Source organism: Astatotilapia calliptera, unplaced genomic scaffold, assembly GCF_900246225.1.
Source record: "Astatotilapia calliptera unplaced genomic scaffold, fAstCal1.2 U_scaffold_87, whole genome shotgun sequence".
Taxonomy (NCBI): Eukaryota; Metazoa; Chordata; class Actinopteri; order Cichliformes; family Cichlidae; genus Astatotilapia; species Astatotilapia calliptera.
The window spans coordinates 733-70,772 of record NW_020535830.1 but is presented as its reverse complement, the minus strand read 5'-3'; the positions used below and the strand labels follow the sequence as shown (position 1 = coordinate 70,772).

The 70,040-nt window shown below is 42.6% G+C and overlaps 1 protein-coding gene and 2 long non-coding RNA genes across 4 annotated transcripts; 2 read left to right on the top strand and 1 right to left on the bottom strand.

Moving 5' to 3' along the window:
- Positions 1-4,051: 4,051 nt before the first annotated feature.
- LOC113018451 (protein NLRC3-like) lies at positions 4,052-4,529 on the bottom strand (the record flags this gene model as incomplete). The annotated part of the gene is made up of 1 exon (XM_026161514.1): positions 4,052-4,529. A coding segment is annotated over one exon (478 nt), but the record flags the coding sequence as incomplete, so codon positions are not given.
- A 12,938-nt stretch (positions 4,530-17,467) lies between these two features.
- On the top strand, positions 17,468-21,139 carry LOC113018449 (uncharacterized). The gene is made up of 8 exons (XR_003271795.1): positions 17,468-17,728; positions 18,446-18,485; positions 18,632-18,678; positions 18,991-19,035; positions 19,875-19,904; positions 20,359-20,427; positions 20,634-20,708; positions 21,074-21,139. It is a non-coding gene; the product is annotated as an uncharacterized LOC113018449 (long non-coding RNA).
- A 10,753-nt stretch (positions 21,140-31,892) lies between these two features.
- Positions 31,893-36,454, top strand: LOC113018450 (uncharacterized). Of its 2 annotated transcripts, none has more exons than XR_003271796.1 (3): positions 31,893-32,120; positions 35,706-35,981; positions 36,237-36,454. It is a non-coding gene; the product is annotated as an uncharacterized LOC113018450 (long non-coding RNA). The 2 variants fall into 2 exon arrangements; XR_003271797.1 differs by lacking the exon at positions 36,237-36,454 and having other exon boundaries at positions 32,038-32,120; positions 35,706-35,776; positions 35,852-35,881.
- Positions 36,455-70,040: the final 33,586 nt, after the last annotated feature.

The window sequence follows — 70,040 nt, the reverse complement described above, 5'->3', positions numbered from 1 at the left end:
TGCTAACTCAGACTCCATGAGGTTCTAATTGAACAAGAGCCTGAAAGGTCTGGTTAACTAGAACAGAGAGTTGGAGTTGCAATCTGGGTTTTTATGTTTGTGTGAGTATCCTCCACCCTTATCTGAACTTTCCAGTGGGCAGACCTGGTGTGGAATCGAAAACAGACAGGTTCATCACGAGAAGCAAGCTGATCTTTCATGGTTTGATTTAATGACTGAAAAACATACAGCGGACGGTGGTTAGCACTGTTGCCGCACAGCAAGAAGGTCCTGAGCAAAAGTCTTTACAAACTCAACCAGGAAATCATCATGCGAGCAGAAAGAAAGAGGATGAGCAGATAGGTAAGCAAGAGAAACCCGCCAGCGTCCCAGGTTTCCAGAGAAGGTTCAGGTTCTAGGTACCTGAAATGGGATGTAATTCAATTCAATTTTATTTATATAGCGCCAAATCACAACAGTCACCTCAATGCGCTTTATATTGTACAGTAGATCGTACAGTAATAGATACAGAGAAAAACCCAACAATCATATGACCCCCTATGAGCAAACACTTTGGCGACAGTGGGAAGGAAAAACTCCCTTTTAACAGGAAGAAATGTTTGGTGTCAAAGCACAGATCCATCCAGTCTCTGTATTTCAGCTTATTTCCTTTATACACACATTTAACAGGAACAGTTTCAGACAGCTAGTGTTTACCTGACATTACCTGCGTACCTCACAGTTTGCAGGTAATGGGCATAATAATTACTGAACAGAGACATCCTGCTGTGAACTTTGTTGCTGTGGATCTAAAATGTAAAAATACATCTGAGAAGATTTCTAATCATGATTTTATGAGCCCCCAAAGTTTGATTCTGTTCATCTGGACGTAGCGCTCTCAGCGGGAGAAACATTTCGTCACTCTCAAGATGACTTCTTATCTCTCTTTTCGAGACAGTTAAACATCCCTCTATGCCCCCTTAATCCGCCCATTCCCACTAAGTCATTAAATAACCGAGTGTCCCCTCACATAACTCAGCGCACAGAGCCTGTCACCCCTGGCAATCACAAGAAAACACTTACCTTTTTTGCTTTTCATGCACCTCACAAACCACTCATACTCGGGTTTCCTTGGCTAGAATTACATAACCCCCACTTAGACTGGTCAGGTCAGAGGGTAATCAGTTAGAGTCTGTTCTGTCATTCAAATTGCCTTGTTTCCGCCCGTCCACCGGAACCTGTGGAACCATCAACCAACACTGAGACTGTTTTAGATCTCTCCTCTGTGCCCACCAAATGTCATGATCTTCAGGAAGTATTTAGCAAAAGTAAAGCGCTTTCACTGCCACCTCACAAACCACAGGACAGCACCATAGAACTACTCTCTGGCTCCACCCGGCCTTCTAGCTGGCTGTATAACCTGTCTAGACCTGAGTGTGCGGCTATGGAAAAGTACATTAAGGAATCCCTCGGTGCAGGCATAATCCAACGATTGTCATCTCAAGTTGGAACTTCTTTTTTGTGGGGAAAAAGGATGGCTCTCTCTGGCCATGCATTTACTTCAGGGGCCTCAGTGATATTACCATCAAGAATAAGTACCTATTACCTCATTAGCTCTACTTTCAGGCCATTTCACAGTGCCACTGGGTTTACAAAACCCCACATCCGCAACGCTTACCACTTTTTCCAGATCAATCAGGGAGACAAGTGGAAGACCGTTTTAAACATGCCATTGGGGGACTACGAGTATTTGGTCATGCCGCCTGGGTTAACTAATGCTCCCGCAATGTTTCAAGATTAGTTAACGATGTCCTCCGGGAATTCCTTGACAGGTTCGTATTGGTGTATCTGGATGATATCCTCATTTTTCCCAAAACCTGCGAGGAACATCAGTCTCATGTCCATGCTATTTTTCCAACGTTTGCTGGAGAATAAACCTTATGTCAAAGCAGAAAAGTGTGAATTCCATTCCTCATCAATAACTTTTTTCAGTTACATTTTGGCACGGGGGCAGGTGAAGATGGATCTGGCAAATGTGAAAGCTTTAACAGAGTGGCCTACCCCTTGTACCCATTGTAGATTCAAGAAGCATCTCCAATGGGTTTTGGGAATAGCAAATTTTTATAGACTGTTCATTTTCAACTATAGTCAGGTAGCTGCACCACTCAAGTCTCAGCATGCATCTGGTCCCCCAAAGCTGAAACTGCATTCACCAAACTTAAGTATCTGTTCACCACGGCACCTTTTTGGTTCACCCTGATCACAGTTATCATTGCAAAGGTGGACACATCAGAAATTGGAGAAATAAGACATTGAAGATAACCTCGTTCACTTACTGTAACCTCCACCAGTGATCTTTCTGATGCTGCTCTACCTCTGTTACAGTGACTCAGATTACCATCTACCAAGACCCATTTCCGGAAACCTACCATAGAGCCCACTTCATGCTCACAGCTTCAAGTGCTTGACTTCCGCCATAGTTCACAGTTCATGTTAAAAAATTCCAAGTGTCAAGTTCCTGTGTGTAAATAAAGCCTTGACGTCTAGTAATATTCAGTTCCTTCACCTTTGTCTGTATTTTGGGTTCACCATGTTGTTCTGGCCACACCGAGGTAACAGATTTATATTTGAAAAACAGAGAGACATGGGGGATTGCAATAAAGATGAGACACAAACCAGACCTTAAAATAAGAACATCTGAAAACGATGTAGGTGCAGTCTGGTAGCTCAAGTATTTGCTTTAAAAAACAGAGCTAGACTCCTGGTTGTTGGAGACAAGTGAACAACTTGAGGATAATAAACCTGTCAGAGGGGCTGAAGGATCAGAGCTCATGTTCTTATAGGCTGGATCTGGATTGTGCTTTGATTCGAGTTGAAGACAAAAATATTTCAGAAATGCTGACATGTCCTGCTGGAGAGAAATATTTAAAGTATCATGACTATTTTAGTGACTATTTTTTAATTTTTCTAAAGTGGTAGTGTTCTTTGAACTGAGCACCTCTGATTTATTTCCCATGATTTTAAGAATGAAGCGATGAGTTCATGTTTACTTACAGAGCTTTGTTGGAGGCTTTGACCACTGGCAGCAGCCTCAGAAGAGCCTCCTCTGAAGCAGAGTATTTCTTCAGGTCAAACTCATCCAGATCTTCTTCTGATGACAGTAAGATGAAGACCAGAGCTGACCACTGAGCAGGAGACAGTTCACCTGTGGAGAGACTTCCTGATCTCAGGGACTGTTGGATCTCCTCCACTAGAGAACGATCATTCAGTTCATTCAGACAGTGGAACAGATTGATGCTTTTCTCTGCAGACAGATCCTCACTGAGCTTCTCCTTGATGTACTGGACTGTTTTCTGATTGGTCTGTGAGTTACTTCCTGTCTGTGTCATCAGGGCTCGTAAGAGAGTCTGATTGGTCTGCAATGAAAGACCCAGGAGGAAGCGGAGGAACAAGTCCAGGTGTCCATTTGGACTCTGTAAGGCCTTGTTCACAGCACTCTGGTAGAAGTGTGTCTCTGCAGATTCTCCTGTGTTAGACTTCTTGGGGGTTGTTTGTTCTTCCAGCAGATTGAGTCCAGAGTTGATGAAGGTCCGATGGACATGAAGAGCAGCCAGAAACTCCTGAACACTCAGATGGATGAAGCAGAACACCTTGTCCTGGTACAGTCCTCTCTCCTCTTTAAAGATCTGTGTGAACACTCCTGAGTACACTGAGGCTGCTCTGATATCGATGCCACACTCTGGCAGGTCTGATTCATAGAAGATCAGGTTTCCTTTCTGCAGCTGATCAAAAGCCAGTTTTCCCAGAGACTCAATCATCTTCCTGCTCTCTGGACTCCAGTGTGGATCTGTTGCACGTCCTCTATTATACTTGACCTTCTTCACTTTGGCCTGAACCACCAGGAAGTGGATGTACATCTCAGTCAGGGTGTTGGGCAGCTGTCCTCCCTCTCTGGTTTCCAGCACATCCTCCAGAACTGTAGCAGTGATCCAGCAGAAGACTGGGATGTGGCACATGATGTGGAGGCTTCGAGCTTTCTTGATGTGGGAGATGATCCTGCTGGCCTGCTCCTCATCTCTGAATCGGTTCCTGAAGTACTCCTCCTTCTGTGGGTCAGTGAACCCCCTGACCTCTGTCACCCTGTGAACATACTCAGGGGGGATCTGGTCTGCTGCTGCAGGTCGTGTGGTTATCCAGACGTGAGCATAGGGAAGAAGCGTCCCCCTGATCAGGCTTGTGAGAAGTACATCAACTGTGGTGGGCATCGTAATATCAGTCACACTCTTAGTGTTGTTGAAGTCCAGAGGACCTCGACACTCATCCAGACCATCAAAGATGAACACAACCTGGAAGTCTTCAAAGCTGCAGATTCCTGCTTCTTTGGTTTCAGTAAAGAAGTGATGAACAAGTCCCACCAAGCTGAACTTTTCCTCTTTCAGCACATTCAGCTCTCTGAAAGTGAATGGAAATATGAACTGGATGTCCTGGTTGGCTTTGTCTTCAGCCCAGTCCAGGCTGTATTTCTGTGTTAAGACCGTTTTCCCAATGCCAGCCACTCCCTTTGTCAGCACTGTTCTGATTGGTTTAAAGATGTCTTCTTGTCTGATGGTTGTTTCTGGTCTGTCTGGTTTCCTGGATGCTGTTTCAATCTGTCTGACCTCATGTTCATCATTGACCTCTGCAGTCCCTCCCTCTGTGATGTAGAGCTCTGTGTAGATCTGATTCAGGAGGGTTGGGTTTCCTGCTTTAGCGATGCCCTCAAACACACACTGGAACTTCTTCTTCAGGGTGGATTTAAGGTTACGATGACAAACAGCAGCTGGAAGTTCTGAATAATAATAATAAAAATACAACTTTAACAATCACATTTTACAAAATGCTGATGACAATTTCTGACCCACTGAGAAATGACTGAACACACTGGTGTCACAAGTCTCTCATTTATCCAGCAGCTTAAATCTTTAGATAAATCCTCTTACGTCTCTGCAGACGGTCAGCCAGCTCCTCCTGCTTCATTCTCCTCAGGAAGTCCACTGTGATCTTCACAAATGCCTCTCTGCTGTTTCTCCTCTGCTCATCATCCTCCCTCTGAAACTCCAAGCACTGGGGCTTATTTGGATTCAGAGCCTTCTGGATCTTCTTCAGCTCGCTCTTCACAAAAGTGATGATGTTGTCCTCCAGCAGCTGGAACAGAATACTTTATGAATGACCCACCACTCTGAACTTTAGTCCACACAACATCCACTTCTTTACCATCAAGGGGCATATCATCCGCGAGCTCTTTACCAATTATAGGTTTGACTTTATCTGATTAACTGAGACTTTGTCCACAACTCCATGATCCCAAAACGTTGATGCTGTTCATATGAATGCAGCGATTTCAGTGGGAGAAACATTTCACTGGTGTTCAGAGCTGAACTACCAACAGGTTGATGATCAAAGCCAGAAACTTGGAGATGTTTCAGGTGACTGAGTTGATCGTACAGACAACTGGTCTTAAAGGTTCACTCTGTTTACGCATACAGATCAGTATTTAAGGTTTGACTCTCATCATCCACTGGGGCACAAACTGGGCGTCATCAGGACGCTACAACACAGAACAAACACCATCCCCACAGACACAGCAGCCAGCGAAGCAGAAGAACTTCACATCAAGAAGGTCCTGAGTAAATGTGAACGCTGGTTTGAGGGCGGAGTCAAGGAGGCCATTTATGTGAAAAGGAAAGACCATCTCTGAATGGAGGAGGGGCCTAAGGGTACAACTGTCACCATCTTACATGCTGTGATTGCAGCCATTCCCCAGCTCTCTGTGAACTGGACTCATGACCATTGATCAACAACCATTGATCAATGGTCCTGACAATATGCGTACCAATGATCAATGAACTGACCTCCCAGCCCATTGTTCCTTCAGTGGGCTGGTTTCAGTCATACAAATGTCCTGTTTATGAGATTGAAACCTGCAGTCAGCTGAGACTGAAGAAGTCACCTGATGATGATGAAACGTTTCTCCCACTGAAAACATCCAGATGAACAGAATCAAGCTTTTTGGGATTTACGTACCTGGATGATTGAGCATCAAGACACAACTCTGTGACTTTTCTCAGATGAATAAATCCTCTCCTCCAGCTTTGTTTACATCTACCAGCCCTGTGGCGCTGCCCAGGGAAATAATCTATGTGAGAGGTGGAAAGTCATACAGGTGTCTGCTCCTGCCTTCAGTTATTTTATCTACTGTGTGTCAACTGGCTGAACCTCCTCCAACTGTCTACTGTCTCCCTAAACTCAACAATGACTTCGTGATCTATCCATTCTCTGACCAAACACATCCTGCTGCAGGAGGTTAACATAGCAGCCAATGATGATCCCACTCACTGTGAACAACACATTTGGACCTGATTTGCTGCTCTGGTTTACACGTGAACTTCCACTGCTGCTGTCACCAACTTGAGAGGCTCTACAGAAAAACTGGACTTGTCCATAAAAATCATAAACTACATTATAAGGACAGCATTGCTCAATCAACTCTAATTACTACTGACATGTTATCTCTTCTAACTAAGGTACAGACACTCAAACTTGCTGCTTTCAGTGAGAAGTCAAATGTCTGAATATGAGCTGGAAGCTGCTGAGAGTCCTCCTCCTTCCCGTGGGGTTTACTTTCTCTACTACTTTCACTATAAACACGCCCCTTTCATGCACCTGCAGAGGGCCACCAGCAGATGGAGCTGTCTTAAACAAATCCACTTGGATAGTTAGCTGTAGATGATTTTCTCAGTATGATTGTAGGATTTTGAGTTATTCTTTAGATTTATTTAAACTCCTATATTATGCACAAGCGTTGAGCGACCCATAATTTCTCTGTACTTTTCATAAGAGCAGCCAGACTTTCAGCTAGTTTTTCTTTGCTCTGCAGGTTTTATGAAGGTGTGTCAAAGTTGTTCTTTGGACATTGGCTGCTTTTTAAATCATTTTCAGTCCTCGTACAGGAACATTCTTCAAGCTAAATCCAAGTGTGTTAGACCAGAGTTAACCTGATAGATATGTGTGGGTGTGTAACTCTTAGAAGCTGATTGGCTGCTTTTTATGGGGGCTGGGTCTTTGGAAAGTGTTTTAGTAACACACCCTGAACTGCACACTTTAACAAACAACATGAGATTTTAACAGTAATGTAAAACTCATGTGATTCACTGTTATTAAGCACAAACACATCTATGGCCCTGTTTCCATTAGTAGCTGCTCAGATCGACTCACCACAGGTCACCACGACTGGACTGGATCCACTGGTTTCCATTACAGTTGAGGACCACCTAATGTGGTCGTCTCAATACAGCCGAGTGTCGACTAACATCATTAGTAAGTGCTAATGCTGCTAATTTCCATCATATTTGTCATTTATTGCTCAAAGTTATTGAAGAAACAGTTATTCAGCTTCATTCCCACTGATCTCGACTACAAACTGTTTCACTTTGGTTTTTGTTTAAAGCCTCGATGTTTAAAACGTTTCCCTGTGATCACATTTGCACCGTCTGATTTCAAAGTTTGTTTCTTTTGGTCATTTAGTCCACAGAGTCCTTGGTGTTCTGAAAGGGACCTATAAATAAATGCATTATTATTAATAATAAAGTAGTTGTTGTACATGTACAGACCATAAATATGGAGTCCAGCTGTGTTTGATGCTGCTGGGCAGACTGACCACTGGGAACCTCTGAGCTCTGCTGGTCCACTCTGTGGAGGAACCATGAAGGATTAGATCAACACAGGATAAAGATCCAGGAGTTTCTGCTCAAATAACTTCATCTGAATCAAGTCTGTCAAGTTTTAAACTCTCAGATTGTGAACATATCAGTAATTTTCAGTCTGTTTTCATGGACGTCCTTTCAGTGGTGATGTCAGGGATGATTTTGAAGAAGCTCATCAAACTGAACCATCAGCAGATCACTGCTCCAAAACCAGAACATGATCCGAGTCTCCCTCCACCACCAGAACACCAGCTTTACTAACGTGGTAGATCAGTGTAGTACAGATCAATAACTGATGAGTCATTTGATCAAAATCACTGAGTGCTTCACGTCTGACCCTCTGATGCTTCTGTAGACATTTTGCATATTTAATGAATGTCTGACAGTTTTACATTCATTCTATGAACACAGTGGAAATGTTGTGTTATAGTCTCCATGTTGTTTCCAGCATCATAAATTCTTAAGTTCAGAAAATTAGATTCTTTCTTCACAGCTGAAAAACAACAACATTTATTCTCTATTGAAATCTGCATCGTCCACTCCAAAGGTCACAATCTGAAGGTAACATCTGGTTTTGTTCCCTGTGGTTAACTCTGAGCATCAGTATGGTGGGATTTATCCACTACATCCACACCACTGTGGTTCAGTGTTGTCCTGATGGAGTAACAGCAGCCAGTATGATCCAGGCTTTAGCTGCTGGGTCTCTGTGTGACCTCTCAGACTGTTTAACAGATCAGACACAAAGAGAATCAGAGCAGCTCTGTTCTTTAAAGACAAACATGAACCCACTCAGGTCACACTTTCCCCACAGATATGAGCATCACTGTCCTCAAACAGCAAATGACCAAGTCGAACATTTGGATCTTTTCTCTTTCATTGTTTTCTTTTTAATGAATCTTTGTAACAATCTGAGGATGTTTCAGGTCATATTTATCCAGGAAACACAAACATGTAAAGGAGTCATCACAGCTCTCTGACCTCGTTGCTCCAGGTTCACCACTGAAGTCTGGAACGTTGCCTTTGGACCGGTCACTCCTCACAGACGGACAGCTGGACCCTGCAGACTGTGACCTCTGACCTCTGCAGACACAAACATGATTGAAGCAGCTGTGATCACACAGACTGCAGATAATGCAGCTGTTTCCTGTCAGTAACATCCTCTTAGATTAGAGTTCAGCTTTTTACAGGAAAACTGGACAAAACTGATTTTTGTTACAAACTCATTTTCATTTCCTCTCAGCTCACAAACACAGTCAGACAATCAACCAGAGTCAACACTGATTATAATGTCAGTGCAGAATTATTTCTGTTACTCAGTGAGTTCAGCTCTCTGACCTCGTTGCTCCAGGTTCACCACTGAAGTTTGGATTGTTTCCTTTGGACCCGTCACTCCTCACAGACGGACAGCTGGACCCTGCAGACTCTGCTCTGTCCTCCTCTTCCTCCATCATCATCTTCAGTCAGTCTGAGAGGTAAACCACAAACACTCAGTGAGTTCACATTAACAGGAGGAACTGAGTTACAGTCGCTGACCTCTGACCCGTCATGTGACCATGAAACCAGGTCAATATGTCTGTAGGTTCAGTCATCCAGGTCATGTGATCTAAGGAGCTTGGAGAGAAAAGAGACGTCTTTAAGTTTCTGGAAGACGTTTCATCTGAGAAGCTTCTTCAGCTCTAAAACCAAACGGTGGAGAGTCCCAGATATTTAAACCTGAGAGGGAAAGAAAGCATGTCGCTGACCCACCACTGATGTTATTTCAAGGAGGAAACTGAGAGCCTTTGCACCAGGAGCACAAACATCAGCTCCAGCAATGATCCACTGATGTGTTTTTATTCCATGTATGAATGTTGTTATTGACAGAGATGACGTTTGTGTGTCAGTGATGCAGTGACTGTTGTTGTTACCTGTACAGGCTGGTTAGACTCTATGAAACAGATCATACAGATCTCTGCATGTTAGAAGAGACTATTAAAGGTCATGAATGAGACAAAGGCAGGGAGGCGTCCTTTACAGCTAAACAGCAGAGTGAGAGAACAGCCAGCACCTCTACATTTATCACATTATACAGCACATGTATGATACTGACAGGGATGAGAAGAATTTAGTGATTCTGATCCCATCATTGATATTACTTATTGATTCTCAGTAGCTCTACTCTGACAGTCACCACCATCACTGAGCAGCATATCAAAGACATTTGTGCACATTAACTGCATGTTGTGGCTCAAATGTTTGTGCATGTTGGAGGCATTTCCTCTTTGTTGTGATCAGTGTTGGTCATTACTCAAAACAGTCATTATTACACATATTACACAGAACACTTTGATTAAAAGTAATGGAGTACGTTACTTCATTACTCCTCATAACATTACTTTGATGTTACTGTGTAAAATGAACAAATGAGCATGTAACAACATAAAGCTGAGGTACAGCCCCACACACCAACACAGATCCTGATGAGGTCACGTGATGTTTCTCTGAGTGTTTATGAACACAAATCAAAGATGAAACAGCACAAAGACACTTCAAAGTGATTCTACTGTAGAAACATGAACAGGTAGAAACCTGCAGCCTGACTGCTCATCACTTTGTTACCTGTTCAAGTTCAGCAGCAGCAGCTCACTTTATCACGGTGCTGGTCTGGGGTCAGTGTTTACTCAGCTTTAACCTCACTCTGGGTTCTAGGTTAGCTTAGCGTTAGCTTAGCGTTAGCTTAGTGTTAGCATGCTGTGTGGCTAGCTCAGCGTCAGAGCTCTGCAGGTGTCTCGTGTGTAAACATTAATCACAATGACAGTAAAGGAGGTAAAGGGCTGTGACGTCATCACGTACGCTGCGTCCTCTGTGGGCTCTGAGTGAACTCAAAGTACAAACTACAAGTACACAAACACGAACGTAGCTCAGAGTGGCGGACACACTCGGCCTCGTTGGTCCAGCTGTGAGTCCGTTACCGTGAACTATGGAGCGGCAGATTTGTGCTGAACTAAGCTGCACACAGCTGATGTTAGCCAGGAAACATTACACACTGACTTTAATGGAGAGACCGGAAATACAAACACACACAGTTTGTTGTGTGAAGAAATCAAACACGAGCTGAACAAACAGTAAAGTTCCTAAAGACAAACTGTTAAAGGAGGAAACAAAGCAAACTTACAGTTTCTTCACACACCAACAACAAGCTCCACTCCACACCTGGGCACTAAACACGGACACACAGGTGAGCTGCTTCCTGGAAGGAGGCGGGGCTCCACCTGAAACTCAGCACAGGTGGGAGGGGCTCAGCTCTGTGTGTGCTGATGTGTTAACTTTAAAAATATGCCGTCTGACTGCTCAGACTGAGTCAGAGTAAAGTTCACATGCTGACGTGTGGAGACATGAAACCTTGTTGTAGCTGCAGGTGTGAACACACTGATCCCAGATCAGCTCTGCTGTATTTGTAACATGAACATTTCTGCTGCAAAGCTTCAAATGTTCAGCATGTTTCTCTGTTTCCAGTCTATAGATCCAGTCACACTTTCTACCTTCACCTGTGCAGTAAAGACTGAGAGCAGAGCTGAAAGCAAGCGTCCAATCAGTGAGCAGCATCAACACCTGAGCTTCATTCAGACTCTGTTATTGAAGATGTTGTTGGTACAAAGTTCATCTGCTGCTCACATGAATCCATGAAAGATTTATTTCACTGAATGTTTCTTCAAAGCTCATTTCAACCTGTTGAAGTCATGAATGAAAGTGCAGACTGAGAGTGGATCACATGATGTTTGAGGTGTGTCATGTGACATGTTCAGTATTGTCACACATGTCTAGATTGTCCCTGATATCATAACTGCTCAAACACTGATGATTATATTTGAAGAATTATTCCTGATGGCAGCAAAGTTTGAATGGAGCTCTCTGTCTGTGCTGATTTGTCGCCCTCTGGAGGTCAAAGCACAAACTGCATGATGTCACTGTAACCACCACAGTGACAGGAAGTGTTTTTATGACTGAAACACTGAAATGATGCTAACGGCTGTCGTTAGGCTCACTGACAGCAGTGCTGATGTGTTCATGTCAAACACTGGCTCAGGTCAGACTCCTTCATCCTTCTCCAGCGTGAGGCCGCCCTCAGACCCACAGGAGCTCTGACCTTTGACCTCCTGACCCTAACCATTTTAGTCTTGTTGCATCTTTAAATGCAAATCCATCCAAACTGTAGCCGAGCAAAAGAAGCTGGAAGCTGTTCTATGAATGATGTTGTCGAAGGAGCTTGGAAAGAAAAGCGTCTGGACTTCTTTAAGTTGCTTGAAGAGGGACATGGACGTCTTAACGCCCACTCACATCCTGGGACATTTGATCACAGGAAATCACATGATAGCGTGGGGCTAGATCTCACAATGTGTTCATCCAAAACCTTGGCTGATTGAGACCCACACCCGTTTTCACGGAGGAGGAGGAGTTTCACATCCTGAACATGTGACAGCCTGGTTTAAAGGGACCAAAAGTAACTGGACACCTGATTCAGTTCAGGTTTATTCATCCGCTCCAAACCACAGCAGCAGTCACCTCCAGGGAACCAGCTGATCCATGTAACTGGGGACAGACCACAGCCCAGAGCACTGGTTCATGATGTGTTTGTGGACTGTAGGTTGTTTGGATAGAGATGAGATGTACTCAGCAGTCTGTCTCTAATGTTTAATGAAATGTTCTGAAGATGATAATAACTTGTGATTTTCTTTTGAATGAATCTTTAATCGTGTTGTAGGGCCTCTGACTCTCATGAAGATTTTCACATCAATGTGCTTTTCACAAAGATATTAACAATGAAAATGACGTGCAGCCCTGAACTACTCATGCGTTAACTCAGCGGTTCCCAACCCCCGGGTCACGGACCGGTCCGTGAGTCGTTTGGTACCGGGCCGTGAGAGTCGAGGCTCGGTGTGAAATTGATGGTTGATAGGTTTGTAGCATAAACCTGTTCGCTGGATCGTTCAATCCAGCTACACAGCAAAGCAAGACACGAGTAGTTCTTTCTGTTTCTCGTGCACGGGAGAGAACTGGACCAATGCCGTTCCTTCGCTTGACCACAGTCGCTCTCGTCCGTTCCCTCGTAACACTGCTCTTTTATTGAGGTTACATGAATATACATAGGTTCATTAACATACACGTGAACAAAGGTACCAGTCTGTATGTTATGTAGGTGTGTGTGTGTGTGTGTGTGTGTGTGTGTGTGTGTGTGTGTGTGTGTGTGTGTGTGTGTGTGTGCTGGTCTGGAAGTCCAGCAGTTCATCTAAACAAAAGGCACTTAGACTAAAACAGACATCCTACCACAAAACAATAAGAAGGTAGCACCTCTCCCATGATCCCAGGACGTGGGTGTGAATGCCAGAACACTCTGGAGTCACACAAAGTCTTTAAAGACTACTATCATTACACAATTGGTTCTACACCTCTGAGCATATATGGTTAGATATTCCCCAATAACAATGACAATGATAAAATATAAATCCAACAATGGTTTTCAGGGTTTTTATCCTTAACTTCGTTTCCCTGGGTCTTTCCCGTGTTGTAGTCGTGTGTCTTATTTTGAAAGAAATGTTTACGCGTTACCATAGCGACCAGAGAGCATTAAGGCTGCAGACAGGTGCATCCAACAACATTTTATTTTCCCTTATTTGATTTATGGACCTAACTGTATGAACTGGACTTTGGCTTTAATGCTGCTCCTCTTCATCATTGCTGTGTTGCATTTCCATCATTCTGCTGCTGGATTCACTGCAGGCTTTAACAAACACTCCTTTGGGTCCAGGCCCAGCCACGTGTTTGTAAGCTGCTGTGCTCCTCACAAATAAAGCCTGAAGCAGCTCAGACTGTTAGAAGCAGCACTGAGCCCTGTTACAGTTATAGTGTTAGAGCAACGGCTGCAGCCTACAGCATTTAAACTAGCTGTGTAATACTTCAGCTTTACATCATGCAGTAGTAGTTTATTAAACCCCCCAAAATATGACTATCCAGAGTTGGGACCAGGAAGCAGAGTTGCAGTCTTACACGCCTCTCTGCAGCTTCTCTCCTCCTGCTACCCCCCAAAAACCCATCTCCATAGAGACTGTGTCAGCTTCCAAACAGACAAAAAACAAACTAAAAACCAGCAACAAACAACTTAAACATAAACAATCACAAAGAAAGAACAATACAGTATCCACATCTGAACCAAAGAGTAAAACAGTGAAATGTGGATTATTAAACATTAGGTCTCTCTCCTCCAAGTCTCTGTTAGTACATGTTAGTAAAAACATTTCTGCATTTTATCCATATTTTATTTTTAACTCAAAATCAAAGATTCCAGATTCTCCTACATGTTGGTTTTGAATCAGATAGGACGACAGATTTCAGGTGGCCCTGTGTCTTTCTCTATTACATTTGCCACTGTGTAACTCAAAGTTATTTAAGGACTAGTTTATTTCAATGGATGAGTTTACTGACTGATGCTTCTCTGTAGTCTAAGCCGAGTCGATATATTTGATTCCATGTTTGGTGTGATTTTCAAAGTCAGCAGCAGCAAACCCATACGGTAAAAAAATACATTTTTCCTGGCCAAAATATATTTCAAATATATGGTAAATATATTTTGTATTTGTGATGCTCCAAAAAAATATATTTTTGAAATTGAAAATATATTTCTTTCAAACCAAAATACATTTCAAAACATATTTTAGGGTGAAGAAAATACATTTCCAACCTTACAGTAGAATGTATATCAAAGTATCCTTTATTTAAAATATATTTAGTGCAATAATGATGATAATGATAACAATACTAAAAGTAACATGTTTTATGCACATCTGCAAAAAACAGTTGGATTCAAACAAAACAGAGTCAAAGGTCTATCACGAATTAGGTTGTTTATTCATTTGCTTACAGTATTTCACATTACACAATATCTCACTATAATGTAGCGTTCATTGACTTTGAAATTATCTGTCAGTGATACAGTAAACAAGATACAACAACTGCTATGTACACTTTAGTTTTTGACAATATATACAATTTAGTACTTAAAGGAACACACTCCACTGTTTTGGAAATAGGCTCATTCTCCATCTCCCTCAGAGTTAAAAATGCAGCGTCTTCTTTCTAGATCCGTACGTTAATAGGGCTCTGGAGCGTGATCTTACGGGATGGGGCGTAGCCAGGATTTTTGGTCAAGGCGCCATATTAGCAGGCCAAACAAATGCTTGCTGTGTGGTCGGTTGTAATGTTAGATTGCACTACCGACAAAGGAATAAGCTTGAAAACAGGCTCTCTTTTCATTGTTTCCTCACCTGGAAACATCATGAGGGAGCTTATGTGTTGGATGTTACCAAAAGAAGGCGTCTAGCCTGGATAGCAGCTGCGAGACGAGCTGATATTCAGTTCTCTACCAGCCACAGATATCTGTTGGTGTGCTCCAGTATTTTCATTCAGGTAAGTTCTAAATAAGTTCATATTATTCTTTATAGCCTGTTAATTTTATTTTCAATGCGCTCTGAGATCATAGCACAAACTTAGAACAAACATGCAGAACTACCTTCTATTTATAGAGTTGCTAATTATTTGGCATTATTGCAACAAACCAGCCTATGAAATGAATGAAACAAATCCTGACTGGGTTCCAACACTACACATGGGGCACTACGAAATCCCTGCTTCAAACTACATGCTACATACCACCATGCCAATCAGATTACTTCTTCCATGTGAGGGTAAAAAGGTGACCTTCCTGGATAAGATGGCAAAGGTTTGCTGCGTTTTGGTGAACATGTGCCCCAGTGTGGTAGTAAAACCAGGGAAAAATGCTCTTGTTAAATACTTTTAAGTCTTGTGCTGTTTATGTAGTGATAAGTTTTCAAAAGAGACAGTAAATTACAGAATGCTAGTAGTGGGTGATATTATACAAATGCTGTCATGATTTTATGTGAACATTTTGTCATTTGTAAACTATACATAACATTTTTTCTACATTGTAACTGATGTGATGTTCTACAAAGTGCTTTTAATTAAAAATAGGCAAACATTTCTTTGTTTCTTTATTCAACTTTTGAAACGTGGTATTTAGTAAGTACATATTCAGTAAATGCAAAGTATTTACATGGCCCCCTAAATTAAAACACTATGAGTTATTCAGAACAGAACTATGCTTGGAAAAATATTGTCCCATCAGTTGATCCAACTCCTCCACAGTAGCAGGTGGAACTTTTCTTTTTTGAGGATGGCTTCTTTTACCTGTCACAACGAATGGTCTGTTTATGTTTTGATCAAGAGCCTTTTTTTGAGCAGCTGAAGAGGAGAAGTCTATCTTATGGCCAACCTCTGGCTGTATCTTGGTCATATTACCCAGCAAAACCCAGTATGCAGGTTCATCTGTAACAGTCCTTGTGCCACAGATCCTCACTGTTGCTTCTACATTAAACAGAAGAGCAGTGACATGGCTGCAAGTCTCCACGACTCTAGTCATACAGCTGCAGTGGGCGGCTTCAACCTTCCCTGTGATGCTCACAATGACCTGTGGCTGCAATGCTGCAATTCAGTCTTTAAGAGTGCAGGACCTGAAGCACACACAGACAAAGTTCATTTAAAGACAAGAACTATGAGCCAAGGCCGACACAAATGTGTTTTATTTACTTTCAAATCTATTTATCATAAATGTAACAAATAAAGTGTTTTTATGTATCCATCTATAGAACGCTGCATGTTATATTCTAAATCTGCATGTTTCTTTTTAGAAACCTATCAGCAAAAAATGAACCTAAAGTATGTAATGAATGTATTTTTAGTGACACAGGACACAAACAAGGAAGCAAATCAAATCAAATCACAAATCAAATCACTTTTTATTGTCACATCACATGTGCAGGTACATTGGTACATGTGAGTGAAATTCTTGTGTGCAAGATGTGTAATTAGGATTATTTATAATAAATATGAATTAATTAGGGCAATTTCTTTAACCATAAAGAATAACTAAATCCTTCAGGACAATGTCACATCAATGCACTGAACTCACTATGTTATCCCTCTAACAGAGCCTCTACATGTTCTCACTGTAATTTCCCCCTCACGAATGAATTTTTACTAGCACTAATTTGAATGCTGGGGGGAATCAAACGCATTTTACTCGCAGTACTCAAGCTGACTTACCTTTGCTTGAATGACGCCGTACTCACAACGTGGAGGCTTAAAAATAGCCAAATCTTGTACCCAGTCCTTGGTGAATTGGATGTGCGCCTCCAGAGATTTATAATTGCGAAATTGGTGCGCCGTGTATGCTCTGACTCCACAGACAAGGTATGAGAGTAGATCATGCTAAGTCAATAGCGGTTTGGTCTTCAGGGTTTCTACTCCACGGCTATATTTCATACGGGTCCACATTTCAACAATCAAGTACCGTCTCTTTGCATCTGGACAGAATCTGTCTCTATACCGTCATTTTCTTTTGAGCTATGTTTCAGAATGGTTCGTAGCAAACTTGTTTTGATTCGTGACCTGCCAAGATGGTGCTGCGCTCCCACAATGCATTGCGACATTACGTCAACTCCAAAGCCCTTTGCGTGCAGGAGTGTATGCGCATGCGCATTGCCACGGTGGTTTAAAAAATAAAGATATAATGAAAAGTAATTAATAAAAATAAAATATTTAAACATTCCCACAAATGTGCAATGAACGTGCAAAAACTCTCTTTAGTAGTTGTTACTGTTTCTTTCTTTCTTCTTTTTTTTTTTTTTGAAAAATAACGACGTCTCTGAGGCGCGAAATCTGACAGCGAGAGGAACGGCCGGATACAGGAGACGGGAAGAAACAAGCCGATTATGTTCGCGTTAATTAAGTGGTTGGAAGATGTAAAATTCTCAATTCTGCCAACTGAACATATACGAGATTTTAATGAGGATGAATAATTAGCCGGCATGGAGGAAACGGACCTTTATTTCATGGAGTGGCGACAAGAAGCCAAGGCGGGTGGCCAGTCTAAGAAGCCTCCATCATCAAGCTAGCAGGTGCCTTTTCCCATATAATATTACTTTATTCTCGTGTATTTGGAACGGAAGCGTAGAGCTGCCACCCAGGCAAAAGAGAAATATAAGTATATCACGTTATAACGTGAAAAGTTTATCGTTCTAACAATATACTATCATGTTTGAACAACATGTTTGAACAACATTGTACGAAAAATGTACATAATTATCACGTCCGTACAATATTGTGCGAACGTGACAATTATGTATATTATAATAACGTGATATTATATTATACCAGTGGTTCTTAACCTGGGTTCGATCGAACCCTAGGGGTTCGGTGAGTTGGTCTCAGGGGTTCGGCAGAGCCTCCGCTGTGACGTGCACGGCTCATTTTGTGCACCAGTAAAAAACATATCTACGTCTAATTTGAAAAAAAAACACACTTTATTTTTCACTAAAGAGGGGTTCAATGAATGCGCATATGAAACTGGTGGGGTTCGGTACCTCCAACAAGGTTAAGAACCACTGTATTATACAAACATGAAAAGCACAATGTTAGAACAATAAACATTTCACGTCATAACGTGATACAGCTCTATTTTTCTTTTGCCTGGGTGGCAGCTCCACGCTTCCATAATTTGGTAATCAAAATATTTAACTTAATTAATTATATTGTGACGTACTTTTGCCTTTTCTTATTATTCTGCCTTCTCAATAACTATCAAAGCCTATTCACATTTAATTTGGCTTTCACAGAAATCCTACCTCTCCTTCTGGCTACAGAGTACTTACCAAGGTTAGAAACAAAGAACAGTTATGCTTTATTAATGTTCGCTAATTACAATGTTCCACATTTCCTTGCTTTTTAAGTCATTTTTAGGCTTTTTAGAGTTTTTGTTTTTTATTTTTTTTAGCAGTAATGTTTCTGCCTATTTATTTCAGCCCATGAAATCGAATGCAGATCTTCCTAATGTGAGATTTACATAAATGTAAGTAATTTTGTTTGTCATTGTCATTAATGTTGTTGCTGTTGTTGTTTTTGTGCAGTTTGCAATCATATAAACCTAGCAAGCATCAGTCAGCACAGTGACTAACCTAAACAGATTCTTGCTTTATTCACATATATTATATGTAATTATATATACCTGCACATTGTACCTAGGGTTGCAGCCACTTGGCCCCACCCCATTGTTGTGACAGCCCTGATTGTACTTATACACTGCATCTGAACAGGGAACAGTCTGCCACATTAATGTATTTTTAAGTGACTTGTTTGTAATACATGAATTTGTTTCTTACAGATGTCAAAGTCTCAACCTCATGCTGCCCTCCCCCATCCTCCTAAAGTAAGTATTTGTTGTTGTAGTTTTTTATGCGGTGTCTGTGTCACATGCTAATCATAATTATTGAAATAACTGTTTTCTAACAGATTTTCCAAAACACTAGTTATGTTTGTTGTCATTCAGACCAGTACTACTGCTTAGACATTGTTTAGTGGTCATGCATGTTTGACAAGCTCGTTATGATACCAAAACAGTAGGCCTATCACAATAATCGATATATCGACTTAACACACAGTACATGTACATGACCTCAATAATTGTTGATGATGTAATTTATGTGCCATTATATTTACAAAAATAAAATATAATGATAACAAAACAATAACATTAAATATCATTGTTTTCTATTTGTTAGAAAACTTACTATTTATTCAAGTTTTTAGGGTATCTAATATTTTGATTCCTAATTTCAATGATCTAAATACTTTAAGAATTAGATGTCGGTTTGTCAATTGAAAGTGTGTAGATCTTGCATTATTATGGTGTTATATTATGATTATACATTCAAAGACATAAAATGGTCTTAAAATGACAATGACATAACTTGTCGCAATTGTTTATGGGGCAATATACCGACCAACAAAAAGTCGCTATCGTAACAGGCCTTCAAAACAGACGGTTTTATGATTGATAAATTAAAAAAATAAATACATTTAATTTCTCTGAGATTCTCTAATATTCAGTTACAGTTCACAACACAGCTACCCGTACATGCAGTATTATACTGTAAATATAAATCTCTGCATTTAGCATCCCACTAGAAGCGTCACAGTTACTGCCTCTTTTTTTTTTTTTTACAAATACCTGTACTATCACTAACACATTTACTGTTTTACTTTTAGCCTGTGGATACAAATGCAGATTTCCTTAATGTAAGTTGTGCATTTTAATTACATCATGCTATTTTTATTATTATTTATTTATTTATTTTATTTTACATTCAAATATTTCAAGCTTCTTGGTTAAAGAAGCTTGATTGCTAGTAGGTAAAGAATAGTTCACCTATAATTCATATTCCCAATTAATTTCTCACCTCTGATTGAATGCCTTTGTTTGTTTTCCTATAACAAAACATTTTTGCTGGATATATATGGTGAATTTATATGCATAGATACAGTCGTAGTGCTTGACACATGCAAACAGCAGTAGATGTACTAAAAAGGAAATAATTACAATCATGATGTTGATTGCTGATGTCAGTATATATATTTTAGAGGAATGTTTTGTTTTTCACCCAAAATGAACTATATTGCTTCAGAAGAGATTTATTACCCTACCGGACTCTTATATATTGTTCTGTTTTTTGTTTGTTTTTGTTATTTTCAGGTTCAATGGTGCGTGTTCTTCTAATGGCCGCCTTCCCACTGGAGGTTTTGATCCACAGCAATTTAAAAGGTAATCAGCTTTGAAAGTCAGTTCAAATGGTTAGCTAATAGTACTTTAAAAAGCCTACAACTCTGTCACCAGTTTCTTTACCAAAAATTACCCATAAAAGTATCGCTCAATAGCATATATTGTAGTTCAAATGTTTAGTTGTACAAATATCAAATTTTTGGAAATCTAAAACTAATCAAAAACTCAAATGTTCATGCTTTTTATAGGAGGACAGAGCAAAACGGACATCGGCGCAGAGTGAAGAACTGCCCTTGATAAGGACACTATGACAGCCATATATAGTATGTGAAGACTTTCTGTGTATCTAAAATTGCATACACCACAAGTAACTTACTTTGCAACCATTAAAATAGGTTGTAAAGTAAGTTACCAATACAAATAGGTGATGATGCATTGTAGTGGTTGGTCTCAGACAAAGAAGGTCAACAGATTTATGAATGCTGGAAGGTAAGGAGAGACGACCAAAAGGGGTGTTAGCATTACTGTAATGTGAACTGGATAGACTTCCCATCTAGGAAAAAAAAAGAGGTAAATTATGCGTAAAATATATCTGTATTAATATCTGTATCTGTATAAACAGAAATATCTGTTTGCTAAATGAAGCCAGCTAACATAAATCACATTTTTATTTTAACTCTGATAAAAGTGGCGGTAAGGAAGGGGTTTCCCAGCGTGTCCAGAAGGGCTTTGAGGATTGCAGTGAAAGCTGGGGGAACTGAGACTGTGTGTATATATATATATATATATATATATATATATATATATATATATATATATACACACACATAAATATGAAGGCATGCCGGCTCGGACGTCGCCCGGATCAACAAGGTCCGCGTCAGGTGTTGAGGAACCAGGGCACCCTGACGAAAAGTGGGCTACTGGAACAAGAAGGCATCGGTGGGCAAGGGACGAAAACAGGGCATTGTTGGAATGCTACTACGCAAGTAACCCCGGCGGAAGGGGCTACATGAATAGGATGAGGGACCTATGGATTCTTCGATACCCAACATCCACAATGACGGCGAAACAACTAGTAGCTCAGTGTTCCAACATTCGAAAGAAGGGACTGCTCTCACAGCTAGAGATTGACGAGGTACAACACAAATGCTACGGCAAGGAGGAGTCAGGACGCCAGGTCAGGGGGGAGATATCATCACCCCCACCCGAGATTGGGTACATAGCCCCAAGTGCGATAGGAGAAGGATCGTTGAGTGCGAGAGGAACTGACCTGAAAAATAGGATCATGGCCAAGCTTGAAACCTGGATCCCCCGTAGCCGGTTACCAAGATTACGTGAAGTACCCTCAGAAGGTCTGCTAGATGATGTTAATGCACTACGGGCAATACCTACAACCACGATTACCGACACTAACAAGCTGATCTACAATACGGCAGCAGTGATCAGTGAGATGCTTGGCTACAAGTTGAACAGCCACAAGGGGCAGTACCCTCCATGGAGAAGGAGGCTAGAGGGCAAGATCAAAGTAGCACGGAGGGAGGTTAGCCAACTAACGGAGTTGCAGAAAGGTGCGACAAATAAGGTGCCTAAGAAATACAGCAAGCTGTCCATACCTGAGGCCTTGGAAACTGCCAAGCAAAGACTCACAGCCTTGGCCAGCCGCTTGAGGAGGTACACCAGAGAGATAGAAGGCAGGAGAATAAACCAGCTGTTCTCCACAGAACCAGCAAAGGTGTACTCTCAGTGGCAAGGGAACAATAAGAGAACAGCACCACCAAGGCTGGAGACGGAGCAATACTGGAAGAGCATATGGGAGAAGGATGCAACCCATAACGGCAATGCTCAGTGGCTAGTGGATCTGAGGGCAGACCACAGTGACCTCCCTGAACAGGGTCCAGTAACCATCACAGTGGCAGATATCCAAGAAAGGGTCTCCAGTATGAAGAGTTGGACAGCACCAGGGCCCGACATGGTTCACGCCTACTGGCTGAAGAAGCTGACTGCACTCCACGAGCGTCTGGCAGCACAAATGAACCAGCTGCTAGTTAACGAGAGACACCCGGAATGGCTAACTGAAGGCCGGACGGTCCTGATCCCCAAGGACCCCAAGAAGGGACCGGTCCCCTCCAACTACCGACCAATAACCTGCCTCAGTACTACATGGAAGCTCCTGTCAGGCATCATATCGGCTAAGATGAACAGGCACATGGGTCAATACATGAGCGGGACACAGAAAGGAATTGGCAAGAATACCAGAGGTGCAAAACACCAGCTACTGGTAGACAGAACAATCAGCCGAGACTGCAAGACCAGACTGACCAACCTGTGCACTGCCTGGATTGATTACAAGAAGGCCTATGACTCAATGCCCCACAGCTGGATACTGGAATGCCTAGAATTGTACAAGATCAATGGGACCCTAAGAGCCTTCATCAGGAACTCAATGGGGATGTGGCGTACAACACTAGAGGCCAACTCCAAGCCCATAGCACAAGTTACCATCAAGTGCGGGATCTACCAAGGAGATGCTCTGTCCCCACTGCTGTTCTGCATAGGCCTGAACCCCCTCAGTGAGATCATTAACAAGACTGGCTACGGATACCGACTACGGAACGGAGCAGTTGTCAGCCACCTCCTGTACATGGATGACATCAAGCTGTATGCCAAGAGTGAACGAGACATCGATTCACTGATCCACACTACCAGGCTATACAGCAATGACATTGGAATGTCGTTCGGACTGGAGAAGTGTAGTCGGATGGTAACAAAGAGAGGGAAGGTAGTCAGAACTGAGGGGATTGAACTACCAGAAGGCAACACTGCAGACATAGAGGACAGTTACAAGTACCTGGGGATCCCGCAGGCAAATGGGAACCATGAAGAGGCCGCTAGAAAGGCTGCAACCACCAAGTACCTGCAGAGGGTCAGGCAAGTCCTGAGGAGTCAGCTGAATGGTAAGAACAAGATCCGGGCCATCAACACATACGCCCTGCCCGTGATCAGGTACCCTGCTGGGGTAATAGGCTGGCCAAAGGAGGAGATAGAAGCCACTGACATAAAGACAAGAAAGCTCCTGACCATGCATGGAGGGTTTCACCCCAAGTCCAGCACCCTGAGGCTGTACGCTAAGCGGAAGGAAGGGGGCCGGGGACTGGTGAGTGTCAGCACCACAGTCCAGGATGAGACAAGGAACATCCAAGAATACATTGGGAAGATGGCCCCAACTGACCGAGTGCTCAGTGAATACCTCAGGCAGCAGAAACCCAAGAAAGAGGAGGGAGACGAGGAACCATCATGGAAGGACAGGCCCCTGCACGGTATGTACCACCGGCAGATAGAGGAGGTGGCTGATATCCAGAAATCCTACCAGTGGCTGGACAAAGCTGGACTGAAAGACAGCACAGAGGCACTAATCATGGCAGCACAAGAACAAGCTCTGAGTACAAGATCCATAGAGGCTGGGGTCTATCACACCAGGCAAGGCCCCAGGTGCAGGCTGTGTAAAGATGCCCCAGAGACAATCCAGCACATAACAGCAGGGTGCAAGATGCTAGCAGGCAAGGCATACATGGAACGCCATAACCAAGTGGCCGGCATAGTGTACAGGAACATCTGTGCCGAGTATAACCTGGAAGTCCCGAGGTCAAAATGGGAGATGCCCCCAAGGGTGGTGGAGAATGACCGAGCTAAGATCCTGTGGGACTTCCAGATACAGACGGACAAAATGGTGGTGGCTAACCAACCGGACATAGTGGTGGTAGACAAACAGAAGAAGACGGCCGTAGTGATCGATGTAGCGGTTCCGAATGACAGCAACATCAGGAAGAAGGAACACGAGAAGCTGGAGAAATACCAAGGGCTCAGAGAAGAGCTCGAGAGGATGTGGAGGGTGAAGGTAACGGTGGTCCCCGTGGTAATCGGAGCACTAGGTGCGGTGACTCCCAAGCTAGGCGAGTGGCTCCAGCAGATCCCGGGAATAACATCGAAGATCTCTGTCCAGAAGAGCGCAGTCCTGGGAACAGCTAAGATACTGCGCAGGACCCTCAAGCTCCCAGGCCTCTGGTAGAGGACCCGAGCTTGAGGGATAAACCGCCCGCAGGGGCGTGCTGGGTGTTTTTTATATATATATATATATATATATATATATATATATATATATATATATATATATATATATATATATATATATATATATATATATATACACACATATATGTATATGTGTGTGTGTTTCTTTTAGAATGTTTAAGTATGTAATGAGAATAAACTTATAAAATGAGTATTCCTTGCTTGATTGATATGCTATATGTATGTTTTAAACATCAAATAAAGATTTCTTTCAGATGTTACATGTGAATGTGTTTTCTTAGAAATATATGAAGGGTTAAATTTATATTTTTTTGAATGATTTTAAATACATTTAAATTGTATTTTGAAATATATTTTATTAATATATTTCAAAATATACAAAAAATGGCCAAAAAATATATGTGCTAAAATACATTTCAAAATATATAAATATATTTCAAAATGTATTTTGAAATATATTTTTTTACCGTATGGGCAAAGCTACACCAGAGGGTTGTGCTGTGTAACAGGTTGGTGCAGGTGGTGTTATCTACATTTGAACATTAGGCAACAGTCTCATGAAGACACTTTCTATTGTTCACTAAAGACCAACAATAACAGAGACAAAGGGAGAGCAGCAGAACTAGTGCTAACAATTAGCACTGCTAGCCTGCCCACCAACACCAGCTAATGTTCTAAAAACGATGATCAATGATTTTGCTGTAACGGCTCCAGCTGTCTGTGTCAGGGACACGTTGGAGATGAAGTGAGTGATCCAGTGACAAAGGTTTGGAAACCTGCAGTCAGCTGAGACTAAAGGAGTCACCTGACCGAGAGACCAAATGTTTCACTGAGAACGTCCAGATGAACAGAATCAACCTTTGGGATAATCTGTTCCACACATCCATGTTTCACTTACTGCATTATATTTCCTCATTGCTGTGCACACAGGCCTGTGGCTTATAACCAACTCCAAGTTCAGACTCAGAGGCTGCTGAAGCTGTTTTCTGGAACAGAGACGTGTTGGATATAAAACCAACTCTTCTTTATGTGTCAGCACTGAGGAAAGGAGCAGCTTCGTTTCTAAGTGTATGAAGGACTGTAGCAGTGTGTGTGTGAGCTTTATTTCACAGACAGAACCATGTCAAAAACACAACTTCAGGTAAAAACAATACAAAATCAAAGAGTCTGATCAGAAGGATTAAACAGAGGAGTGTGGGACTGTTTTTAACAGACAGCAGGTTAAGCCAGGCTGGAGGAGTAAACTGAGCCTCGGTGTGAGCAGCAGTGTGTTTGACAGGAAGCTGAGATAAACAGTCTGGAGCCCATTTAGTGCTTCATATGAAAGTGTGAGGATTTGAAAGCAAATCTAAAATCAAGCAGGAGTCAGTGTGAGAATGATTTGTGCTTTTCCTCAGTCAGATGCTGGGAGTTTCAGTTCATCCATGTTCAGCGTGCTGTGCTTTGTGTAACAGGAGAATATGACAGTATAAATCAAGTCTTCATGTCACTGAAAGCCTCCACAGTCTGCTATGGAGGTGCATCAGTTTGGATTTACAAGAAGAACATTTCTTAAACCTGCCACAAGATGGCGCTCCAACAGAAGGGATGTCCACAGTGTAACACAGACACACACATACTGTGTGAATGTGTGAGTGAATGGGCTTTCAACACAAGGCTTCTGCTGCTACCTTTAATGACATAATTAGCTAACAAGAACAAACTGTTAATTACCACCAAAGAACGGCTCCAGATTTTAGCTGCTGACCATTTTGTGAAACGTTGATTACATCAGCTTATTGTTGATTTTTCAACCTTAATATCAGCTGCTTTAAAGGAGCCTGGTTCTCTGGCAGTAACACTTTTCTTCACTAGATGCAGTGCAGGCACAGTCTGTGTTTCTAAACTACACACTAATGTTCATTGTTGTGCAGCTAAATCCTCCCTCTGGATGGGAAGAATCCCTGTCAGGCTTCAAACACCTGGCTTGGTGTTCTGGAGCTAATGTGTCACCTGTGAGGACTCTGAGATGAACACACAGCAGACACTTCAGTTCTCCGTCTGTGTGTCCTCAGTTTCCCAGCATGCCTTGGCTGTGGTGGTGGAGGTGAATGAGGGGGAACATGCTGCTCTGTCAGCACTCAGGTTTCATACCTGGTGATCTCAGAGGACAAAGCGGCGTTACAGCAGCGCACGTTGATGAGACCTGATGCTCTGAACAGTTCAGACTTCAGCCTCACTCTGAGAAAACAAACGACTGACTGTCAGCAGCAACTACACCTGCTCCATCAGTGACGGAGAGAAGAACTGAGACTGAGAGACATACAGCTGCAGGTCAAAGGTCAGAAACGCCCGCTCTTTGTACGGGTCAGGAGTTAGTACTGCAGAGGTCAGAGGTCAGCTTGCTGACAAACCATTTGAAACAGTTTGGAGCTAAAAGCACAACAGCAGAGGAAAGAAGAGACACTGCAGAGATGATGCAAAATATTGTGTTTTGTTCTCAGCTGTCAAAAAGTGTAACACACGTGTTCCAGCACAGCCTTTGTGTACTTTCACTTCTCCATACTGTCCATTGGAAATCCTGTTTGTTCCTTTTTGATTTCAGTCCATGTGTCCAAAGCAAACTTCTGTCCCACACTTTCTCTGCTGACTCTTCACCGATGCTCAGATGATCTCAGATGATTTCACCAGAACTCATCAAAATTCGGGCTCCACAGAAACCCAGACGTCACTAAACAAGCGTAACAAGCAAAGTGAAAACTGGTCGTTCAGCTTTATTGACCAAAGATAAGCTCACATGTCACCTCATGACACAGACACTTATTTCCACAGCATGCACGAGGACTGACAATAAGTGTCTATAAAGCCACTTCTATCTGCCACACCTGTGCTTCTGTCATGGTTGCTCTCCTCTCACTCTGTCATTTATCCACAGTCTGCCTCCCTCTGCTCCGTCAGCTGACGTCCTCTCTACACCACCTGCTGTGTTTTATCCTGCAAAAACACATTTAAGAAGCGTTGCACCGAGTAACGGGAGGAACTGCTATAAAATCCATTTAAAGGAGGTGGTGCTGAGTGCTGTGACTGGGGTCCCACCACTGACATCACGGGTGGAGGACATGTTGGAAAACTGCTACAAAGTGCTGTGCAGCCAGCAGAGCTTACAGTCTGTCCTGTGTGTCATACAGGCTCTCACACTTAGTGTTTCTGTGACACATTGAAGAGAAGTTTGTGTTGTTCACAGTTGTGCTTGTACTGAGTGACAGCTGACATGACCTAACAGGAATAATGTGTCTGTGCTGAATGAGAAGTAACACACAATGAAGTCTTGATGCATCTCAATCATCCAGGAAAGTGAGTCTGTTGCTTCTGTTCATCTGGACGCAGCGTTTTGTGGGAGAAACGTTCCGTTTTCAGCCCCAGTGGAGCAGCAGGTAGCAGAGGTGAGCCTCTTGTATGCAGCCTGTTATCTGTGGGACCAGGGAGGACGTCACACAGATGTTGCTGATTCAACATCTGTGTGACAGCTGGAGCAGCACAGTCTGCAGGAAACATCTGTGCATGTAGGAGACACCAAGGTTTACATGGTGGAAGCAGACGACTGACTCAAGCAGCCTCACATCACAGGCTGCTGGCTACAAGCACATGACCACAGTGACTGGTTTCACTGGTGTCCGTCCCAGTCTGTGGCAGAGACACAGGAAGTCACAGACAGCCTGCACACAGCGTTTCCTCTGGAGTGTGTTTCACACCCTGTTTGTGTTTCTCACTAACATGTTGTAGTTCTTCCTGCACACAGCAGCACTTTGATCATTTCTCCTGCTTTTCTTCCTTTTCTAGCTTTTATACACTGACAGTAACACAAAACTCCAAAGTCATCATTTGAAGAGCTTCTTAAGAGTTTCTGTGAGTTTAGTGAAGTCAGCCTCTCAACAATAAGTGTGTGTGTGTTGATTAGCTAATGTTCAGAGAGGACTGCACTGATGTAGCATCCAGGTGAGCAGCTTATGAGCCAACAGGGGAAATTTAGCTGTATTATTGTTGTTTAAATGTAATAATTTATGATTTCATGTTCCAATATTTCACTTTTCCCAACGTTTGTTATCATTTGGTCTGAAAACCATGACAAACAGCAGTGTTACAGTTGTTAGCATTAGCTGCTATAGAGCACTCAGTCGCTGTATTGGTGTTAGCGACATGAACATATCTGAGCTAACTGTGTGTTCCAGATGTGCAGCAAACCCAACTGTCCCTGTGTTTTCCTGCTGTAGACATTATCCCCATGATGCTGACGTCCTCTGGTGGGACGAGCTCACACGTTTATGGATTCAGATGCTAACTGGACCAGACTGGTGTCAACCTTTGTGCTATAGAAGCAAATCAAAGAAGAGCCAGTTGAACCTGAGCTGTCTGTAGTGGTGACACCAACACCATGTCAGCCTGCACATGCTGACCCAATCAGAAACCAGCGTTGACGCTGAGCCTCGGCTCTGTCTCAGGAATACCATGAACAGGCAGACCCTCTGCAGCAGGCTGACCTGTGACCTCTGAGACAGAGGGAGGAGTTTGTGTCAGCAGGGGGCGCTGCAGCATCGCCTGAGAGCTTTAAGAACAACAGCAATAAACAGGAAGTGAAAGTCACACTTCTGTTGGTGTGCGTCATCAGCAGACCTCCACCCTCTGCAGGAAGCTGAGATAAGAAGCAGCCAATCACAGAGCAGAGAGCGTGTGACTTCCTGTTCCTGCTGTTACTGTGACAACAGCTCCTGGGACAGAGAGCAGCTTTCTAAAGAGGAAAGATGTTGCTGTCACCCCCGGGTGTCATGTGACCCACCTGATGTACCGATTTAAGACTGTAAGAACAATAATAACAACATGTTTTAGTCAGGTGATCCATGCAGAGCAGATCCATGTGACCAAACACAGCTGGATCACATGTTTCCTCTCCTGGAAACAGAAAGCCTTCATGTATAAAGGCTCATGTACCCACTGAGCCCTGCTCTCAGATCTGTGAGGCTTTAACAAACAACAGTTTAAAGTCATGTTTAGCATCTTCTGTCAGTGTGGAAGGTCACACACTTTCCTGAGTGTTGAACCCTGAGTGATGTGTTTACTGTCAGCTAGTTTAAATGCTGTAGGCTGCAGCCGTTGCTCTAACACTATAACTGTAACAGGGCTCAGTGCTGGTTCCAACAGTCTGAGCTGCTTCAGGCTTTATTTGTGAGGAGCACAGCAGCTTACAAACACGTGGCTGGGCCTGGACCCAAAGGAGTGTTTGTTAAAGCCTGCAGTGAATCCAGCAGCAGAATGATGGAAATGCAACACAGCAATGATGAAGAGGAGCAGCATTAAAGCCAAAGTCCAGTTCATACAGTTAGGTCCATAAATCAAATAAGGGAAAATAAAATGTTGTTGGATGCACCTGTCTGCACCCTTAATGCTCTCTGGTCGCTATGGTAACGCGTAAACATTTCTTTCAAAATAAGACACACGACTACAACACGGGAAAAGACCCAGGGAAACGAAGTTAACGATAAAAACCCTGAAAACCATTGTTGGATTTATATTTTATCATTGTCATTGTTATTGGGGAATATCTAACCATATATGCTTAGAGGTGTAGAACCAATTGTGTAATGATAGTAGTCTTTAAAGACTTTGTGTGACTCCAGAGTGTTCTGGCATTCACACCCACGTCCTGGGATCATGGGAGAGGTGCTACCTTCTTATTGTTTTGTGGTAGGATGTCTGTTTTAGTCTAAGTGCCTTTTGTTTAGATGAACTGCTGGACTTCCAGACCAGCAGGTTTAGGGAAGCCGTTTATGGGTCACACTCTGACTCCACACACACACACACACACACACACACACACACACACACACACACACACACACACACACACACACCTACATAACATACAGACTGGTACCTTTGTTCACGTGTATGTTAATGAACCTATGTATATTCATGTAACCTCAATAAAAGAACAGTGTTACGAGGGAACGGACGAGAGCGACTGTGGTCAAGCGAAGGAACGGCATTGGTCCAGTTCTCTCCCGTGCACGAGAAACATAAAGAACTACTCGTGTCTTGCTTTGCTGTGTAGCTGGATTGAACGATCCAGCGAACAGGTTTATGCTACAAACCTATCAACCATCAATTTCACACCGAGCCTCGACTCTCACGGCCCGGTACCAAACGACTCACGGACCGGTCCGTGACCCGGGGGTTGGGAACCGCTGAGTTAACGCATGAGTAGTTCAGGGCTGCACGTCATTTTCATTGTTAATATCTTTGTGAAAAGCACATTGATGTGAAAATCTTCATGAGAGTCAGAGGCCCTACAACACGATTAAAGATTCATTCAAAAGAAAATCACAAGTTATTATCATCTTCAGAACATTTCATTAAACATTAGAGACAGACTGCTGAGTACATCTCATCTCTATCCAAACAACCTACAGTCCACAAACACATCATGAACCAGTGCTCTGGGCTGTGGTCTGTCCCCAGTTACATGGATCAGCTGGTTCCCTGGAGGTGACTGCTGCTGTGGTTTGGAGCGGATGAATAAACCTGAACTGAATCAGGTGTCCAGTTACTTTTGGTCCCTTTAAACCAGGCTGTCACATGTTCAGGATGTGAAACTCCTCCTCCGTGAAAACGGGTGTGGGTCTCAATCAGCCAAGGTTTTGGGTGAACCCATTGTGAGATCTAGCCCCACGCTATCATGTGATTTCCTGTGATCAAATGTCCCAGGATGTGAGTGGGCGTTAAGACGTCCATGTCCCTCATCAAGCAACTTAAAGAAGTCCAGACGCTTTTCTTTCCAAGCTCCTTCAACAACATCATTCATAGAACAGCTTCCAGCTTCTTTTGCTCGGCTACAGTTTGGATGGATTTGCATTTAAAGATGCAACAAGACTAAAATGGTTAGGGTCAGGAGGTCAAAGGTCAGAGCTCCTGTGGGTCTGAGGGCGGCCTCACGCTGGAGAAGGATGAAGGAGTCTGACCTGAGCCAGTGTTTGACATGAACACATCAGCACTGCTGTCAGTGAGCCTAACGACAGCCGTTAGCATCATTTCAGTGTTTCAGTCATAAAAACACTTCCTGTCTCTGTGGTGGTTACAGTGACATCATGCAGTTTGTGCTTTGACCTCCAGAGGGCGACAAATCAGCACAGACAGAGAGCTCCATTCAAACTTTGCTGCCATCAGGAATAATTCTTCAAATATAATCATCAGTGTTTGAGCAGTAATGATATCAGGGACAATCTAGACATGTGTGACAATACTGAACATGTCACATGACACACTTTAGACATCATGTGATCCACTCTCAGTCTGCACTTTCATTCATGACTTCAACAGGTTGAAATGAGCTTTGAAGAAACATCAGGTCAGTGCTGAAACATTTAAACGCTGCAGGAAGAACAACAACAAAGTGATGACGGATGTTTGTGCTTCAAACAGGAAAACCAGCAGAAATAAATCACAGCCTGCCAGAGGTTTGGAGTTTCCCAGGTGCACCTGAACGCAGCACAGTGTCCCAATGCTCCTTATTGTCCTCAAACGTCTCTTTGGGTGTTTCCTTCCTGCTCAAAGTTTACTGTCACTTCCTGAACTTCGTGGAGTGGAGCTTGTTGTTGGTGTGTGAAGAAACTGTAAGTTTGCTTTGTTTCCTCCTTTAACAGTTTGTCTTTAGGAACTTTACTGTTTGTTCAGCTCGTGTTTGATTTCTTCACACAACAAACTGTGTGTGTTTGTATTTCCGGTCTCTCCATTAAAGTCAGTGTGTAATGTTTCCTGGCTAACATCAGCTGTGTGCAGCTTAGTTCAGCACAAATCTGCCGCTCCATAGTTCACGGTAACGGACTCACAGCTGGACCAACGAGGCCGAGTGTGTCCGCCACTCTGAGCTACGTTCGTGTTTGTGTACTTGTAGTTTGTACTTTGAGTTCACTCAGAGCCCACAGAGGACGCAGCGTACGTGATGACGTCACAGCCCTTTACCTCCTTTACTCTCACTGTGATTAATATTTACACACGAGACACCTGCAGAGCTCTGACGCTAAGCTAGCACACAGCATGTTAATGCTAAGCTAACGCTAAGCTAACGCTAAGCTAACGCTAAGCTAACCTAGAACCCAGAGTGAGGTTAAAGCTGAGTAAACACTGACCCCAGACCAGCACCGTGATTTGATTTTGATTTTATTGATTAGCATTCAAATATCTCAGTGAAAACAGAACAAAAATCGACCATAAAGCAAGTAAGCATGAAACAAGGCTAATCAAAAGGTATTGGCTGAAGCATTTGCTTATTATGCCAACCCTTTTCACAAAATATCTTTTTGCATGCAGCTCCTGTACACAGGGCCTGAAGCAAATAAGAAAACAAAGCAAAAACCAAACAAACAAACAAGAAAAAAAAACTTTCCACCTTAGATAAGTAACTACATCAAAGCAAAAGAATCAAGAGGTTGTTTTTTTTTTTTTTTGCTCTTTTCATTCTTGATTTATATATTTTTCTAATACTCTATTTTTAAACATGTTTTTAAACAAGGAAAATGAACTACACCTTTTTAAATCCCTGTCAGAACTATTCCACAGGTTACCTCCTCTAACAGAAACACATCTCTGCTTTATATTTGTCCTTATCTTGTTTTTTTTAAAGAAATCTCTTCCCCTTAAGTCATATTGACTCTCTCTGACTTTGAACAGCTTCTGAGTACTGGGGCAAAGCAAGTTATTTTGTGCTTTATACATTATCTGTGCCATTTTATATTCAACTAAATCATAAAATTTCAGGGTATTCAGATTAATAAACAAAATGTTAGTTGGTTTTTTATAGCTCTTTTTTGTAACTTGAAAATATGAAGAGTGTTCGTTTTATATGCATTACCCCATATCTCCAGACAGTAAGTCATATATGGAAGCAACAGAGTACAATAAAGTGTGTGTAATGATTTTTTGTTCAGCTTTGTTTTATAGAGAATAGCAATGGTTTTTGACATTTTTGTTTTCACAATGATAAAGTGAGCTGCTGCTGCTGAACTTGAACAGGTAACAAAGTGATGAGCAGTCAGGCTGCAGGTTTCTACCTGTTCATGTTTCTACAGTAGAATCACTTTGAAGTGTCTTGTATGGGCTCAAAATGTGGTCATAAATATTTTGTACTTGTAAAAAAGATTTGTGTGTGTAAAAAAAGATTTGTGTGTGCGTAAAAAAGATTTGTGTGTGGACTTAGAAAAAAACCCCTGCAAGTTACAAGTACGGATTTTGACCCTATTTTTCTTCCTTTCATCTGATTGGTCAATGTCATGTCAATCACAAATGTAACAATCCAATCAGAGAACAGATGGGTTTGGCTGTCGGAGGGGCGCTTTTTTTGAACTGCAGGTCCTTGAAGGGTGATACAGTTTGAAGCTGGAGGATCTCTATATAAATATCCGATAGCAGCTAGGTCCCCTAACTTTCAGTAGCTGTTGAAAGGAAAAAGTTGTGGTATATCAGTGGTTAGAAATAACATTATTACTTTAGGATTAGTTTAACACATAGTCAGGGCTGACCCAGGACCATTACTGTGAGTCACAGTGCGCAGCATAAAGGTCCTTTCACATCGGACGCAGGATGTGCTGCTAATGCTAACTGCTAACTAAAAGCCAAGGATCCAGAATTTGTTACGCTGGCTGCTGGGCTCTGTGGGTTTTTGCAGCAGCTCTACCTGTACTAGATGCACCTGTTCCTTGTCTTTTCTATCTCTGACTTTATGTCCTCTACAAGAGTTTGTTTTTTTTGCTAGTTCTTCAAATGTTCAATAAAAACATCTATGCTAATTCATAACGAAGAAAGCTTTGTAATGAAGACTGTCATTTCCAAAACACTGCCCCCCCCCCACCCCGCGGTCCGCAGCGCTGTTGAAAAGGCTGTGGAAGTCCCTGTATTAAACACGTAGACCTGTGACACAAAAATCACCAAACTCGGACGACCACAGACTGTTTTCCTTCGTGGTGATGAAGGAAAACGCTGGGTTGGCATGTAGAAGGGCATTTATTCCCTTCAAAGACCTGCAGTTCAAAAAAAGCGCCCCTCCGACAGCCAAACCCATCTGTTCTCTGATTGGATTGTTACATTTGTGATTGACATGACATTGACCAATCAGATGAAAGGAAGAAAAATAGGGTCAAAATCCGTACTTGTAACTTGCAGGGTTTTTTTTCTAAGTCCACACACAAATCTTTTTTACGCACGCACAAATCTTTTTTACACATACAAATCTTTTTTACACGTACAAATCTTTTTTACAAGTACAAAATATTTATGACCACATTTTGAGCCCATAGTCTTTGTGCTGTTTCATCTTTGATTTGTGTTCATAAACACTCAGAGAAACATCACGTGACCTCATCAGGATCTGTGTTGGTGTGTGGGGCTGTACCTCAGCTTTATGTTGTTACATGCTCATTTGTTCATTTTAACATCAAAGTAATGTTATGAGGAGTAATGAAGTAACGTACTCCATTACTTTTAATCAAAGTGTTCTGTGTAATATGTGTAATAATGACTGTTTTGAGTAATGACCAACACTGATCACAACAAAGAGGAAATGCCTCCAACATGCACAAACATTTGAGCCACAACATGCAGTTAATGTGCACAAATGTCTTTGATATGCTGCTCAGTGATGGTGGTGACTGTCAGAGCAGAGCTACTGAGAATCAATAAGTAATATCAATGATGGGATCAGAATCACTAAATTCTTCTCATCCCTGTCAGTATCATACATGTGCTGTATAATGTGATAAATGTAGAGGTGCTGGCTGTTCTCTCACTCTGCTGTTTAGCTGTAAAGGACGCCTCCCTGCCTTTGTCTCATTCATGACCTTTAATAGTCTCTTCTAACATGCAGAGATCTGTATGATCTGTTTCATAGAGTCTAACCAGCCTGTACAGGTAACAACAACAGTCACTGCATCACTGACACACAAACGTCATCTCTGTCAATAACAACATTCATACATGGAATAAAAACACATCAGTGGATCATTGCTGGAGCTGATGTTTGTGCTCCTGGTGCAAAGGCTCTCAGTTTCCTCCTTGAAATAACATCAGTGGTGGGTCAGCGACATGCTTTCTTTCCCTCTCAGGTTTAAATATCTGGGACTCTCCACCGTTTGGTTTTAGAGCTGAAGAAGCTTCTCTGATGAAACGTCTTCCAGAAACTTAAAGACGTCTCTTTTCTCTCCAAGCTCCTTAGATCACATGACCTGGATGACTGAACCTACAGACATATTGACCTGGTTTCATGGTCACATGACAGGTCAGAGGTCAGCGACTGTAACTCAGTTCCTCCTGTTAATGTGAACTCACTGAGTGTTTGTGGTTTACCTCTCAGACTGACTGAAGATGATGATGGAGGAAGAGGAGGACAGAGCAGAGTCTGCAGGGTCCAGCTGTCCGTCTGTGAGGAGTGACCGGTCCAAAGAACGACCTCCAGCCTTCAGTGGTGAACCTGGAGCAACGAGGTCAGAGAGCTGAACTCACTGAGTAACAGAAATAATTCTGCACTGACATTATAATCAGTGTTGACTCTGGTTGATTGTCTGACTGTGTTTGTGAGCTGAGAGGAAATGAAAATGAGTTTGTAACAAAAATCAGTTTTGTCCAGTTTTCCTGTAAAAAGCTGAACTCTAATCTAAGAGGATGTTACTGACAGGAAACAGCTGCATTATCTGCAGTCTGTGTGATCACAGCTGCTTCAATCATGTTTGTGTCTGCAGAGGTCAGAGGTCACAGTCTGCAGGGTCCAGCTGTCCGTCTGTGAGGAGTGACTGGTCCAAAGGTGACCCTCCACACTTCAGTGGTGAACCTGGAGCAACGAGGTCAGAGAGCTGTGATGACTCCTTTACATGTTTGTGTTTCCTGGATAAATATGACCTGAAACATCCTCAGATTGTTACAAAGATTCATTAAAAAGAAAACAATGAAAGAGAAAAGATCCAAATGTTCGACTTGGTCATTTGCTGTTTGAGGACAGTGATGCTCATATCTGTGGGGAAAGTGTGACCTGAGTGGGTTCATGTTTGTCTTTAAAGAACAGAGCTGCTCTGATTCTCTTTGTGTCTGATCTGTTAAACAGTCTGAGAGGTCACACAGAGACCCAGCAGCTAAAGCCTGGATCATACTGGCTGCTGTTACTCCATCAGGACAACACTGAACCACAGTGGTGTGGATGTAGTGGATAAATCCCACCATACTGATGCTCAGAGTTAACCACAGGGAACAAAACCAGATGTTACCTTCAGATTGTGACCTTTGGAGTGGACGATGCAGATTTCAATAGAGAATAAATGTTGTTGTTTTTCAGCTGTGAAGAAAGAATCTAATTTTCTGAACTTAAGAATTTATGATGCTGGAAACAACATGGAGACTATAACACAACATTTCCACTGTGTTCATAGAATGAATGTAAAACTGTCAGACATTCATTAAATATGCAAAATGTCTACAGAAGCATCAGAGGGTCAGACGTGAAGCACTCAGTGATTTTGATCAAATGACTCATCAGTTATTGATCTGTACTACACTGATCTACCACGTTAGTAAAGCTGGTGTTCTGGTGGTGGAGGGAGACTCGGATCATGTTCTGGTTTTGGAGCAGTGATCTGCTGATGGTTCAGTTTGATGAGCTTCTTCAAAATCATCCCTGACATCACCACTGAAAGGACGTCCATGAAAACAGACTGAAAATTACTGATATGTTCACAATCTGAGAGTTTAAAACTTGACAGACTTGATTCAGATGAAGTTATTTGAGCAGAAACTCCTGGATCTTTATCCTGTGTTGATCTAATCCTTCATGGTTCCTCCACAGAGTGGACCAGCAGAGCTCAGAGGTTCCCAGTGGTCAGTCTGCCCAGCAGCATCAAACACAGCTGGACTCCATATTTATGGTCTGTACATGTACAACAACTACTGTTACATCTGTTCTGTTCACAGTCATCTCCATGCTGCTCTTTGTAGACCAGTGGATCGTCAGTGTGTCCAACATGGATCTGATGTTTGGCTCCATGATTTCAGTCTGATTGGCTCATTCATAAATATTCTGTTCCAGCTGCTGGAGGACAACATCATCACTTTTGTGAAGAACGAGCTGAAGAAGATCCAGAAGGTTCTGAGTCCAGATTACCCAGAATGCTTAGAGAGTCAGAGGAGCAGCAGCAGAGAGGCGTTTGTGAAGATCACAGTGGACTTCCTGAGGAGAATGAAGCAGGAGGAGCTGGCTGACCGTCTGCAGAGCAGTAAGAGGATTTATCTAAAGATTTAAGCTGCTGGATAAATGAACATTTTCCAGAGATGGAAGATGGAGCAACATGTTTTAAAGATTAGTTCTTTTTGGAATTGAGTGTTTATTTTTCTTCTCATTCAGAACTTCAAGCTGCAGTTTGTCATCGTAACCTTAAATCCACCCTGAAGAAGAAGTTCCAGTGTGTGTTTGAGGGCATCGCTAAAGCAGGAAACCCAACCCTCCTGAATCAGATCTACACAGAGCTCTACATCACAGAGGGAGGGACTGCAGAGGTCAATGATGAACATGAGGTCAGACAGATTGAAACAGCATCCAGGAAACCAGACAGACCAGAAACAACCATCAGACAAGAAGACATCTTTAAAGCCTCACCTGGAAGAGATGAACCAATCAGAACAGTGCTGACAAAGGGAGTGGCTGGCATTGGGAAAACAGTCTTAACACAGAAATACAGCCTGGACTGGGCTGAAGACAAAGCCAACCAGGACATCCAGTTCATATTTCCATTCACTTTCAGAGAGCTGAATGTGCTGAAGAGGAAAAGTTCAGCTTGGTGGGACTTGTTCATCACTTCTTTACTGAAACCAAAGAAGCAGGAATCTGCAGCTTTGAAGACTTCCAGGTTGTGTTCATCTTTGATGGTCTGGATGAGTGTCGACTTCCTCTGGACTTCCACAAAACTACAATCCTAACTGACCCTAGAAAGTCCACCTCAGTGGATGTGCTGCTGATAAACCTCATCAGGGGGAAACTGCTTCCCTCGGCTCGCCTCTGGATAACCACACGACCTGCAGCAGCCAATCAGATCCCTCCTAACTGTGTCGGCATGGTGACAGAGGTCAGAGGGTTCACTGACCCACAGAAGGAGGAGTACTTCAGGAAGAGATTCAGAGATGAGGAGCAGGCCAGCAGGATCATCTCCCACATCAAGACATCACGAAGCCTCCACATCATGTGCCACATCCCAGTCTTCTGCTGGATCACTGCTACAGTTCTGGAGGATGTGCTGGAAACCAGAGAGGGAGGACAGCTGCCCAAGACCCTGACTGAGATGTACATCCACTTCCTGGTGGTTCAGGCCAAAGTGAAGAAGGTCAAGTATGATGGAGGAGCTGAGACAGATCCACACTGGAGTCCAGAGAGCAGGAAGATGATGGAGTCTCTGGGAAAACTGGCTTTTGATCAGCTGCAGAAAGGAAACCTGATCTTCTATGAATCAGACCTGACAGAGTGTGGCATCGATATCAGAGCAGCCTCAGTGTACTCAGGAGTGTTCACACAGATCTTTAAAGAGGAGAGAGGACTGTACCAGGACAAGGTGTTCTGCTTCATCCATCTGAGTGTTCAGGAGTTTCTGGCTGCTCTTCATGTCCATCTGACCTTCATCAACTCTGGACTCAATCTGCTGGAACAACAACAAACAACCTCTACATGGTCTAAACTATTTAACAAACTAAAACTTCAATCTCTCCACCAGAGTGCTGTGAACAAGGCCTTACAGAGTCCAAATGGACACCTGGACTTGTTCCTCCGCTTCCTCCTGGGTCTTTCACTGCAGACCAATCAGACTCTCCTACGAGGTCTGCTGACACAGACAGGAAGTGGCTCACAGACCAATCAGGAAACAGTCCAGTACATCAAGAAGAAGCTCAGTGAGAATCTGTCTGCAGAGAAAAGCATCAATCTGATCCACTGTCTGAATGAACTGAATGATTGTTCTCTAGTGGAGGAGATCCAACAGTCCCTGAGATCAGGAAGTCTCTCCACAGATGAACTGTCTCCTGCTCAGTGGTCAGCTCTGGTCTTCATCTTACTGTCATCAGAAGAAGATCTGGATGTGTTTGACCTGCAGAAATACTCTGCTTCAGAGGAGGCTCTTCTGAGGCTGCTGCCAGTGGTCAAAGCCTCCAACAAAGCTCTGTGAGTACATTTGTACTCATGTCTTTACTTTTAACATCCAACTGTGTCAGTAATTTATTTCACCAGGCTTTCGGTCTTTGTATGAATTTGTATCCTAAAGTTTTGGGATTTCTCCAGTACAACTGTAACCTCTTTGATGCCTCCAGAACTCTGTGAACTCGAGACGCTGGATTCACCATAAACTCTGATCATCACTGCTGCTGTTATGTTATCAGTCTTTGTTTAAACACTTAGGCTGCATGTGCCTGATGTTGTGATACTTTATATTCACATGCATGCTCCTAGATACATTTCTACTGCAGGTCTATTTTAGTCACAAATGTTGGTGAAACACTTGCTTTTACATGCATGGTGGGTCCTGCATTAAAGAAAGCATTTGGATTACTCAGTGAATCCTGGCAGCCAGAGAAACATCCTTAGTTCCACTTTAAACTAAACTCTGCTTCGGTCTTCCACAGTGTGTTTGTTGTTTCTTTGTTGTTGTTGGCCTGCTCTCTCCTCTCACTCCAATCTGGTTGCAGCAGATGTTTGTCCCTCCCTGAACCTGCAGACTTGGGTGCAGCACCTCAGTTCATCTTCAGTCTGAAACCAGCTGTTTTAGCTATATCCCCTCAAGCACACCTTCCCTGGTCATCTCTGCTGTGGTTGCTATAAAATTTAATCTTGATTTAAAAAAAAGAACAAAAAAACCTCAAGTCAGACTTGATGCCATTTGTTGGCAGCATGGTGCCTGTTTGTCTTTGATGATAAACTGCAGCACAGTCTAAAGCAAACCTTCTGACTTTATTGACTTTATGCATGTATATATTCTTCCTGTTCACCTTGGACACACAACAGCTCTCTGTTTGTTGTGATTGGATCTAGAACAGCCAACATATCCTAATCTAGATGATTTCTAAGGTGGTATCTGGGAGGAAAAGTTAAAATCAGCTTGGATGGCCTGTACTGTATGATGGCCTTGGTTGCACCACATTGATGGCCATGCAGGGTGGTTCACTACTTGGGCAAGAAGACCGAGGAGTGAACCACCATTGGTCAAAGCTTGGTCATTCAAGCTCACTGTTTTCCCCTTGTTGGTTGATGATAGTATTCTTTTTTTTGACTTATAGTCATCATTGTCTTCAAATTAACTCACACACTGCTGACTGCTGTAGCTTACCTGGCTGAGCAGGTGACCCATGCACTGAAGGTTAGAGTCGTGACTCCAGGGCCTGGTTTGAGTCTGCCCAAGACCATTTCCTGTGTGTTATTCTCCTCACTTCTCCCTCCCTTCCTGTCTTCTCTGTCCTATACAGTGAAGACAAAAGGCCTCAAGTTGTGAAAACTCTTCCCCTTCATCATCTTCCAAATCATCTCTCTCATCTAAAATCACCAGTATTCTCTGAGTAGAGAATCTTTTCACAATCTTGAATGATAAGGATCCAAGTGGGTAAAGTTATTTATTTGTTGTGTTCCTATTTGCAGCTGGGATAGATTAAGAAAAACTATCGGCTGCCCAAATTACATCCAGTTTAGAAGACAAACATTGAGTGAAGTGTTTGTTTCATCATCCTTCACAACTCATCAACCAGGTGTCACAAACTGCAGCAGAACAGTACAAAGCATGTCATACTGGATGGCTGCAACAACCAGAGTTTTACCTACCTTTGGTATTTCTTGACAGCATGAGCGTAATATTTACTGAACAGAGTCGTCTTCTGTAATCTTTTCAGATTCAGATTCAGAACACTGTATTTATTTTCAAGGGGCAATTAGGATACTGACCTTGCCAACCGTACATACAATACACAAACATCACATTGGGGAGACGGGTCAGGCTAGGTAGCTGGCCGGTCAGCCGCTAGAGCAGCGACCTGGAACCGAACAGCAGAAAATGCACAACATCAGGAAAGATGAGGAGAAAAAAGAACTCCCCCCAGACTGAGCTCCAACAGGGAGATCAGTTTGAGAACAGACAAAAAAAATGACCTTAGCGCAGAGCACATGAAAACTCTTAATGCGCCATAGAAACACATGACAAGCAACAGGGATGGGTAAAAGGTGAGAGACAGCCGGTGTAGACAGCGCACCCGGGCCTGCAGCATTTGCGCTGGTCCCCTCGACCCACCGTCTGCACCGGGAGGGGATAAGCATGCTTAGGATGGGAAGGAACAGTCTAAACACAGTCTGTTATCAGGGTGAGATTTGTTATGTTCAGCTCCAGCCTTGAGACCACAGCTGGCACCGGTATGTTAGCCGCATGAATTGATGGTGGCTTTCTTTGGTGTGAACAACTGCATGTCAATTTCACAGCTGATCTAACAGTCCGTCACTCGTCTCTCAATCTCCCGTTGGAGAGCCACGAGCTTCTCCGAGAGGTTATTGGTTTTGCGCTCAAAGAGCAAAGTCTGAGAACTCTTGACCACCATGAGCTTCTTCAAGATCTTATCTGTGCTGCGTTCAATGAGCCCATATCGAGAACTCACGACCCGTCTCATTGTTTCAGTCACAGCGGGCAGCCTTGTGGGGTTTTGAACAGCTGGTTCCACTTTCTTTAATCGTCAATAAGCCAGGGCCAAGCCAGCTCAGATCAGCAAGAACCCTTTGCTGCTGTGAATGTCCGTGCTGCTATATTTCAGGATCAGGCTCTAAATGTACAAATGGATCTGAGAAGATTTCCAATCATGTTTCTACTAGATTTACAGTTTGTTTTCATGTCTTCTGACTCAGATGGTGGAGCAGGTGGAGCTTACAAGGAGTAAGTGCTGCTATAGAAGAAGAGTTGTGTTTTAATGAAGCTATTTAGTTAACCAATAATTGTAATGCATGCTGGCATTAAAAATGTTTCATTTGACTGATTTAATTGTTTGTTTGTTTTCTTCCAGACTGAGTGGCTGTAACCTCTCAGAGAGAAGCTGTGATGCTCTGTCCTCAGTTCTCAACTCCCAGTCCTCTAGTCTGAAAGAGCTGGACCTGAGTAACAATGAACTGTGGGATTCAGGAGTAAAGCTTCTGTCTGCTGCACTGCAGAGTCCACATTGTACACTGGAAACTCTCAGGTCAGGATCCAAACATATCATTAAATGATATTATTGTATAAACAACCAAGCTTTATAGAATTGGCAGGTGAACTTTTCTTTATCTTTGGATTGCTTAGGAGATTCTTAATTACTGTCTGAAGATTTTTTTACAGTCACATATTTTGTTTTAATGGTAAAACAGAATTATTGTTCAGTTCAATGAGCAGGTAGCTGTGAGATTCATAATAATGAGGTATATTTGTATTAAAGATGACTAAACTTGAACAGTAGCTGTGAGTTACTTTGTTTACTCATGTGTGCTGATGTTGTGAGTAATTTAAAGCTGAAGTAAACTTGTAATGAGTTTAATAGAGTTTCTAAAGTAAGTGTACTTGGAGACATTTATGTGTTTACTAAAGTCCAGGAGCAGGAGGCTGTGTGTAGCATAGAGGAACCCAGACCTCAGCTTTGTCTCCTGGTTTCTGTTGCTGCTGTTACAGTTTCCCCTCATCGTTCCTTCAACAGTCTCCTCACTGTAACAAATCAAAGTGTTACTGTATAGATTCACGTCTGAATGTTGCCATGTGCTATTAAAACTGAAAGCGATGTTTCATACACCCACGTGGTTCAGTCACACAGTAACTGATGGTAAATAATGTTTGTGTTGAGCACATCGTACAGGTCAGCTGCTCCACACAGATCTCAGGTTTACATGCTGGAACAGTTTGTGATCATGAAGGATAAACCTCACTTCCTCTTTGTTTCATACAGATGTGACATGAACAATAACACATTCATGAAATCCTTTTAGGAACACAAACACTATTGTAGCTGGAGAATATATTTGAATGTAGGATAATGTAGGGGATCATAAACAACAGTAAGAACTAACCACCACCTCACCATTTGGGTTGGTAGCTGCATGTTGACGGACAAAGTGTGGACTTTATACCAGTTTTTAAATTGTGTTGATCGGCCACGTAAAACCAGAGTTATGATAAAATATCTGCAATGTTTGGTTTTCTTCCTGAATACTATCCTTTTTTATAACAACGATAGTATTCAGTATTTATTGCAACAAACTTTGTTGTTTGCAAAACTCAGTTACTTTTTTGAAGAAGTAACTATATAATTAATTGCCCAACATTGGTCATTATATCCTGTATTTTGCAGACAGAGTTACAGACTCTCTCCCAGACCACAGACTCATAATACAAGTCAGAGCTTTATAAAAATAGAAAAAATAAAGTTGTGTTTTCAAAATTGGAGTTCAAGTTATTTTTACTTCATATAGTGTTAACATGCTACAGGTCATGAACAAGGTTGTTTTTAATTTTCATTGTAAGTGGGCTAAAGCAGTTAATTAAAAGTAGTCTAACATAAATGTAAATGCTGTAATTTGATTACTTTAATAAACCATGTAACTTGGATGGATAAGATGCTGGCGTGACCACAGTGCACACGTCTGCTGTTGCTCACAGAGGTCCAAGGGACGCTCAGGGAGTTTGTGTGTTCGCTCAGACACATGAAACATTAGAGGGAACATTGGCGGTGACTGGCAGGGAAAAGGGGAATGATAAGTCTTACTGTAAATATAATTATGTATGTATGTATGTATGTATTGAAAAAGGAACAACTAAAATGTTCCAGCTGAAAAAATGAAATCAGTTTCAGTTTATGAGCTCTGTTTGTTTTCTTTACAATTCCAACCTTTTATTTTGAAATGAGCTGCTCGTTCCTGTTTAGAGTTGATGAGCTGATGTGGGTGAGAGGACTCAGGCAGCCTGACAGAGTTGATGTCCAGGTCTTCCCTGCTTGTCCTGATACATAAACATGAGTATCCTTGCAGGTCAGATCTCATCAGTCACACCTGTTAGTGCAGCTCTCCTCTAGATTGTAGTGCTTGTTAAACTAGGATGATTTTAGGAGCCTGGACCGCAGATCTAAGGGAAGATATGACTTGGAAAGACTAAACCAACCTATTAGAGGTGTTCGCACTAACACAGATTAATACTCAGATTTACACCTTTAGTGTCTCACAAAGGGTTGAAAAGTGAATGTGCACAGAGAGGTTGGTGGTGAGACGGGCACTTCCAGCACTGTAGATGTGATCCAGCTCAGTGTTCATGGAAATAATCCGGAGAGCAGGATTCCTTGATGAATGTCACATCTTCTTAAAGTTATAATCCACAGGGAAAACTGTGAAACTGTCGATCTGATATCTAGTCAACCAATCAGGTGTTTACATGCCCTTCACTGATCTCCAGCCCCACCTTATTATCAGTTTCTCTCTCTTTTACATCTGAATTATCTTCACTTCACATTTCAGTCAGTTCAGATTTCATTAGCACGTTCACTTTAGCATAATCCATTTTAATCCAAACACCTTTCTCTTTAAACTCTGTTTGTCAGTCACAGTATATCCAGTACAATCCTCTTTTTCACTGCGTCACACACATTCAGAGATCAGAGTGTCCTGTGTGTGCTCTCATTCACTCACACTCACTCTCATATGGCTGAAGTCTGTTTGTACACAGGCTGTCAGCTGGCCTGAGTTAGGCCTGTCTCTAAAATCATTATTTTATTACTTTTATTCTGATTCATCAAAGCCAAACTCAAACATATTTATATTTACTGATTATGTTCTCATCAATAATTAACAGTCAGTACATTCAGATATGAATCATAATTCAGTGTTTAACATATTATCACAGATGGACTGCACAGGAGATCTCCTTTATGAAGAAACTGTGAAAGTTTGTCCAACAGTGGGAAACATTTCAGAGAACATCTCAGAGAATATCTGTGAAGCAGAAACTAAACATAATAATAGAAGAAAAGCCAAATAATGATCCAAATCCTGCTCTGAGACTATCAGACAGTAAAGGCTTCCAAAGACTGCTCACCTCTCAGACTTACTTAAAGATGCTGGTGCTGTCCACAGATCAGCTGACCTGCTGGGTCTCCATGATCAGCTTTGTTTCTTGGAGATAAAGGCTGAAGCCTTTAGAGCTTCAGTTCTCCAGAGCAGCAGGATGTCTGAGGTCCGCAGAAACACAAAAACACAGCAGCTAAAAATAGTTGTTCAAAGAAAACGAGGTGGGAGCTGCTGATTCCTGAGCTTTGATACTGGATTAGCTTCAGTAGTTATTCCAATCACTGCTGTAGGAGCTACATTTAGTCACAGCTGACTGTCTTCTTTGAACAATCACAATGACTACTGTTCTAAAAAACAAGCACACAAAGAACCAATGAGAGTGTAGAACATGATAAAGAGCTCCTGTGATGGTGGCAAAGAAATGAGCAGCAGACGGCCGTCTACATGTTGTAGTGGTTTACAGTCACCAGGGGGCGCCGTCACGGCCACTCAGTCAGTGGGCTGCTCTGCTTGTGCTGTTGTTGGTGAAGCTGAAGTGAAAGCGAATGTTAAAACAATGAAAAGTGTCCACTGCAGCCTCCATCTGAGCTTGTCATGTTCTTCTTCTTTGATCCTTCGTGTTTGTGCTGAACACTGCTGTCGCTCTCTTCCCTGTTCCCGCCCACTTTCTAACCAATCAGCATTGGAGCGTGCACAGCGTCGTCCACACTGAGCTTTGTTGTGAGCGCATGGACTCGTCTGCAGAACATTTGTATGGGCTCAAAATGTGGTCATAAATATTTTGTACTTGTAAATCAGGATTTGTATGTGTAAAAAGAATTTGTGTGTGTGTAAAAAAGATTTGTGTGTGCGTGAAAAAAACTTTGTATGTGTAAAAAAGATTTGTGTGTGTGTAAAAAAAGATTTGTGTGTGGACTTAGCCAAAAAAAACCCTGCAAGTTACAAGTACGAATTTTGACCCTATTTTTCTTCCTTTCATCTGATTGGTCAATGTCATGTCAATCACAAATGTAACTATCCAATCAGAGAACAGATGGGTTTGGCTGTCGGAGGGGCACTTTTTTGACCTGACGTTCCCGTCACAAGTGTCTTCTAAGTGAAGCTACCAGGTTCAGGTCCAGCTCTGTTTATCTGGAGCTGCAGTAAATGATCCGTCCTCACAAAGCAACACAGACACCAGATATGCAAACACAGCATCATACAACACAACCAAGAGATCCAAAGAATTATCTCTGCATTTCTGTGGCTGATGCTGCTGGAACGAAGCTGTTTGAAACCTTGTTGTTCTGCACTTTGGGACCTGAAGAGGAACCTGAACCTCTGTGCAGAGGGTTCAACTCTGAGGATTCCTGTTCAGTTTTTTTTATTTCACACGGCAAAACTTGACAACTTTATGATAAATGTACAACTTCAATGTGAAAAATTCATTTTTTTCTCTTGTTTGTTTGAAGCTGCTTCCTGTTGGCTTCAGCTGTTTGGAGTTTCCATTTTCTAAACTTCTACATTCTGAACCTTCTTCAGCTCTGAACAGATGATGAAACACTGAATGATTTCAAGCTCACACTTTGTCTAATAAACTTACATCTTTCATTCTTTATACAGATTGTGGGGCTGTGGTTTGTCAAAGATCAGCTGTGATTATCTGGCTGCAGCTCTGAAGTCCAACCCCTCGTATCCCAGAGTGCTGGACCTGAGTGGAACCTACAACAACCTGCAGGATTCAGGAGTGAAGCAGCTGTGTGTTCTTCTGAAGAATCCACGATGTCGATTTGAAACTCTGAGGTTAGTCACATGTTTTAGTTGTGCTGAGATGAATATGATGTGAAAGTTGTGCTGACACTGTGGATCAGTAGGCCCACACACCTCTATACAAGAAGTCTGGTTCTACTCTTTGTAGAACTTCTGATCCCTGATCCTCTGAGTCTGACTCAGTAGATAATGCAGAGTTCTGAGCTGATGTGGGTGAGAGGACTCAGGCAGCCTGACAGAGTTGATGTCCAGGTCCCTGTTTCAGGAAGCCGGTTTAGAAAACTCAGAGTGAAAAACGATACGCAGGGTTGAGTAACCCCGAACTGTCCAACTCGGAATATTCGGTTTCAGAAAGGCTGATAACAATTAGTTCAGTCAACGCGGAGTTGCTTTAACCCCAAGTGAAGCGCGCGGACGAGGATACATAAAGCCCTGATAAGCGGAGCACAGATTAAGCGAGTCACCATGGAGACGGAGGGAAAGAAGGCGCGGTCAATGTATTTCACAGCGCTTGAGGCCGAAATTCTGATGGCAGCATATGCCGATAACATGCAAATTCCGCGGAAAAAAGTAACACAGCCACAGCTGCAAAAGAAAGGGAGCATGCATGGCAAAACATAGCCGACAGAGTCAATGCGTGAGTGTTAATATAAACATTGATCTAGCGATTTCCACCCATTTAACACGTTATTTTATCATATGTTATTTTATTTGTTATTTTATACATTTTATTTTGTGATGTGATGTGAGCGCAGGTGCAACCCAACAGGCCCCAAACGTTCCTGGCAGCAAGTAAAAATGAAATATAAAAATATAGTCCAAACAGGTGAGGTGTAATTGTATTATGAGCCATAGTGCTTGGTCTGTTTGTCCCATGTAAATCAATTGCAGTTAGAGGCTACATTAATTTTCTTTCTGTAAGCACTTATTGAAATTATCTGAGCACATTACAAGTACATATTTGCTTACTCTGTATGCTCAAATGTGGCCCGTTATAGCCAACAGAAAAAAAGCAGAGGCCCGAAAAACAGGTGGGGGTCCTCCACCACCACCACTCACAGAGGCTGAGCAGTTGGCCCTCAGCCAAAACAGTGGGCGCCCTGTGGCCGAAGGCATCTCTGCGGGGACATCCTCTGAGTCAATAACCCCGCAAGACACAAGTGCCTACATAGGGGGTAAATTCAAAATAATACATGATGTGCATACATCCTTTCTTCACAGTCACCTTTGCAGTGCTACTCATTCATTTGATAAACTCTTTACCATAATGGATTATTTTGTAGTGAAGTTATTTTCCTACTGATTTTGCCTTCCCTCAGTCTTGGTTGTCTTTGAGAGCATAATGACAATGAAGTGTAAGGTGATTGGTATGTTTGTTAATTGCCATTTGGTCCCTTGTAAGTTATAAGTGACCTGTATAAACCTCATATTCTATCAGTTGATGGTGGTGGTGTACTGCATCTGGTGCAGCCTCCTGTTGAGCCAGACCAACATGCAGTTGTGAGTAATACTCCACAGATTATATGAGTTTACAGTAGAACAGCAATGTTGTTTATTTCTTTACTACAGGAAAATAATGAAGAAACATTGACAGCTGTTACAGAGGAGGAAGCAACAGAGACACTTTATGAGGTTTACATCTTTTAATACTTTGTGTACAGGAAACACAGGCGACCAATAAAGCCAGTTGAACAAAAAATCTGTTTATTCTTCTTTCAACATGTTGAGGTGATGGGTCAAAAGAAATGATTGTGACATATGGTGTCTCTGACTGCGCTTCCATCTTGTATGTCCGTGGGAGGGTCAGGATGTTCATGGTTTGGATCACTGCTGATGTTTGGTTCAGAAGGACAGTGTTCTCCTCTAATTGTGGCAATGTTGTGAAGAATCACACATGCCACAATAATGTCACATGCCCTTTCTGGGGTGACCCTGAGTCTTTGCAGGCACTGGAACCGGGCCTTAAGCATTCCGATAGTCATTTCAATTCTGGCTCTTGTCCTGCAATTAGCCAGATTATATCGCTGCTGTGGGCCCGGTTCAGGGTCAGGGTAAGGGGTAAGCAAATAGGGTAAACATGGATACCCCCTATCACCAAGCAAGTAGCCAGTGAACTCTCCTAAGACAGAAGGATACACTTCAGTTCAAATGTCCCTGAAGCAATTGGTCTTTATATATTTTAAAGTATTCTCAACTCACCATGTCCAAATTTTGTGCTCAGTGTACATTCACGGAATATTTGTGAGTCATGGACAGAGCCTGGCCACTTGGCTTCCACATTTGTGATAATGTTGGCAGCATCATATATGATCTGCACAGTGCAGAGAACACAAATTAGCATCCATTACTATAATGAAATAATTTGTTAGTTTGAAATGCTACAGGGAACTATGTACCTGTACATTAATGCTGTGGAAAGACTTCCTGTTCACATAGTCTCCTTCATTTACTGGAGGAGCAATGATTGGAATGTGAGTGCCATCTGTACAGCCAATCACGCCTGGGAACCCTGAAAATAAATGTGCAATTTAAGTAGTAGTCCAAGTATCACCACATCATACATTAAGTTTTGGTCATCCTGATACCTGCAATTTTGTGGAATCCCTCTTTGATAAATCTTGTGGGTCTATGACCGGGGAACACCACAAACGAGTACAGGAGACGTTTCAGTGCAACTGTAACATTCCTGACTGCCCGACAGACGGTAGCCTTGGAAACGTGCTCAGCGTCACCAATATTATACAGAAAGCTCCCGTTTGCAAAAAAATGAAGTGCGATACAAATAATATGTACAGAACTGAGAGAATGTCTGCGATGTGTCACATGCGTAATATATGGCCTGAGGATGTTATCCAAATAACTTAGAGATTGTGCTGAGAAACGGTAACGTTCACACAGAAAATCATCAGGAAATGATAAAATGTCCAAACGCGCTCTGATCACTCTCTCCCGGCGGTGAGCTCTGCGGAGAATTTGGGCTTCAACATCTACTGGCTCTTCAAGGAAGTGGCACGCCATGTCCGACACTTCCTACTGTCAGGTTTCCGACAAAGGGGCGGAGACAGTCAGGGTTAGTTGTAGTAAACCTGCTAGGGGGCAGGTTAGCTTCACGGAGTGTGTCGTCATAGTGACTCACTGAGGCTTCATCTGAACTCGCTTTGTGAAACCGAAAACCCAGAGTTTTCGTTAACTCAGGGTATACTTACTCAGTTTTTCCACTAAACCGGCTTCCTGAAACAGGGCCCAGGTCTTCCCTGCTTGTCCTGATATACATAAACATGAGTATCCTTGCAGGTCAGATCTCATCAGTCACACCTGTTAGTGCAGTTCTCCTCTAGATTGTACTGCTTGTTAAACTAGGATGATTTTAGGAGCCTGGACCGCAGATCTAAGGGAAGATATGACTTGGAAAGACTAAACCAACCTATTAGAGGTGTTCGCACTAACACAGATTAATACTCAGATTTACACCTTTAGTGTCTCACAAAGGGTTGAAAAGTGAATGTGCACAGAGAGGTTGGTGGTGAGACGGGCACTTCCAGCACTGTAGATGTGATCCAGCTCAGTGTTCGTGGAAATAATCTGGAGAGCAGGATTCCTTGATGAATGTCACATCTTCTTAAAGTTATAATCCACAGGGAAAACTGTGAAACCGTCGATCTGATATCTAGTCAACCAATCAGGTGTTTACATGCCCTTCAGGGCTTTCAGAGGGGGCAACAAAGAGGAGGTGAGGAAGACCCAGGTGTTACTAAAGGACAAGATCCGAGAGGCTAAGGACAATTACAGGAGGAAGCTGGAGTGGAAACTCCAGCAGAACAGCATGAGAGAGGTGTGGAGGGGCATGAAGACCATCACTGGATTCAGGCCAACCAACAGCAGGGGAGCTGAGGGAGGTTAGAATAGAGCCAACGAGTTGAATCTGTTTTTCAATAGATTCGACACCACAGTGTCTGCTCCCACCCCCACAACCTCACCTGTAGTCAGCCTGGAATCCAGAGCCACACCACTGTGCCAGCCTCTCTCTTCACATGTTGCCTCCTGTGAGATTCCTGACACCCCTCCCCCACCCATCACCTTCACTCAATACCAAGTTGAGATGCAAATGAGGAGACTTCACTCAGGCAAGTCTGCTGGACCAGACGGAGTGAGTCCCCTTGTCCTCAAGACTTGTGCCCCCCAGCTGTGTGGAGTCTTTCATAAACTGTTTATGCTGAGTCTGAGTCTGCAGAGGGTCCCGGTGATGTGGAAGACATCATGCCTCGTCCCTGTACCAAAGACGCCACGTCCCAGTGGCCCCCAGGATTACAGGCCCGTGGCACTGACCTCCCACATCATGAAGACCCTGGAAAGGCTCATTCTGGACCAGCTGCGACCCATAGTAAGACCACACCTGGATCCCCTTCAGTTCGCTTATCAGCCTCGTCTCGGAACTGAGGACGCCATCATCTACCTGCTCAATCGTGTCTACACCCATCTGGACCAGCCGGCAAGCACTGTGAGGGTCATGTTTTTTGACTTTTCCAGTGCTTTCAACACCATCAGGCCGACCCTCCTGGGTGATAAGTTAGCAGCGATGCAGGTGGATGCTTCTCTGGTGTCCTGGATTGTTGATTACCTGACAGGAAGACCACAATATGTACGTCTCCCACAGTGTGTGTCTGACAAGGTGATCAGCAACACAGGGGCACCACAGGGGACTGTCCTCTCCCCCTTCCTCTTCACCCTCTACACCACAGACTTCAGCCACTGCACAGAGACCTGCAATCTTCAGAAGTTTTCTGATGACTCTGCGGTAGTTGGATGCATCAGCAGGGATGATGAGACAGAGTACCGGGCTGTGGTCGACTCCTTTGTCACGTGGTGTGAGCAGAATCATCTGCAGCTCAACGTGGCAAAGACCAAGGAACTGATCGTGGACTTCAGGAAGACCAGGAAACACTTGACCCCTGTTTCAATCCAGGGGGTCAGTGTTGACATTGTGGAGGACTATAAATACCTTGGAGTACACATTGACAATAAACTGGACTGGGCTAAAAACACCACAGCACTTTACAGGAAGGGCCAGAGTCGTCTCTATTTTTTGAGGCGACTGAGGTCCTTCAACATCTGCCAGAAAATGCTCAGGATTTTCTATGAGTCTGTTGTGGCCAGTGCGATCCTCTATGCTGTTGCATGCTGGGGAAGCAGGCTGAGGGTCGCAGATGCCAACAGACTTAATAAACTAATCCGTAAGGCCAGCAATGTTGTTGGGACGGGGCTGGACTCCCTCAAGGTGGTGTCGGAGAGGCGGATGCTGTCCAAGATAAAGACAATGTTGGATAACACCTCCCACCCACTCCATGACATGCTGGTCAGTCACAGGAGCTCGTTCAGTGAGAGACTGAGATTACCGAAAAGCACCACTGAACGACACAGGAAATCATTCCTGCCTGTGGCTCCCTGTACAACGCATCCACTTAACACACTGTTTGCTGCTACAACTACACATGTTTCTTTTCCAACTATTTATTTATGAGTGACTTATGTATGTATATATGTATATATATATGTATATATTGTACTATTCTTAGTTAGTGTATTGTCTGTCTTGTCTTAATGTTGTTTTAAAATGGAGCACTGTAACAAAAAATAATTTCCCCCAGGGATCAATAAAGTATTCTGATTCTGATTCACTGATCTCCAGCCCCACCTTATTATCAGTTTCTCTCTCTTTTACATCTGAATTATCTTCACTTCACATTTCAGTCAGTTCAGATTTCATTAGCACGTTCACTTTAGCATAATCCATTTTAATCCAAACACCTTTCTCTTTAAACTCTTTGTCAGTCACAGTATATCCAGTACAATCCTCTTTTTCACTGCGTCACACACATTCAGAGATCAGAGTGTCCTGTGTGTGCTCTCATTCACTCACACTCACTCTCATATGGCTGAAGTCTGTTTGTACACAGGCTGTCAGCTGGCCTGAGTTAGGCCTGTCTCTAAAATCATTATTTTATTACTTTTATTCTGATTCATCAAAGCCAAACTCAAACATATTTATATTTACTGATTATGTTCTCATCAGTAATTAACAGTCAGTACATTCAGATATGAATCATAATTCAGTGTTTAACATATTATCACAGATGGACTGCACAGGAGATCTCCTTTATGAAGAAACTGTGAAAGTTTGTCCAACAGTGGGAAACATTTCAGAGAACATCTCAGAGAATATCTGTGAAGCAGAAACTAAACATAATAATAGAAGAAAAGCCAAATAATGATCCAAATCCTGCTCTGAGACTATCAGACAGTAAAGGCTTCCAAAGAATGCTCACCTCTCAGACTTACTTAAAGATGCTGGTGCTGTCCACAGATCAGCTGACCTGCTGGGTCTCCATGATCAGCTTTGTTTCTTGGAGATAAAGGCTGAAGCCTTTAGAGCTTCAGTTCTCCAGAGCAGCAGGATGTCTGAGGTCCGCAGAAACACAAAAACACAGCAGCTAAAAATAGTTGTTCAAAGAAAACGAGGTGGGAGCTGCTGATTCCTGAGCTTTGATACTGGATTAGCTTCAGTAGTTATTCCAATCACTGCTGTAGGAGCTACATTTAGTCACAGCTGACTGTCTTCTTTGAACAATCACAATGACTACTGTTCTAAAAAACAAGCACACAAAGAACCAATGAGAGTGTAGAACATGATAAAGAGCTCCTGTGATGGTGGCAAAGAAATGAGCAGCAGACGGCCGTCTACATGTTGTAGTGGTTTACAGTCACCAGGGGGCGCCGTCACGGCCACTCAGTCAGTGGGCTGCTCTGCTTGTGCTGTTGTTGGTGAAGCTGAAGTGAAAGCGAATGTTAAAACAATGAAAAGTGTCCACTGCAGCCTCCATCTGAGCTTGTCATGTTCTTCTTCTTTGATCCTTCGTGTTTGTGCTGAACACTGCTGTCGCTCTCTTCCCTGTTCCCGCCCACTTTCTAACCAATCAGCATTGGAGCGCGCACAGCGTCGTCCACACTGAGCTTTGTTGTGAGCGCATGGACTCGTCTGCAGAACATTTGTATGGGCTCAAAATGTGGTCATAAATATTTTGTACTTGTAAATCAGGATTTGTATGTGTAAAAAAGATTTGCGTGTGCGTGAAAAAAATTTGTATGTGTAAAAAAGATTTGTGTGTGTGTAAAAAAAGATTTGTGTGTGTGTAAAAAAAGATTTGTGTGTGGACTTAGCCAAAAAAAAACCCTGCAAGTTACAAGTACGAATGTTGACCCTATTTTTCTTCCTTTCATCTGATTGGTCAATGTCATGTCAATCACAAATGTAACTATTCAATCAGAGAACAGATGGGTTTGGCTGTCGGAGGGGCACTTTTTTGACCTGACGTTCCCGTCACAAGTGTCTTCTAAGTGAAGCTACCAGGTTCAGGTCCAGCTCTGTTTATCTGGAGCTGCAGTAAATGATCCGTCCTCACAAAGCAACACAGACACCAGATATGCAAACACAGCATCATACAACACAACCAAGAGATCCAAAGAATTATCTCTGTATTTCTGTGGCTGATGCTGCTGGAACGAAGCTGTTTGAAACCTTGTTGTTCTGCACTTTGGGACCTGAAGAGGAACCTGAACCTCTGTGCAGAGGGTTCAACTCTGAGGATTCCTGTTCAGTTTTTTTTTATTTCACACGGCAAAACTTGACAACTTTATGATAAATGTACAACTTCAATGTGAAAAATTCATTTTTTTCTCTTGTTTGTTTGAAGCTGCTTCCTGTTGGCTTCAGCTGTTTGGAGTTTCCATTTTCTAAACTTCTACATTCTGAACCACCTTCAGCTCTGAACAGATGATGAAACACTGAATGATTTCAAGCTCACACTTTGTCTAATAAACTTACATCTTTCATTCTTTATACAGATTGTGGTGCTGTGGTTTGTCAGAGATCAGCTGTGATTATCTGGCAGCAGCACTGAAGTCCAACCCCTCCCATCTGAGAGAGCTGGACCTGAGTAACAATAACAACCTGCAGGATCCAGGAGTGAAGCAGCTGTGTGTTCTCCTGGAGAGTCCAGGATGTGGACTTGAAACTCTGAGGTCAGTCAGCATGTTTTAGTTGTGCTGAGATGAATAGGATGTGTAGCTTCTTCCTCACAGTTCTAAGTATCAGACACAACAATGAATAATCCACAGCTGACTGTCTTTAGCAGGTCAAAGGTCACGGCACACAGCAGACAGTGGGAAATATTATAATTCTGATCATTTATCAGCACATATCCATATGTATAAAAACAAAGCTGACACTGTGAGACTTGATCAGAGGTGTGATCATCACAGCAGAGGCCTTCGTGTCAAAGTCACTGAGGATCAAACAGAAACACATGAAGCAGATTTTCCTCTTCTGGCTTTTTATAGCAGATAACCTTCAAAATATTCTGCAGTCAATCAAAAACTGAAGCAAACCATGAATCAACATGTGAACATGACCTGATGCTGCTGAAGTGAAGCAAAGTTACAGAGGTTTGATTACAGACACAGCTGAGAGTTTGTAATCTGTCATCATTTTAAAAGGTTTAAATTTCTTCAGTATTGAACAGCAGAAATGAGGCTTTGTTTTCGGAGGCCGACAGCAGTGGACACAACAGCAGACTGGTGCGTAATAAGCAGTGAATAATGCAGGAAACAGATTTTTGAAGGTAAACTGTTCTTGAAGTACACTGAGAGAGAGAGAGCTGTGCAGGAAGTAAACGTCAAAGTCAGAGAGAATTCATGACGATGTTCATCAAACGTAAAGCAGAGTTTGGATCTTCTTCTGCTGCTGGTTCAGTCAGTTTTGGTTGGAGACAGATGAAACCTGCAGCTTCAGGATCTGTGAGCTGTCCACTTTCAGCCCCGACGGCGTGTCCGTGTACGTGCCGTCGAGTGAACGATCCACGCTCTGTGTTTCAAATTCAATTCAAATTTTTATTTGTTACGTACACAGTCATACACAGTACGATATGTAGTGAAATGCTTGGACAACTGCTCGTGACCTAAAGAGAACAAAAAAGGAAAAGGCTATGAATAAGATAGGAAATAAATATGAAAAATTAAAAGGGTAAATTTAACTAGGAAGGAATAAAATATAAGTTAAGGTTAAAAATGAAATAACTGTACAACACAAATTAGAATGAAGGGTAAATTTAACTGGGAAGGAATAAGATAAAATATATAAATTAAATTGAAAATAAAATAACTGTACAACAAAATACACAATATAGAACTATATAAGAATGTATGAACAAAATACACAAGAAGTATAAATAAATATATACACAATAACAGCAGCAGTGATTTAAGTGATGAAGTGAAAACAATGTCCAGAAAGTCCAGTGTGTGTGTAAGAACCATATGTGTGGGTCAGTACTGTGTGGTGGTGTGATTGAGAGACCGTATCGCCTGCGGGAAGAAGCTCCTCCTCAGTCTCTCTGTGTTGGTCTTCAGGGAGCGGAATCGCTTTCCTGACCTCAGCAGAGAGAACAGTCTGTTGTTGGGATGGCTGAGGTCCTTCACGATCTTCCTGGCCTTGGTCCAGCACCGCCTGCTGTAGATTGAGTGCAGGTCAGGGAGCTCGGAGCGGATGGTGCGCTCAGCTGACCGCACAACCCTCTGTAGAGCTCGTCTGTCCTGCATGGTGCTGTTCCCGAACCAGGTTAAGATGTTTCCCGTCAGGATGCTCTCTATGGTGCACGAGTAAAAGTTCCTGAGCACCTTGGAGGGCAGTTGGAAGTCTCTCAAGCGTCTGAGGTGGTAGAGACGCTGACGGGCCTTTTTCACCACGGTGTTGATGTGACAGGACCATGACAGGTCCTGCGTGATGTGAACTCCGAGGTATTTGAAGCTGTCCACTCTCTCCACTGGGCACTCGTTGATGACGGGGGTCTGGTAGTTCCTCTCCTGCTTAGTGCTGAAGTCCACTATCAGCTCCTTTGTCTTACTGACGTTTAGAAGGAGGTTGTTCCTCTGGCACCAGTTCTCCAGATTCCTAATCTCCTTCAGGTAGGCCGTCTCGTTGTTATCAGAGATCAGGCCCACCACGACGGTGTCGTCAGCAAACTTTCCATCTTTGTGTGTTTAGCTGCTCTCATTTACTGTTTTATCTGTTTGCTTGTTGTTGAAATACTTTTGGGAGCTTTAACCTGAGATTCTGGCAAAATACATTTATATGAAAAATCGATTCAGGATTGAATGAATCAACATCGTTTTATTCAAATTAAAACCATTTAAATAGGAAAATCCTTTTTTTTTTTACACCCGCCTCTAATGCTGGGTAATGTCAGCTGGTCCATGTGCAGCTGGCTGTGAGGCTCAGGGAGCATCTACAAAGTGCAACACTGAAAGAACATCATCCATAAATATTGAGTAATAACTGGACTCTCATACAGCGAGACTCAAATGCCTTTAAACATTAGCTTATCCTGCTGATCCAAGTCCAACACTGAGTTTGTAAAAACATGTTTGTCAATCATTTTGTTTGGTTTCTGAGGAAAATGATTCAATAACTTGCTGCTAATACACAACATTTCATCATATTTCCTCATAATCCTCTTCTGTCTGACTATTTGATCCCATTTGAATTTGCAATAAAGGATCCACAGATTTTGGTGACAATAATGACAGTAGATGTTTGTGTGAAAGTGCTGGAAGCAAATTAGTGTGTGATGTTCTTTCAGTGTTGCACTTTGTAGACGCTCCCTGAGCACTGGTCTCACAGCCAGCTGCACATAGAGACCAGTGTTGTTAGTCCAGGTCAGAAGATGACTTGTTGGAATGAAAATGAGCTTGTAGTTTGTCTGCTTTAATAATGTGACTGGAAAAAGGTGTTGACTTCAAATATGTCCATTTCTTTCACACTTCACCTTTAAAAGTGAAGCCTTGTTGTTCCTGGAAGGAAAAACACGACTTTTTCAAGTCTTTGTCCTGTTTTTATGATAAATGTACGACTTTAATGTGAAACATTCAGAGTTTTTTTTCTCTTGTTGTGTTTGCTTGAAGCTGCTTCCTGTTGGCTTCAGCTGTTTGGAGTTTCCATTTTCTAAACTTCTACATTCTGAACCTTCTTCAGCTCTGAACAGATGATGAAACACTGAATGATTTCAAGCTCACACTTTGTCTAATAAACTTACATCTTTCATTCTTTATACAGATTGATGGACTGTGGTTTGTCAGAGATCAGCTGTGATTATCTGGCAGCAGCACTGAAGTCCAACCCCTCGTATCCCAGAGTGCTGGACCTGAGTGTAGACTGCAACAACTTGCAGGATTCAGGAGTGAAGCAGCTGTGTGTTCTTCTGGAGAATCCACGATGTCGATTTGAAACTCTGAGGTCAGTCACATGTTTTAGTTGTGCTGAGATGAATATGATGTGAAAGTTGTGCTGACACTGTGGATCAGTAGGCCCACACACCTCTATACAGGAAGTCTGGTTCTACTCTTTGTAGAACTTCTGATCCCTGATCCTCTGAGTCTGACTCAGTAGATAATGCAGAGTTCTGAGCTGATGTGGGTGAGAGGACTCAGGCAGCCTGACAGAGTTGATGTCCAGGTCTTCCCTGCTTGTCCTGATACACATAAACATGAGTATCCTTGCAGGTCAGATCTCATCAGTCACACCTGTTAGTGCAGTTCTCCTCTAGATTGTAGTGTTTGTAAAACTAGGATGATTTTAGGAGCCTGGACCGCAGATCTAAGGGAAGACATGACTTGGAAAGACTAAACCAACCTATTAGAGGTGTTTGCACTAACACAGATTAATACTCAGATTTACACCTTTAGTGTCTCACAAAGGGTTGAAAAGTGAATGTGCACAGAGAGGTTGGTGGTGAGACGGGCACTTCCAGCACTGTAGATGTGTTCCAGCTCAGTGTTCATGGAAATAATCCGGAGAGCAGGATTCCTTGATGAATGTCACATCTTCTTAAAGTTATAATCCACAGGGAAAACTGTGAAACTGTCGATCTGATATCTACTCAGCCAATCAGGTGTTTACATGCCCTTCACTGATCTTCAGCCTCACCTTATCATCACCCCCTCTCTCTCTCTTTTACACCTCAATTATCTTCACTTCACATTTCAGTCAGTTCAGATTTCATTAGCACGTTCACTTTAGCATAATCCATTTTAATCCAAACACCTTTCTCTTTAAACTCTGTTTGTCAGTCACAGTATATCCAGTACAATCCTCTTTTTCACTGAGTCACACACATTCAGAGATCAGAGTGTCCTGTGTGTGCTCTCATTCACTCACACTCACTCTCATATGGCTGAAGTCTGTTTGTACACAGGCTAATCTGGGACTCTCCACCATTTGACACTAGAAATAAAGAAGCTTCTCGGATGAGAGGTGAAAGGTGAAACGTCTTCAAAGAACTTAAAGAAGTCCAGATGCCTTTTTTTCTAAGATCTTTAGATGACTGCGAATCTTCACAAACACCTCATCAGTGGGACTCTCAGAGCTACCAGCCCTTTGCTACAATCACAAAGCTCTTCATTGAAATCAATGATATCAAAGCTGGAATTATATGAGTCCAAGTCTTCTGCTGATTCAGCATCACATTCATCTCTGCTCCTTGTTCTGCATCCCCAACATGGACTTCATTCCTTTCCAAGCCAGCCTTGAGTGTCCTTCATTCAGCTCATCCTCTGCTTTACTTTTACACCTGATTTTAGCTGCTTTTCTTCTCTCCCTCATAACAAGACAGCTTCTTCTGCCTGAGAACATGTTGGAGTGATTTAGTAATCCAGGGCTGCTTATTGGGGAAAATACTTCCTGTTTCCAAAGTAATCCCCATTTTTCCCAGAATGAAATGTAAGTAGAAATAAATGATCTAAGTGAGAACATGAGCCTTTAAAAAGGCTCTACTGAGGCTGCTGCCAGTGGTCAAAGCCTCCAACAAAGCTCTGTAAGTACATATGTGATCATAGCTTTAGCTTTTAAATGTTTATTCTAGTTAACACAAATCAGGTGGAACAACTCAAATAAAATATCAAAAATATTAAGTGGTCATCGGTACTCAGTTTGTTCAATACTGAATACAATGGAGCACAAATTGTCCACATTTCTGAAATATTTCTGGGTGTAACTGTCACCAAAGTGCAATTTAGACCTGGCCTGTGGTTGTTATCTAAGTGATAATCATCAATTCTACTAAAACAAATACAAAATAAATATCAACACATTTTGTTGATATCAAAAGCACACTGAACAATTCAGTGTTGTTTTACTGCTGTTCTCTCTTCACTTCTTCTCCTCTGATTCTCTCCACATGTTGCTCTGCATCAGTGCTCAGTTTCCTGACAAAACAAGATGAAATATTGCTAAATATAATAGTATCTCATTACACTTCAACATAAGTGTTTTATTTTTGTAATTGTTTATCTGTTATTTTTCAGACTGAGTCACTGTGACCTGTCAGAGAGAAGCTGTGAAGCTCTGGCCTCAGGTCTCAGCTCTCAGACCTCTAATCTGAGACAGCTGGACCTGAGTAACATCAACCTGAAGGATTCAGGCGTGAAGCTTCTGTCTGAAGGACTGAAGAGTCCACACTGTACACTGGAAACTCTCAGGTGAGATCAAGCATTTTTCTTTCATCAACTGACAGAATTAGCAGATTAATAATAAGGCAGTCCTCTAATAAGAGGAGAAGTGGAGGTGCTTTGAAGGGCAACATACTCTTATGTTAACAAGACAGGAAGTAGTTCCTGGGAACTGCTTCCTTTGTTATTGTCTAAGTGGAAACATGATGGTGAAACAGTGATGAGTTTGCAGAGGTGGATCCACACAACACAACAATGCTGTTGCGTGCTGGAAGCAGACTTCTCACAGATTCTGAGGCTGCAGGTTTCATCACTGTCCAACCAAAATTCACTGAACCAGCAGTAAATGAACGTCCAAAACTACACTTCATGTTTAAAAAACAGATGATCAGGGGGATTTGTGTTTACATCTTTTTTGTGTGATCTGTTCACCTGCTGTTTCAGCTGTTTGGTGGTTGTTGAGATGGTTTTGTGAACTTTTAGCTGAGATTCTGACGTTTCTGTAGATACCACACATGTCTAATTACTTTGTACAGCATGAATGGCCATAACGAGGTTTTTAACAGTCAGAAAAGTTGTAAAACGTAAGAAAATATAGTTAAAAGTCCAAAACCTTCTACGACTGGTGGCTTGTGGTAAGGAGCAGATCAAACGAGTAAAGAATTACATTATAATTATAAATGGCTTCAACAGCACATTCAGGTCTGTGAGACTCATTCAGACACTGAGCCGTGGCTCTGTGCTACATGCACATATTTCTGCATCTCTGCCATTCAGACACACTTTATATATAGTTTATTTTATGTAGTATTCAATACTGAACTGTACATTTAGTCTTTTTAAAGGCAGCAAGTTTTATTCAGTGTTTTCATGAAAGCCTTATTTTTATCCATTTACTGCTATTAGGAAGAACACGTGAGGTTTAAGACCTGGACCAGTTTGAAACCTTTTGTCCTCCACAGTGGAAAATGGGTGGAAATAAAAATGGGTCTCACTTTAGCCAGCTCCTAATTTTATCAGTTCTACTCTCAGCGTCTCCTGTATATCTCCTGTATAAATGTTGCACTCAGCTTTGTGGTCTCCAATATCACTGAAATGCAGCCAGATGCTGCTCATTTTGCCTTTTCACTCTTTCCTGACATGCTTGCATTTCAGTACAGCTCCCATTTCTCTGTGTACTGGTCTCTACCACTACCCTTGCTGTCTATGGGACATTTCCGTCTTCTTTCACATAATGGTATGATCCCAGTCTGTCTCTGAAAGTGTTTGGCCACATGGTTTGCTCATCAGAATAACATCTCAGCCGTGCTCACATTGATTATCAGCAAGCCTGAAAATTCATCAATATTTGACATATGAAATTATCTCATGGGCTGGATTTGGCCCACGGGCCATATGTTTGACACCCCTGGTTTACACAGTTTGGTATTCAATGTACAAGTGAGCTAGCTCTCAGCTAACTAGCAGACAAGCTAACTGCTGGGACTGCGTCTTTCTAACAAGAGCGTCAGACACTCAGACTGGTTTCCTTTGTGGATGATGATGTGTTCTCACACTGATCCTTCATGCTGATGCTGCCATCCACCCACTGCTCCTGGATTCCTCATCATCATCTCCATCAGCCCTCACAATACTCCACCTTCTTCAGCTTCATGTTCAGCAGCCTGGATGGACAGTAATTCTTTCCATGGGTTATGGTGGGACATTGAGAGCTGAAGTCAAACAGCAGTGAGAATGAAAGACTGATTCATTTCTATTTAGTCTTGTGCTGTGCAGCTTTGTTCAGAGCATTAAGGCCCAGCAAAGATCACTGAGGTCATAGAGTCCTGATGAAACCTGTGTGCTTATAGAAACTGAGACCAGATGAACCAGAATAGAAGGACATTAAAATGAAGTGTCAGCTACACAAAGGCAAAGCTATTCAGTTGTTGCTGTGAGTTATTTAAATGGAGGATGGAGTCAGACTTTAAGCTGCTGGACTCAGTCACTATATCCTGTTGTCCTCATAGAACCTGGACACACAGACTCACCTGTGACACAGTGACACACAGTGTGGGCTACACACACATTAGAAAGTGGATCAGTCACACTTGTGCAATCATTTGTTGTGCTGGGAAACCATGAACACTTTGAATCACATTAATGGCTTTGTTACAGCAACATTCAATCATGAGTTCAAAAGTAGTGCATCGTGTACTTATTTTAATAGTACTGCAGTATGAGAAGTGCAACATTCAGTGTGCAGAAACAGATCAGGTGCTTTCTAACAGCAGTGTTCCCTTTAACACAGCAGCAGTTCAAATATTTCTGTCAGTCTGAGCTGAAACATGAATCTAATCAAATATCAAATCAAAGTTCTTTGCCTCTGCCAGGACGTTAACATTTGATCTAGTTTTTTACAAAGTTCCCTCAGCGTCCAGAGCCACCAACATACCTTTGATCAACAGCAAGTGAACATTTATAAATGTGTGTTTGCAGAACAGGAAGCAGCAGAACTATTGTTCTGTTATCAGGCAGCAGCACAAACGCTCATCAGCTCATTTACTGTGCAGGACTTTGAGTGTGTGAAGTGTGTGTTTGTGCTGGATTTCCTTTGGAGAATCTCAGTCAGAAACCAGACAAAGAAAAACTCTTTCAACAGTCCAGGTTGAGTTGACAACATGAACTGCATTTATCTTCCTCTGACTGACATGTTCTTCCTCCTCTGCACCGAGCCAGCTGCTAAGACTCACAAGCTCATTGACATTTTCTGATGATAAAGAAACTCTCTTCTTCTGCACAATATGAGCAGCAACAGAGAAGAAGCTTTCACAGGTACAGATGTTGCAGCTGTGGCCAAGTACATGTGCTGCATGTTGGAGCAGCACTCTAATGGACAGGCCTCTGTACTGATGGTGGGCTCTGCTCTGTATCCACCACACTGTTCTCAGCTGAGTCTTCCTCCTGTTCACACTCTGATGAAGCACCAACAGGGCCAACTTCTTCTCTGGTGGCTCGGATGTTGTTGCTTCCACAGGTTTCCCTCCAACAACCCTCTGTTCCTGCAGTGAGTTCAGTAAGATCTGGGTAAACACTTGAGCTCCTTGAATCTGGCTCCAGCAGCAGTTTTCACATATACAATGTTGGCATTTTGCTTGCGTGTCTCCAGGTCTGTTCTGAATGTAGACTTGAATTTGACCACGTAGGCGGGGTCATCATCTGAGCTCTCCATCACCTGAGAGAGATGACAAAACACAGAATCACAGAGCATGAAACCAACGTTTCTCCTCCCAGAAGTTCAGTCACAGACCTGCAACAGAAACAAGAAGATTCAAATGACGCAGAGCTTTCATTTACTTATATCCACAAACATGTCCTCTACATATTCATGCTGTATTTACACACACATACAGAGGCTGTTTGTCTCTCACACACAGACAGGACACTGAGAAATACATCATGTTAAATATACCTGCAGGCTTCCAGCTGTGCGCTTTGTCCCTGTCAGCTGTGATCGCCATGGCAACCTTGGTGTTGTGCGCGATGCAGGGACGTGTTCAAAGGCAGACGTCTGGCAGCAGCATCATATTTGATGCACTATCTGTACTGAGTGTGCTGACTGTATTTCAAATGTCCCACTGCTGTGCAACATGAATCACATGTTCTGCACGTTTCTGTAACTCCCAGGTAACCATGGTTACCCAGCCACGCCCAGTAGTCTCCAGAGAGACCAACAGCTGGTTCATGTTGTAACGCCGTGGCTTTCGTAGTCTCTCCTTTTTCTACAGCTCATGTGTTCTTCTTGTGATGCTGCGTCTTGAGGCTCATACATGCCGTCATTTGTTGATCCTAAGAACGTTCCTCAGACCGACTTCTTCAACAACAGATAACTTTAGTTGTATCAACACTGCCTCCTGGAACAGTTTAAAATGAACATGTCAAAGATCTGTACCTGTCTCCATGTTTCTGTCCCCGCCCCTTTCTTTCTGTCCTGGGTCATGTGAGCGCTGCAGTAGTATTAGGCCCACCCTCAATGCTCCCATTGGCTGAGACGCATAATGACGCCCATTTCAAGCCAGCACTGATCAACATCCCTCCTGTGACCCATGGCTGTTATATTCAGAGCCAGTGAGCACTTTCACAATAATCATGATTTTAAAAACTGTGATTAAAATAATTGCTGACGTTAATCAGTTAATGAGTTAACGAGATAATAACAGGTTAAGTTGCCCTAATAATTAGACTTTGGTGACAAACTGATGTGATCTCCATGTTTCCTTTGTTGGACTGTGGGCGAGTGTCAGAACTGAATGTACTGAGTAACATGTAGAGTTTAAACATGTGTCAGTTCCAGTTTTAGAGCTCTAAAGTGCAGCTATCATGTTAGGAATATGTTAGGAATAGACAGGAACACTGAGCACACTGAGGTCAAATCTTTATTTTACCACTCGCTGCATTCTTGATGTTCATGAATTCAGCAGGTTCATGATTGTCTGCAGCATTAATCTCATATTTCCATTAAAGTGTTGAATTTGACTGTTTGATGTTCTTTATGATCTCTGGCACCAGTTCATCTGTAGGCTGAGCTCAGTCCATCCATTTAGTGAAATGATGTTTAAAGGTCTCCTTGTTCTGTGAGCGTGCACAGATCCTGAAGCAGAAAGCCTGGGTTACAGAGAAATGATCATCACTGTGATGATGCTCATCATCTCTGACTGGGATTTGAGGTTTTGTCAAAGCAGCAAAGAAAGCCTGGCTATGTTGGACTGGGTGTGGCAGCAGCTCCCAGTTTGAGTTCAGGAGACAGACGCCCTCTCTACTTTGAAGATCAGCTTCAAACTTTCCTTTTTGATAAAGCTTATAGTTCGAGCTGGATCAGGTGACCCTGAACCATCCCTTAGTTATGCTGCTATAGGCTCAGGCTGTTGGTGGACTTCCCATGATGCTCTGCTTTCTTCTCCCCTCTTTTCACTCCTGATGCTTTTATATGTCACTACTGCATGTCCTTAACTTTTGTCTCTCTGTTTTGTTCTTGTCTCTCTGAGCTCATCTCTTCTCTTTCCCCTCACCCTGCAACCAGTCATGGTAGATGCTCCTCCTGGAGCCTGTTTTCACTGGGAGGATCTTTGTGTCAAAGGGAGTTCTTCTTCCCACCATCACCAAGTGCTGCTCACAGTGGAGGCGGTCACCTTACACTGTTAAACAGCTTCAGATGACTGTTGTTGTCTGTTGGGTATTGTCACTTATAAATAAAGTTACATTGAATGGATGTAAATGGATAGATGTTATTGTGACAAAGAGAAAACAACTGTTGACAGATAGATTGTTGTTTTGTGTGTTTGCAGTCTGTCAGGATGTCTGATCACAGAGGAAGGCTGTACTTCTCTGGCCTCAGCTCTGAGCTCCAACCCCTCCCATCTGAGAGAGCTGGACCTGAGCTACAATCATCCAGGTCCCTCAGGAATGAAGCTGCTGTCGGCTGGACTGAAGGATCCAGGCTGGAGACTGGACACTCTCAGGTATGGAGAGAAAATCTGATAGAGGAGGAAGAGCTGGAAACATTTCCCGTGTCTTTCACTCACTTCCTGTTTGTTTCCTGCAGATGACACATGAACAATCACACATGCAGGAATATTTTCAGGGACAGACACACTAGTCTAGCTGGATAGTTCATGGATATTTATGTAGGGGTCCCCAAGGAGTCTGTTTGCAGGAACATTTAGGTCACAGGTGTACCTGATATAGATACCAGTGTACCTAATAAAGTGTCAGCTAACATTTGGAAATGGAAGCTTAAATAATGACAAACTGTACATTCACAGCTGAATTCACAATAAATTTGTTCTCAAGTGCACATTTTTCTGTTATTGTTCTCAAACAACAGAATGAGAATGAAATATTGATTCTAACAGGGCCCATAAACAGCATTAGCTTAGCAGCATTAGCTTATCAGAGTTTCCATCATGGTCACAGAAATCCTTAGCAGAGAAAAGTGGCCTACTTAGCAATAGCTGCTCAAGTTGTATAAAGAAAGGGAAAACAGTATTAGCATTAGCTGCTAATGGCAGCTTACTTAGCATAAACTCTTCACATCTTTATAATGCAAGGGAAAGGAGTCACTCATGGAAGCCTATTTAGCATTAACGTCTCACATCATTATAACACAAGGGAAAAGGGTATTAGCGTTAGCTACTAATGCTTATTCACCTCAAATTAGCTTTAGCTGCTAATGGTAGCCTACTTAGCATTAACTCCTCACTAATATAATGCTAATTCACATCAAATTAGCATTAGCTGCTCATATTGTTATAAGGAAAGAGAAAACGGTATTAGCATTAGCTACTAATAATTATTCAGCCCTAATTAGAATAAGCCTCTAAAAGCAGCCTACTTAGCATTAACTCCTCACATCGTTGTTACCCAACGGAAAAGAGTATTAGTATTAGCTACTATCATTTTTAATAAGTAAGAGAAAACAGTGTTAGCATTATTGAATAATGCTAATTCACACTAAATTAGAATTAGCTATTTACAAGAGCGTACTTAGAATTAGCCGCTCACATTGTTAAAAAGTAAGGGAAAACAGTATTAGTATTAGCACATAATGCTAATTCACGTCAAAGTAGCATTAGTTAATAATGGCAGCCTACTTAGCATTAACTGCTCACTAATATAATGCTAATTCACATCAAATTAGAATTAGCTGCTCACATTGTTAAAAGGGAAGGGAAAACAATATTAGCATTAGCTGCTAATAATTATTCACCTAATTAGAGTTAGCCCCTAATGGAAGCCTAGTTAGCATTAACTCCTGACATAGTTATAATGCAGGGGAAAAGGGTTACCATTATCAGATAATGCTAATTTACATCAAATTAACAATTGTTAATAATGGTAGACTTCGTATCATTAGCTGCTGTCATTCTTACAAAGCAAAGGAAAACAATATGAGCATTAGCTGCTAATGCTTTTTCATCTAAAATTAGCATTAGCCACTAATGGCAGCCTACTTAGCATTAACTCCTCACTAATATAATGCTAATTCACGTCAAATTAGCATTAGCTGCTAGCATCAGCCTACCTAGCACTAGTTGTTCACATTGTTAAAAGGGAAGAGAAAACGATATTAGCATTAGCTACTAATAATTATTCACCCCTAATTAGAATTAGCCGCTAATGGCAGTATACTTAGCATTAACTCCTCACATTGTTATAATGTAAGGGAAAAGAATAAGACAGGTCGGGGTGCCCCTGTGCTCAACAAAGAAATATTGCATTTCCCACTTTTCCTGAAATTGTCGGTGCTCATCACCAACCTTTCTCTTCATCGCAAGCTTTGAAAAAGACATGTTTGGGGCTATGTGACATTTATAATTCTACTTGGTGTCACTGTCGCATTGAAGTTTCAATCAAGCGTTTAGCCGACGGACGGGGAACGTCTCAACGCGTAGAGAACGTCATTTCTGCTTCTTTTTCTTGCAACCGTAGCACGGCGATCGGCAGATAAAAAGCCGGTAGCAGTCTCCTTTGTTTTTACGCTCGATGTTCATGTCTTTCATGACGACACGAACACCGTGGCGTTTGCAGATGGTAGAAAGTGCAGGGATAGCGAGCGCAAAAAAGGCGACTGCTCACGGCGCCGGGCTGTTGTTACAGGAGAAAGAAGCGGAAATGACACCGTGACATATAACAAATAACATCAGCTGTTTCTGATGTTAGTTGTTTTGACTGCTTTTACATTATATTGAAATATATGTAATGTTCATGTTTGCTGCAATGCAAACGCAGTGATGCAAATAAAAACATGGAGCCACAAATTACGGTGCGACCCTATAATTAGTCCGGGTTACCGGGGACTGTTGTTGCCGATGAACAGGTGTCGCTATGTGACTGCAGACTAAATTGGGCTGCATTGAGTTCATGACTTTTCTTTTATCCCGCCGCCTACGCATCACTGTGAGAGTTAATATGAGATCTCTCTCTGTGGAAAAATAACTTTAAATCCCACTGACGTGTGTATAAATCTATATACGTATAATGTCCCGCTGGGCAGCAACTTAAAAAAACAACTTTTTTTGAAGTGTTGTGAACGCAGCGCGCTGGGGCGAATGTCGGCGTTTGCCCAATAGAAAGGAGGAAGCCAGCCAGGCACAGGAAAGAAAGAAACACTCCAGGGCAACGCTGCTGGAACTTTGACTCATTGAGAAATGTTTCCCTGCTTGCATCAAGCCCGGCTGGTGTCCCCTGAGATCCATATCCCACCCTGATTGGTGGGTTAATTCAGCTCCACCCACAACACTGTAAAGTGTCATACATTATCAAACTAACATTACATTTTCATATTAAGGTGGGGCCAAAAACTATCGTCCTGCGGGCAGCAGTTGGCCCGCGGGCCGCGAGTTTGAGACCCCTGGTGTAGGAGGACACCTACTCTGTGTCTGGTTAAGTATAAGAGCCCTTTGTTAGGGGGACCGCTGGACTCTTAGCACCAGCTTTGGGGTCACAGGGTCACATCTGGAACACACACACACACACACACAGACACACACACACACACACAGACACACACAGACACACACAGGCACACACAGGCACACAGACACACACACAGACACACACACAGACACACACACACACACACAGACACACACACAGACACACACAGACACACACACACACACACACACACGCACACACAGACACACAGACACACACGCACACACACAGACACGCACACACACACAGACACGCACACACACACGCACACACACAGACACACAGACACACACAGACACACGCACACACGCACAGACACGCACACACACACACACACACACACACGCACAGACACACAGACACGCACACACGCACAGACACACAGACACGCACAGACACACACACACACACACACACACACACACACACAGACACGCACACACGCACAGACACGCACACACACACACAGACACACAGACACACACAGACACACACACGCACACACACACACACACACACACACAGACACACACAGACACACACACGCACACACACACACAGACACGCACACACGCACAGACACACACACAGACACACACACTCACACACACACACACACACACTCACACACACACACACACACACACACTATGCACAGACTGGTACTCTTTGTTCATACCTGTGTAAGACGTCATAATGA